The 72089-nt window shown below is 34.9% G+C and overlaps 1 protein-coding gene and 1 long non-coding RNA gene across 3 annotated transcripts; both read right to left on the minus strand.

Annotated features, from left to right (window-relative positions):
* Positions 1–6254: 6254 nt before the first annotated feature.
* Positions 6255–39629, minus strand: lhx3 (LIM homeobox 3). 2 transcript variants are annotated; one of them, XM_049465912.1, is made up of 6 exons: positions 39102–39629; positions 23358–23529; positions 19625–19824; positions 15031–15182; positions 9692–9863; positions 6255–8674 (listed from the first exon to the last, which is right to left on the minus strand). In XM_049465912.1, the coding sequence occupies exons 1-6, from the start codon at positions 39169–39171 to the stop codon at positions 8244–8246; spliced, it is 1197 nt and encodes a 398-aa protein (XP_049321869.1). In that variant the 5' UTR covers positions 39172–39629; the 3' UTR covers positions 6255–8243. The 2 variants fall into 2 exon arrangements, with proteins under 2 accessions (XP_049321869.1, XP_022522124.1); XM_022666403.2 differs by having other exon boundaries at positions 19625–19827.
* LOC125782380 (uncharacterized) lies at positions 17090–17672 on the minus strand. The gene is made up of 3 exons (XR_007425028.1): positions 17616–17672; positions 17433–17496; positions 17090–17152 (listed from the first exon to the last, which is right to left on the minus strand). It is a non-coding gene; the product is annotated as an uncharacterized LOC125782380 (long non-coding RNA).
* Positions 39630–72089: the final 32460 nt, after the last annotated feature.

Below are 72089 nucleotides of genomic sequence, written 5' to 3' on the forward strand. Positions count from 1 at the left end.
TATAGAATAAAACAGCAATGTTCATTTTACTCAAACATAAACCTATAAATATATATATATATATATATATATATATATATATATATATATATATATATATATATATATATATATATATATATATAAATATATCTTGGTCAGCTATAAATCACATATAGCATCATCTCCAGTTATCACATTAACACCACTGTCACAACATTAGCATATTTATTTACACTCAGCACTAATTGAAAATTTACATCTCAGCCCTAAACACCACTAGCCATCCTCCACACACACACACACACACTCGGCCACAGGAACACCGGAGGATGTTATTCATTAACGGCTTGTGTTAATTGATTGTTTATTCATCATAGCCTTTGGGTAATCTCCCGTGTCCCCCTCTAAACACTCCTCCCACAAACACACACACACACACACACACACACACACACACACACAGCTGTCCCAGTGGTTAAATGCCCCCCAGCAGGCCCGTCCTCTTCAGCCTCCCCCCCTCAGGCTGCTCCATTAGGGCTGAATGGTGGCGGTGACGTGTGGGACCCAGGGGAAGTGTTACTGTCAGGCTTGATTTACTCAGGCCATCTGACACCACACACACACACACACACACTTACACAGGCAACCGGTGGAAAGAGCCTCACACACCAACCCTTTATACCAAACACCATCCCTATATACACACCACACTAACATGTATGTGAAAATTACAAATATTTTATTGTCTTAAGCACAGGGGTTGAACAATGAAAGTGAAACACCTGGTTTTAGAGCACAGTAATTGATTGTGGTGACGGACAGTTCTGGTGGAAACAGGAGAGTTGAGGTGCACATTGAATTCTGCGTGATTTGATCAGCCGTGCTTTTATGTTTTTTGGATACAATCCGGGTTAGCACCCGAACATCCCTTTCAGACAGCTTCCTCTTACAGCGTCCACAGTTAATCCTGTTGGATGTGGTTGGTGCTTCTTGGTGATATGCTGACATTACCCTGGATACTGTGGCTCTTGATGCATCATAAAGACTTGCTGTCTTGGTCACAGATGCTCCAGCAAGACGTGCACCAACTATTTGTCCTCTTTTGAACTCTGGTATGTCTCCCATAATGTTGTGTGCATTGCAATATTTAGAGCAGAACTGTGCTCTTACCCTGCTAATTGAACCTTCACACTCTTACAGCTCTTACTGGTGCAATGTACAACTAATGAAGATTGAACACCAGGCTGCTCCAATTTAGCCATGAAACCTCCCACACAAAAATGACAGGTGTTTTAGTTTTATTGTCCAAACCCTGTAGTGTAAATGTGGGTTCTCTATACTTTACTGGAGTAATTATTTTACATTTTCACACAATTATCTTTTTTACTTTCTACTCCTTACATTTTAAAAATAGCCTCGTTACTCCTATTTTTTCATTTCAGCTGGTTTTCATTCCGGCTTCATATCGTTCAATAAAACCCCTATCCAGATAAATCTCTCCATCCAGATAGAGTGAATCTGATTGTGACTGGATATAGAGGAGTATTAACATATACCATTCCGACTCCCTATTGGTTTATACTGTGATCCATCACACAGAGCTTTGTTCTTAATGGCTTTATTTTTTACTTTTACTTTTATACTTTAAGTAGTTTTGAATCCAGTACTTTTTTAAAACACTTTTACTTAAAGAGTAAAAAGCTTGAGTTGATACCTTTTTAACCTCTAATGAAGTATTTTTTAAACCCTAGTTTCAACACTATTATAAGGTAATGAATGGAGATAATTTCACACATTTGCTCATCAGATTCAGATTAGGTCAAAAAATTTAAAATGACAAAAATTTAGATTTTAGTGATTTAAACATATACAATGTGCTTGTGTTAGTCTCCAAAACAGTAAACTCTGCAAGAGAGGAAAAATGTAAAAATATGTAATTCCAAGTTCTTTTAAAGCATTTCTATTGGTTAAATGATCATGAAATTCTGATACGAAAAAAAAAAATCGAATGCCACATTCATATTAAGTCAAACAATGGAAAACTGCAAAAATTTGGATTTTATATTTTAGTGTTTAGATCTTAGTGTTTTTTTGTGGAATTAGAAATATTCAATTCCAAGTTCTTTTGGAGCATTTCTATTGGTCGAATTATTATGAATTCTTGATACAATATAAAGAACAACGGCCACATTCACTTTTAGTAAAAAAATGCAAAAAGGCAAAAATTTAGGTTTTTGATTTTAGTGGTTTATATGTAAAAAATGTACTTGTGTTAGTCTCCAAAAAAATAACATTTTGACTTTTAATGGAAGTAAAGCTAAAATATTTAATATATAATATTTTATAATATATAATATAATATTTAATAATAAAATATTTGGAGCATTTCTATAGGTTGAATTATCATGAAATTTTAAGACAAAATAAGAAGAATTATGGGCAGATTCACATTAAGTCAAAAACGACAAAAACTGTGATTTTAGTGATTTATGTGTAGACGATGGACTCACACTTGTAGGTCAGGCTGTGTGTGTGTGTGTGTGTGTGTGTGTGAGGTGTTGGAGGTGTTTGAGTGTAATTTGGAGGAGTGGGCCGGATAATCTTTCCTGTTTACTGTAGGGGGCGGGTCACTCAGCGGGCACCGGGCCGGCGCCGGGAACCGGAGCACACCTGGATCTACCTGGATTAGAGCTGCAGTACCTGTTCCAGCACTGCTGCTGACTTTCCCATGACCTAGAGTTCCCCGCCGGGGTCCGGCCTGTTGTTGGGGTCTTTAGTGGTGTTAGAGATGTGTACTCAGGTTCAGCACCTGCACAGGTAACTCCATTCACACTCAGAGACTGCTCACCTGGAATAACTCACCTGGAATAGCTCACACCTGAGAAAACCACCCAGCTGAGTTAATTAATTAAAAATGGATTACTTTCTAATTTTATTCAGCTGTCTTGTTTTTGTTCTTATATAGAAACAAGTTCATATTCATAAAGTTTTAAGAGTTCAGAAATCAATATTTAGTGGAATAACCCTGGTGTTTTTTAATCACAGTTTTTTTCATGCATCTTGGCATCATGTTCTCCTCCACCAGTCTTACACACTGCTTTTGCCTTTGGAACTTTATGCTGCTTTACTTCTGGTGCAAAAATTCAAGCAGTTCAGTTTGGTGGTTTGATGGTTTGTGATCATCCATCTTCCTCTTGATTATATTCCAGAGGTTTTCAATTTGGTAAAATCAAAGAGACTCATCAGTTTTAAGTTGTCTCTTATTTTTTTCTTCATATTTAAATACACAACTACTACATATGCAATAAATATAACATATTTAAAATACAATAAATCTCCAATAAACATGATTTATACAGCATAAAGATTGTGGCTCTTTATTTATTTTATCTATAAAAGTAAAAAATAAAACAAAATACAGTTTATGTTTAAAGATGAAATATTATATACTTATTTGTATTATGGTTGATGTATTGTTTTTTTTTTAACCAATATTTTCAAACAATAAATGATCCTAATATTACATTTATTATTTTTTTCATTCAATATTTTGCATGTGGCCTAAAAGCATTTTATTTTATTAAGCTTATTCTACTACAATTTTTATTTTGTTTCATTTTGTTCAATTTCCATTGCTGCCAGACAAAAACCTTGTATCTCCAAAATGTCAACTTTATAAGAGAAGGAAAAATAACTGCCCATTTTTGGGGCATTTCTGAGACAATACAGAACATCCAAAAAAATCTCAATTATTGTAAAATAATTGTAAAGTATTGAGAAATGGTACAAATTGAGATATATATAAACTAAATTTGTAAAAAAAAAAAAAAAAACTTATTTTAAATGAGTGCAAAGAGGCAATTCTATATATACAATTCTATATTCTACAAACTTTGGAAAACTATAAATATATAGTTGATGTTAGAAGTAGAATTAGAGTCAAATTTGTTTTGCCAAAATTAAATATAAATTTTATAGAAGAAGGGAAAATGTTCTTTAAAAAAGAACATCTGAAAGATTGAAATTATTGTAAAATATGTAAATATTGAGAAAAGGCAAAAACTAAAACAGTTGTTTCTCTATTAAGTATGTAAATATACTACTGCACTATATATATATATATATATGTATATATACACTTACATATAATGTAAACTCTGATATATAAAACACTAAAATTGATATATATATATATATATATATATATATATATATATATATATATACACAGTATATGTATATATTTTGTTGCAGTTTGTCTGGACAAATTAAATGAAAACTTCATAGAAAAAATAAAAATAAAAAACTTCAATGTGTTCTGAGTAATTTTGGGTCATTTCTCACCATATTTCACACCTGAAACATTAAAGTTATTGCAATATATGTTAGTATTGAGAAACGGCAAAATGAACAGTTGTTCCCCTGTTATGTATTTAAATATTCTCTACAATGTAAAATGTATGAAAACAGACTCAAATTGTTTAAAATGATTTTTTTTCCAAATTTTTTTTCAATATAAACTGTGAAAAAAAATCTCGCACACATTAAAGCCTGAAATTATTGTAAATATTTAATCACACACTTCCTTCTATACGCGAACACACACACTCACACACTCCGCTCGACCGCCCCCCCCCCCCCCCCCCCACCATAACTATTTAATCTCTTTAATTGAACCCGACTTTGAATAAGTAAACTAATGAGGAGATTGGCGCGGGGATCTGATCCCGGCGGGGTAATGGATTGCAGATTTCTATCCCGCCGGTGTATCTGAGTAAACACAGCGGGCTTATCTCCAAACTGACATGTCGCCGTGGCGTCGGCATCAAATTTCACCACTAAAGATGCGTTGAACTCTTGATACGGCCTTGGTGACTCGCCAGCCCGGCGATTCGCCGACTCAGCCGGATTGCTTTAATTGCTCCAGTTTCATTATCTGCGCCCCTGATACAAGATCAATGTGATTAATCTCGGAAAATACGGAATAAACACCCCGCGCCCGCCAGCTCTACCCACGATGCATTGCGCCCAACCTGCGGATTTAAATACGAACATCATTTCCACATGAATAAAATATATTACACCCACTCAATAGCTGTCCTTCAGCTTAGTTACTCTTGGCATTGGTGTTGTTGATGTATTACACTTTATTCCTGTGGAAATAAAAGCCGAATTCTGCCTGAGGCAGCGTATAACAATGCTTCCGGTACAAACCAGATCACAGAAAAGATGGGACAGTATGGAAATTCATGTTTTTCATGTGCAAATCATTCCCAAAAGAATATTTAAGGCCTTTTTTTTACACCTGCACTTGGTTTCTCTGGTTTCTCTGGTCCTAATCAGTTGATGATTTTATTTATTTAGAGTTTTAATGAGTGTTTTTCCCCATGGTTTGGTTTGCTTTCACACAGGCACAATTTCTTATTCCACCAAAACGTGTGCAAACAGCGTTTATTCATAGCTAAAGTAAGTATGTGGGTAATAAATCAGATTTAACTGCACCTGAACAGCCGCTTAGCTCAAACATGAGGAATGTATTTGCTAGTTAGTTTGGATCAAGATTGGATCACATTCTCACCACAAACAGAAATAGGTTTTAAAGTTAGTTTGGGATCGGTAGGATTCTTTTTGTCTAAACTTGAGTGCGATTACTGTTTTTATACCTACTTATATGAACCACACCAAGGGTACACCCTAATTTAGCGATATATAGTGCACCGGTTAATTGTGTATATATTGTGCAGCTTGATTTAAGGCAAATTGATGTGTTTTTGATATTGTGAGGGTGCAAAAAATATGCCTGGTGTGTTTACTTTTGAGCGTAACATGAAATAAACCATTAAGTGTGCCAGAAGTCATTCCCTTTAAGAGCCGGGTGAGCTCTGACTTTGGCGCGTTCATATCTTAACAGTGCAGTGCTTTTGTGCGTCTCAGCAGATATAGGATACTGAGCTGCTTGTTCACACTGTGAAGGTACACCAGCAGCTCATTTAAGGGAACAGTAATGTTATTTTATTATTCTTTATTCTGTTTATTGTTTAGTTAAAAGCTAGATTTGCTCCTGCATTGCTAAAATAGGATTGGGCAGCTGACTGATCTTAGAACTTTTTTTGTGCACGAATTTGCTTAATCCAAGACAGACTCTGGACTGCCCTTATGGTTCACACTGTCTACAATCAAATAAATTGGGATTTTGGGATTGTTTAAAACCCAGTTTCAAGCACACTGTACATTTCACAAGCCAAAAAACACTAAACACAAAGCCACGTTGCTGGATTTCACTGACAAATTTATTAAAGACCTGTATCACTTAATCATAATCATAATTATCATCATCATCAGAGAGAATAAATAAGACATAAAACATCTTTCACATAAACAAACACTTAGATTAGAGTAAGGTTCCGCTTGCCTAGGCTGTTTCAATAGACTGAAACGAACGAGATACATCTGAAAACACACAAATGCATAGAAGTAGTCCTATTGAGTAACGAGAGACAACAACTACAACTTGTCTATCCCTGTTTTTTTAGTGTTAAATGTACAAAGACCTAAATATTTTTTTTGTTTTAATATCTGTATTCATGATGTCCAAGGAGGGCTGTATAAAAATAAAGACTCCACAATGCTGAGTTGCTATATACTGTACTGTATATATATATATGTATATATATATAGACATTTGGCAACGACCAGACAATTCGACCAAAACTGGTGATGTTACACTTAGATATCAAGAAGAGACAGAAACGATAAAGTTTAGGCTTACAAACGTCCGATCTGTGGTTCAGAAGACATCAATACCAGTGGTGATTGGGGAGGGTCTTGACTATGGTCTTAGTTTTGTCTTTAATTAATCGACAATTCGACAAAGTGCTGATTCAACTGCTGATTCAACCGTCCAATGAGGAACAGCGTTTTGTTGACTGGGGTACGGATATTATTTGTCTTAGGCATCTTGGTAACTTTGATGGTTTGAGGTGTAGTCCTCTCCAGAATCTGTAGACAGTACCTGAAGCCCAGTCCAAGTCCTGAGGAGGTCAGAAATCGGACTTCGCCTTATTGATGGCGCTTTTGAGTTCTCATAGAACAAAACCATTGCCTGGTCTTGTTATCACTTGGTTGGACGTCCAAATCCAGTTCCAGTTGCCTTGGGACTGAGGACTAAGTTGTCCAATTGGGAAATAGTTCACTAACTGGGTTGGTTTTGTCTCAGGTATTTTGATAATTTGATGGTTTGAGGTTTAGTCATCTCCAGAATCTGTAGATGGTACTTAAAGCCCAGTCCCAGTCCTAAGAAGGTCAAAAATTGGACCTCAACACATTGATGATGCTATTGACTTCTTGTAGAACCTCACTAATGGATCAAAACCAAAAAAGCCTGGTTTCAATTGGATTCAGTTGCTTCAAAACTTCTTGGACATTCTTCTCATTTCTAACTAGGGTATTTTTTGTCTCAGGCATCTTGGTAATTTGACGTTTTGAAGTGTAACCTTCCCCAGAATCTGTAGACGTTACCTTAAGCCCAGTCTCAGGCTTAAGGATGTCTAATAAGACCTTATTGATGCCTCTACTAAGTTCTTGTTGAACCAGTCGCCAATCGATAAAAACTAAAAAAGCCAAAATCTTGGTAATTTGATGGTTTGAAGTGTAACCTTCCCCAAAATCTGTAGACGTTACCTAAAGCCCAGTCCCATTTCTAAAGAGGTCAAAAATCGGACCTTGCCTCATTGATGGCGCTATTGAGTTCTTGTAGAACATCGCCAATCGATCAAAACCCTAGACCCAAATCACCTGGTTTCGTTATCACCTGATTGGACGTCCAAGTCTGTTCACATGGATTCCATTGCTTTAAAACATCTTGCACATTCTTCTATATGCTAACTATGGTATTTGTGTCTCAGGAATCTTGGTAATTTGATGGTTTGAAGTGTAGCCTTCCTCAGAATCTGTAGATGGTACTTGGTTCTTATTGTTAGTTCTTGTAAACCTTGCCAATCGATCCAAACCCAAGACCCAAATCACCTGGTTTCGTTGTCACCTGGTTGGACGTCCAAGTCTGTTCACATGGATTCCGACAACCGTCCCAATTGTCCAAAACCACTTGCACATCCTTGTACCATGCAGACGACAATAAAGACAATGACTTTCAAATGACATCAAACAGTCATCCTCTCAAGCTCTTTCTCACAAGTCCACTCGAGAGTCCACCATCTCATCTCGTACAGCCATTTCCTGCCCAGTTCCTTTAAGCACAGTCATCAAAACTGGCTGTGATCCACCTCGTCGAGCCAAGACGCCGGACTCGCCGGGAAGTCCGGGTACCCTCCGCTGCTGCCGGTTGAAATATCTGAACTTGGACCGTTTCCTCCACCGACCATTCGCACGGCAGGAGGCATCCCAGGTCCTCCACCGCCCGGACCCACCATGGACAGGCCGGAGTCTGGGTAGACCAGGCTGGAGATGAGGGGCTGTTGCCTGGGGAGGGCCTGCAGGGAGCCTGGGGACTGGGGTAGACCGTAGGGGCTGCTGGCTCGCAGGTCATGAAACTGGTCCTGAGACTGCAGAACGGCTCCATGATCCAGAGGAAATGGAGGGTGAGGACCACCCTGCCGACCCAAAGCTGGAGAACCGTCGCTCAGGCTGCTGTAGATGCCGTTGGAGTGGCCGAGGTCTGACATGGGGGGCTCGTCTAGATAACAGATAAAAGAAAAGAGGACTGGTTAGGAAGGGAGACCATATTCGACCTTGGAAACACAGAGTGTAAAACTGGCAGTTTTCATGATAAATGGACCAATAGAAATGCTCCAAAATTTTATTGGAATAAATTAATTTTACATTGACTTCCAAGTGAAGCAATTAAACCCAAACTTCTAATGTAATGTAACAACAATTGTATGTTGTTTGTTTTAATAATTATGATTCATGCAAAGTTAGAAATTATGTTTTTTCTTTCCCTGTAAAATGTAGTATTTATAAAAAAGCAGTGTGTAAGACTGGTGGAGAGGAACATGAAGATACATGAAAGTTATTAATAAAAATCAGGCTAATTTTACCAAATATTGATTTCTGAACTCTTAAAACTTTAGTATTGTTGTTTTTTTATGAATATAAATTGTTTTTTTTGCCTCTTTTTCCTTATTTTGAGCATTTCTCATTTTCTTTAAATACATGTTGAATGACAATATTTTTATTTGGAATTTGGGAAAAAATATCCGTAGTTTATAGAATAAAACAACAACATAAATTTACTGAAACATATACCTATAAATAGTAAAATCTGAGAAACTGAAATTCTTGATTATATATATATATATATATATATATATATATATATATATATATATATATATATATATATATATATATATACATTGTTTTTTAATGGCATCCAAAAAAGACATCAATAGTTCTATAGTATTTTTATTGTTGTCAGTAGTTTTGCATGACATGATGTTATGAAGTTTGTATATAATAAAACAGCTTTTTCTCTATATATTGTATATGTCATAATAATATAAGAAATATTCCTAATTCAAATATTAATTTGTTACTTTTTTGTATTTTGTATGTTTTAATTAATACTATCGCTTTTTACAGTGTAAATTATCTTACAGTATTTCTGTACAGTATCTTACAGCTGCAGTATCTTGTAATAATATAAAATGTAGATTATATATTTATAAATATATTTATACTGTATAAATACCTGTAAATGAAACCTCGGCGTCGCTGTCCATCCCCTCCTCCTGAATACTGTCTTTATCAGATTTAGAGCTTCCTCTCGATCTCTTCATGTTCCTGAAGTACTGTCCCCACCGCTGCCGTCCCGCGTCCTTCTTCAGCCTCTTCTCCTTCGCCCGTCTGTTCTGGAACCACACCTGAGGAGAACAGCAGCAGAATATATAGTACATATAATTTAAACATACAGTATATTAGTGTTAAATTCATTTACACAGAACAATGGAATAAACTGCAGAATTATTTAACAGTTAGTGTGCAACTTTAGCCATTTCTCTTAAAAATTCATAATAAATTACACATAATTTTGTATTTGGTGAAAAATCTATAAATGAAAATGAATGAATGAATGAGTGTTCTTACATATATTTTATATAATTTTCCCCTCTTTTATATAAACTCAAAAATGATAATCAACAAATCAAACATATATTTAATATGAAAAGAGATAAAAAATAAATAAATGATAGGATTTTGTAATTTTGTAATGTTTTTTTATATAGGAGATTGTATGTTTTTTTATATTTTCTTTATGTTTATATGCTAAAGCACTAGGCACTAAGGTGGAATTTATTTAACTAATCTTTATAAAAATGTAAAAAAGATCAATAGATTGTCCTTGCATATGGATTCTGATTTGTAAATGTCCATAAAATGGTCTGATTTGCTCATATTTGCAATATATTTTGAATTTCAAGTATTGTTTAAATTATACATAGATAATTGTATTTTATTAAATATAATCAAGAGGAAGATGGATGATCACAAGCCATCAAACCACCAAACTGAACTGCTTGAATTTTTGCACCAGGAGTAAAGCAGCATAAAGTTATCCAAAAGCAGTGTGTAAGACTGGTGGAGGAGAACATGATGCCAAGATGCATGAAAAAAACTGTGATTAAAAACCAACCAGGATTATTCCACCAAATATAGATTTCTGAACTCTTAAAACTTTATGAATATAAACTTGTTTTCTTTGCATTATTTCTTTGGTTTTCTTTGGATTATTTGCTCTAAATGAGAAAATTTTTATTTGGAATTTGGGAGAAATGTTGTTTGTAGTTTATAGAATAAAACAACAATGTTCATTTTACTCAAACATAAACCTATAAATAGCAAAATCAGAGAAACTGATTCAGAAACTGAAGTGCTCTCTTAATTTTTTTTCCAAGAATGTGTTATATATGTGTGATATATGTGGTTATAGTGGTGTAGAAGATGCTGGATGAAGCGTGAGGGTCTGAAACAGACAGTATTAATGTCAGGATCAGATTAATTCTCGGGGTCTGAGGAGGTCCTGGTGTTCAGGGCGAGTGGGAGATTGAAGCAGTGGAAGAACATAACGGCGAGACTGCGGGAGATTTATCGAGGACGTAATTAACTCTCCGACAGCTCCACGACGTCCTCAACCCCCGAGCAGACCAGCTACACTCAGTTATTACAGATATATTCAACCTTTCATACTGTTACTAATACCATTCAGAGACCAGGAATGGACTTACACCGTCCACACTGTCCTAAACCCAGTGCAGATTAACTACACTCAGTTATTACAGACATGTTCAACCTTTCTTACTGTTACTGATACCATTCAGAGACCAGGAACGGACTTACACCGTCCACGCCGTCCTCAACCCCCGAGCAGACCAGCTACACTCAGTTTTTACAGACATGTTCAACCTTTCCTACTGTTACTGATACCATTCAGAGACCAGGAACGGACTTACACCGTCCACGCCGTCCTCAACCCCCGAGCAGACCAGCTACACTCAGTTTTTACAGACATGTTCAACCTTTCCTACTGTTACTAATACCATTCAGAGACCAGGAACAGACTTACACCGTCCACACTGTCCTAAACCCAGTGCAGATTAACTACACTCAGTTTTTACAGACATGTTCGACCTTTCCTACTGTTACTAATACCATTCAGAGACCAGGAATGGACTTACGCCGTCCACACTGTCCTAAACCCAGTGCAGATTAACTACACTCAGTTTTTACAGACATGTTCAACCTTTCCTACTGTTACTGATACCATTCAGAGACCAGGAATGGACTTACACCGTCCACACTGTCCTAAACCCAGTGCAGATTAACTACACTCAGTTTTTACAGACATGTTCGACCTTTCCTACTGTTACTAATACCATTCAGAGACCAGGAATGGACTTACGCCGTCCACACTGTCCTAAACCCAGTGCAGATTAACTACACTCAGTTTTTACAGACATGTTCAACCTTTCCTACTGTTACTGATACCATTCAGAGACCAGGAACAGACTTACACCGTCCACACTGTCCTCAACCCCAGAGCAGATTAACTACACTGAGTTTTTACAGACATGTTCAACCTTTCCTACTGTTACTAATACCATTCAGAGACCAGGAACGGACTTACGCCGTCCTAAACCCCCGAGCAGAACAACTACACTGAGTTATTACAGATATGTTCAACCTTTCCTACTGTTACTGATACCATTCAGAGACCAGGAACAGACTTACAGATTTTTAACCCCTATACCTTCACAGATAATCACATATAAAGCCTTATTTTAGGGTGTAAATATAGGGATAACTACTAAAATGATTTAACTGATGTTAATTTTTGAGACATTTCTAGTAAAAATAAAGGATTTTTACATTTTAATCATAATGTAGAGCTTATAGACTGGCAAACACTCAAAATTATATTTTAAAACTATATTTTAATTATTTTAGTCAAATTATAGAGCTTTTAAACTTGGTAAACACTCAAAACTTTATTTATTTTAAAGCTGTCCTTTAACCATTGTAATAGTATAGAGTTTTTAAACTGGAAAACACCCAAAACTATATTTTAAAAATATATTTTACCATTTTATTCATATTACAGAGCCTCTTGTTTTGGTGAATGGGTAATAAAAAGTTTTTATTAAAAAAATATTTAAGAGAAAAATGAAAGGATTATTACACATTTTAACCATATAGAGCATTTAAACTAGTAAACACTCAAAACTATATTTATTTTATAACTGTACTCTAACCACTTTAATCATATTATAGTACTTTTTAACTGTTAAACACGTTAAACTATAATTTAGAACTATACTATAACAATTTTAATCATAATACATAGCATTTAAACACTCAGTTTAAAGTGGTTTAAAACCATTTTTCCATTAAATGATTGTCTCCTTTAGCTGTTTTTAGAAATAAAACAACAATTTTAACCATCTTTCGAAGCTTCCTGTTACATAACTACATGGAAAACAACTTAAAATGATTTATCAATGAGTTGTCATTGATTTATAAATATAACCTACTATAAGTTTAAAGTGGTTTAAAAGCCTTTTTCTTTAAATTATAGTCTTCTTTTACATTCTTTCACAACAAAACAGTAAGTTTTAACAATTTTAACCATCTTTTAAAGCTTTGTATTCAATATCTGCATAGAAAACAGCTTAAGATTATTGACCGTAAAGACTGAATTTTCTGGAGTTATGTGAATGACTGATTTTTAAGTGGTTAAAACTAATTTATGCACCAAAAATTCCAATTTAAAACCTCTATTGGATGACAACTTCTAACCTACATGTAATTTAATGCTATTAAACTGCACTTCTCAGTGTTCCAGGCCGACCAATGCCCTTTTTTACTCCCACAAAAGAGGTGTTTTATAATATCATGCAGGATCAGAGAGCAGTTCCTCACCTTCCCTCTCTCTTCAGTGAGTAATGGACACTAGACGCTCGTCCACTTTAGGCCTAATGTCCTTGCAAATGCATAAAATAATATATATGAGCTCTGCAGACAATATGCGGGCCTGGCATTTAGTATTGTTAACGATCTCCATCCATTCTCCACTTTCTGCACTTCACTGAGCTCCATTTACTCATAAATTACTACTATTCTACTGCTCTGAGGAACGCTCTCCTATTTATCCAGCTCTTTTAGCTTGAATACAATCATTCATGCAATTATTTAATCATAAAATGAAGAGAGCACTTCAGTTTCTGAATCAGTTTCTCTGATTTTGCTATTTATAGGTTTATGTTTGAATAAAATGAACATTGTTGTTTTATTCTATAAACTACAGACAACATTTCTCCCAAATTACAAATAAAAATATTCTCATTTAGAGCATTTATTTACAGAAAATGAAAAATGTCTGAAATAACAAAAAAAAAAAAGATGCAGAGCTTTCAGACCTCAAATAATGCAAAGAAAACAAGTTCATATTCATAAAGTTTTAAGAGTTCAGAAATCAATCTTTGGTGGAATAACCCTGGTTGGTTTTTAATCACAGCTTTTTAATCATGCATCTTAGCATCATGTTCTCCTCCACCAGTCTTACACACTGCTTTTGGATAACTTTATGCTGCTTTACTCCTGGTGCAAAAATTCAAGCAGTTCAGTTTGGTGGTTTGATGGTTTGTGATCATCCATCTTCCTGTTGATTATATTCCAGAGATTTTTTAAATTGGTAAAATCAAGGAAACGCATCATTTTTAAGGGACTCTCTGACAGTCCTGATGAGTGCCAGTTCCATCATAACATTTTTTATTGACTTTTATTCCTTGAAGTCATTTTTTTCTTAACTTACTTGGATTACAGCATTAATAGTATTTTAGTGATTAAAATCATACCTGTAATTAAAATAAATGCAATAAAATAACATTAATTTAATTGAATTAAATTGTAAATGTAATGACGTAAAAAATGGATTTTTATATAAATTGTTTTTTGGAAAAAAGTGTGTAAAAAAAGTGTCTCTATTTTTGTTGTTTTTTTAGTTTTCTACAGAATTTAACGTAACAATTGAAATACTTCAAAATGACCTGAAATAAAATATTTTACATATATTTTGACTTCCATTGAAAGTTAAGGAGTAAAGGTTTTTTCTCTCTCCTGTAAAGTTGCTGTTTTAGAGATTTGAGTCACACTTTACAATAAGGGTACATTAATTAACAGACATTAATAAGACAAATAAAACAAAATAATTGAACTAATGCCTCAATTTATTATTATTTTTTAACTTTATGAAACATTAAAATATTTAGTAATGTTTAATAATATCCTAACTAATACCAATTTATAATTATTTCAGGCATTACTTAACTATTTAACAATGTTTATTACTGTGGACAGCGATGATATACCTGTTATATGTTTAATAATTCATAGTTATTGCTCTATATTGGAATTGTACATTATTTTATACTAAGTATACAGTATTTATGTGTATAATAATCACACTGCAGCTGTGAATAGGCTCTGTATGTGATCAGTAACAGCAGTAAACAGCAGTAAAGCAGTGTACAGTACCTGTACTACTCTCATGTCCAGGCCGGTCTCTGAGGAGAGCTGCTCGCGGACGTGTCGGGCTGGTTTAGGTGAGTTATTATAGGCGTTTTTCAGGGTTTCCAGCTGTTTGGCCGTGATGGTCGTCCGCGGCCTCTTAGCTGTAGAATCTGCTTCTGTAGAAAAAAATAATAATAATAACAGAAATAATCCTTATTAATAAAATACTTTAATTATTCATTTCACTGCAAGAAAATGATGTGATTCTAAAACATTATAATCTTAATAAAATACACATTTAATTAATTACCAACATGCAGGTTTGTTGCAGAAATGTCACTGACTTGTTGTGAGTTATAGTATCCACTATGAATTATTTAGGGTTTCCTATGGCTTCAAATAGCTACCTCAAATAGTTTGGTATTCAGAATTTATTTTAGATATCCTCTATGAATTATTCAGTATCCACTATTTATTATTTAGCACCCACTATGAATTATTTAGGGTTTGCTGTGGCTTATTCAGCAACTACCTCACTTAGTTTGGTATCCACAATGAATTTTAGATATCCTCTATGAATTATTCAGTATCCACTACTCATTATTTAGAACCCACTATGAATTATTCAGTATTAACTATGTAAGATTCAGTATCTACTATAAATGATAAAACACCCACTATGAATTATTCAGCATCTACTGTGAATGGTTAAATGGTATCTACTATGAATTATGCAGTATCTGTTACCAATTGTTCAGTATGTATTGTGAATTATTCAGTATCTATAACTAATTATTTAGTATTCATTAAGAATTATTCAGTATATACTCAGAATTATTCAGTATCCATTATGAATTATTTAGTATTTATTGAATGATTCAGTATCTATTATGAATTATGCAATATCTATTAAAAATGATTCAGTATCCATTATGAATTATTTAGTATTCATTATAAATTATTCAGTATTTTCGTGAATGATTCAGTACCCATTATGAATTATTCAATATCTATTAAGAATTACTTAGTGTTTACTAGGATTTGTTCAGTATCTATTATGAATTATTCAGTATTTATTACGAATGAATTAGGATGTGTTCTGAATTATTTAATATTTACTGTGAATAGATTAAAGATTTGTGATTATAGATTATAGATGACTGTGATTTTAGGTTATAGATGATTATGATTGTGGATTATAGATAATTGTGGTTGTAACTGATTGTGATTTTATCTTATAGTTGATTGTGATTGCATATGTTGTGATTATAGGTTATAGATGATGAATTATAGATGACTGTAGGATATAGATGATTGTGATTATAAATTAGAGATGATAGATTATAGATGCTTATATAGTTTATATATGAATGTGGTTATAGATGATTGTCATTATAAATTAGAGATGATAGATCATAGATGATTATATAGATTATAGATGATTGTGGTTATAGATGATTGTGGTGGTAAATTATAGATTATAGATGATTATAGGTCATAGATGATTGTGATTATAGATTATATATGAGAGATTTTAGATGATTGTAGGTTATAGATGATTGTGATTATAGATTAAAGTTTATAGATTAAAGGCGTGTGTTTACTGGGCTGTGTGTTGGTACAGTGTTGTGCAGAATCACAGTACAGTGCAGTGGCTGATGCATCACCCCGTCCCATCAGTTACGGCTCTATATATCACCCTGTCCCCTCTACAGCATCACCCCCCCACCCCCCCATCTTCCATCTATCTACTACACAACCTGCCCCCCCCCCACACCCACACACACACACACAACCTGCAGCATCGCACCACCGCATCGATCCACAGCCCGGCACCACCGCAATTATCTATACCGGGTCAAACGCTTACACACGACCTGCTGACCTCACACATCAACCAATCAGATTAAACTACACACACACACACACACACTGAACACACTACACACACACTAGCTCATTTACATCAGCCAATCAGATTAAACTACACACACACACACACTGAACACACTACACACACACACACTGAACACACTACACACACACACTGAACACACTACACACACACACACTGAACACACTACACACACACACTGAACACACTACACACACACTACACACACACTGAACACACTACACACACACACTGAACACACTAAACACACACTACACACACACTGAACACACTACACACACACTGAACACACTACACACACACTACATACACACTGAACACACTACACACACACTACACACACTACACACACACTACACACACACTGAACACACTACACACACACTAGCTCATTTACATCAGCCAATCAGATTAAACCACACACACACTACATACACTACACACACACTGAACACACTACACACACACTGAACACACTACACACACACTACACACACACTGAACACACTACACACACACACTGAACACACTACACACACACTACACACACACTGAACACACTACACACACACTAGCTCATTTACATCAGCCAATCAGATTAAACTACACACACACACACACTGAACACACTACACACACACACACACACTGAACACACTACACACACACACTGAACACACTACACACACACTACACACACACTGAACACACTACACACACACTACACACACACTGAACACACTAAACACACACTACACACACACTGAACACACTACACACACACTGAACACACTACACACACACTGAACACACTACACACACACTGAACACACTACACACACACTGAACACACTAAACACACACTGAACACACTACACACACACTGAACACACTACACACACACTAGCTCATTTACATCAGCCAATCAGATTAAACCACACACACACTACATACACTACACGCACACTGAACACACTACACACACACTGAACACACTACACACACACTACACACACACTGAACACACTACACACACACTACACACACACTGAACACACTACACACACACTAGCTCATTTACATCAGCCAATCAGATTAAACTACACAACACACACACTACACACACTGAACACACTACACACACACACTGAACACACTATACACACACTAAACACACACTGAACACACTACACACACACACACACACACTAAAACCAGCCCGTCTTATCACAACAATCACACCCCCAGTACAACTCTACTACACACTGAACTACACACACACTACACAACCATCACACACCCACTACAGCTCTACTACACACTGAACTACACACACACTACACAACCATCACACACCCACTACAGCTCTACTACACACTGAACTACACACACACTGCACACACTACACAACCATCCCACCCCCAGTTTAACTCTTCTACACACTGAACTACACACACAACACACTACACAACCATCACACACCCACTACAGCTCTACTACACACTGAACTACACACACACTGCACACACTACACAACCATCCCACCCCCAGTTTAACTCTTCTACACACTGAACTACACACACAACACACTACACAACCATCACACACCCACTACAGCTCTACTACACACTGAACTACACACACACTGCACACACTACACAACCATCCCACCCCCAGTTTAACTCTTCTACACACTGAACTACACACACAACACACTACACAACCATCACACACCCACTACAGCTCTACTACACACTGAACTACACACACAACACACTACACAACCATCACACACCCACTACAGCTCTACTACACAATGAACTACACACACACTACACACACTACACAACCATCACACACCCACTACAGCTCTACTACACAATGAACTACACACACACTGCACACACTACACAACCATCCCACCCCCAGTTTAACTCTTCTACACACTGAACTACACACCATCAGCCAATCAGATTAAACACACTAAACAATAATCACACACCCCCAGTACAGCTCTACTACACACTGAACTACACACACAACACACTACACACTTAATATGTATTGAATATTATTATTTAATAATTATTAATTAAATAGTCTGATGTAAATATAGTGTTTGAGATCTGTAATAAATAAATAATTTAATAATTTAGAATAACATCTAACAAACAATATTGGTAAATATCAATATAAAGAGTAAATGTTAGGATGAAAACAAATCTACATTTTATTTTACACTTTTTAAATAATTGTTGTCAGAAAAGTATTTGTGATTCTGTAATTAAAAAAATAATTTATTTATTTTTTAATAATTTAAAAATGTCAGAAATATTAAATGGAAATTAATAGACTGATGTATTGCATGATCTGGCATTTGTTGCTTTGTCATTTTTGTGTGCTTTATATTTGGCATCAGTCCAAAAAGGTAATAGTTTTAAATTTCAATCAAAAATTGCAAATGGTTTTTAAAATATGTCTATTTAATAAAAATATCTGACACTCAAAATTACATTAATCATTTAAAAAATAAAGTAGTAAACTAAGTTTAGTTTTGTTGTTTCATTTTGAAAAGGTAACGTTTAAGGTTAAAACAGCTTTAGTTATCTGTTAAAAATTAGTACAGCTAAGTGGTAATTTTTAAATTAAAATGTTTTTTTTTTTTAGTAAATCTCTGTTTAATTTCAGTGTTTTTAGACGCACCTCTCTGCTTGGCCGTCTCGTAATCCGCTTTACAGACGAGCCGGCTGTCCTCCATCAGGTAGTACTCGTCTCCGGTGGCCAGCTGCCTCTTGCAGACGATGCAGGCGAAGCAGTGCAGGTGGTAGACGAAGTCCTGCGCCCTGCGGACCACCTGAGTGGGGGGGATACCCTGCTGACACGCCGCACACTTCGTCCCAAACCTCCTTTACCAACAGATAACAGAGGGACAGAGACCGGCTCATCACTACACCGTCATCACATCATACACCCCTGACTTCATACTAAAAATTACATTTATAGAGACAAAAAATAGCCATAACATTACTGAATAAATAAATTTTATCCATTATATTTCCATTTATTGACTATATATTCTATATATACCATTCTGTGTAACACTGTGTCGGTGGTTTAATTTAACACATAAAATTATGTGTTTTTATAGATAAAATTTGATTTTATGTACTGTAGACACTAACTAATTTGTGCTAACTAATTTGTTTGTGTTTTTAAACCCACCTCTTTTTTTCTCTTTTTGCAACATTTTAGTACAACATTCTATAAATTTACATTTTTATAAGCAACACCAATTAATAAAATGAGTAAAATTCACTACTTTACCACATCACACAAGTAAAAGGCACATAACTAGTAAGGTCAAACAAATGGTTTTAATTCATATATTGGTTATATTTTTTATATTCATATATTTATTTTTTATTTAAGCTGAAATGAAGATAAATGTACCTTATTTTACATAAACACACATGTATATCATCAATATAATTTGTAATAAAATTAAACCTTTTACGATACGATATATATATTATATATATATATATATATATATATATATTTAGCAACAAACAACACATAAAACTACATTTTCAAAAATAAATTTTTGATTTTACAGTTGGGAAGCACATAAAAACAAATGTTTTTCACAGATTATAGTTATACTGTAAATTATCTAAACAATTTTTGATTTAAAATTTTTGTTAAAGCTATCTAGTTTTAATTTTAAATTGTTGCTTTTATCTCTGTCTTTTATCTACATTTGTTTAACTCTTTGTATGAACTTTCAAGTGGATCTTCTCAAATTTCACCCCAGATCAAATTTACAGTCTATAAAAACATACATGACGTATACAAAGGTACTGCCACCCCCGGTCAAATGATACGTACAGTTAATGTTGTGTAAATAGTGTAAATAAATAATATCCTCTACAGATAAACACTGACATACATTTAAAATCATTATAACTGTACAGTATTAACATACAGCAATATATCTGTATAAATATGAATTATTTAACTTTCACTATATATCTAATTCAATAAATTAACAAAAAATATTGTGTAGAGTGAGTTTGGGGTGATATATATATATGTATGAAGGTGAGCTGTTAAAGTGAGATATAGAGGGAGTGTGCGGGAATATAGAGAGAGTGAATTAGAGTGTGTGTGGGAGATTAAGGGATGGGTGATATAGAGTGTGTAATATAGATATATATAAAGTGAGATAGTGTGTAAGAGTGTGAAAAAATTATCTACATAATGTGTGAGAGAGTGATATAGAGATAGTGAGAGAAACTGAGAGTATGAGAGACTGAGAGAGTGATATAGAGAGAGTGAGAGAGAGTGAGCCTCACTCAAAGAAGTCCTTCTTGAGGGAGTGTGAGTGTAGAGTGATATGTTGTATATAGAGAGTGTGAGAGAGAGATAAAGAGAGTGTGAGAAAGTGATTTAGAGAGTGAGTCTCACCTACAGAATTCCTTTTTGCAGTAAACTCTCTCACTGTTAGTGTGATTTAGAGAGAGTGTGAGTGTGGGGTGATATGTTGTATATATAAAGTGTGAGAGTGATATAGAGAGAGTGAGAGAGAGAGAGAGTAATCTCACTGGAAAAAATCCTCCTTGCAGTAAACACTTTCTCTCTATTAGTGTGATTTAGAGAGAGTGTGAGTGTGGGGTGATATGTTGTATATATAGTGTGAGTGTGAGAGAGTGAGTTGAGTGATATAAAGATAGTGTGAGAGAATGATTCTCAGTTAAAGAACTCTTCCTTGCTGTAAACGCTGTCTTACTATTTGTGTGACACAGAGAGATTATCAGTGTGGGGTGATATATTGCATATAGAGTGCTAGAGAGTGATATAGAGAGAGTGAGTCTCATTTGAAGAGGTTCTTCTTGCAGTAAATGCTGTCTTACTGATAGTGTGATACAGAGAGAGATTGTGAATGTGGGGTGATATATTGTATATATAGAGTGTAAGAGTGCTAGAGAGTGATAAAGAGAGAGTGACAGAGAGTGAGTCTCATTTGAAGAGGTCCTTCTTGCAGAAAATGCTGTCTTGCTGATAGTGTGATACAGAGAGAGATTGTGAATGTGGGGTGATATATAGAGAAAGTGGTAGAGAGGAATATACAGAGAGAGAAAAAGAGTGATATACAGAGAGAGTGATATAAAGAGAATAAGAGTGAGTCTCACTTGAATAAGTCCTCCTTGCAGTAAATGCTGACTCACTGTTAGTGTGATATAGAGAGCTTGTGAGTGTGGGGTGATAAACAGTATATAAAGAGAGTGTGAGAAAGTGATATTCAGAGAGTGTGAGAGAGTGATGTTCAGAGAGTGTGGGAGAGTGATATAGAGAGAGTGAGTGTGAGAGAGTGAGTGTGAGAGAGTGAGTGTGAGAGAGTGAGAGAGAGTGAGTATCACTTGAATAGTGTTATATAGACAAAGTGTGTGAGGGGTGATATATTGAGTGAGTGGGAGAGAGTGATGTATAGAGAGTGATATAGAGCGAGTCTCACATGAAAAAGTTCTCTTTGCAGTAAAGCTGTCTCAGTGTTAGAGACAGTGTGAGTGAGGGGTGATATATTGTATATAGAGAGTGAGAGAGTGTGAGAGAGTGCTATAGAGAGAGTGAGAGAGTGCTATAGAGAGAGTGATATAGAGTGAGTCTGACTTTAAGAAGTCTCCTTTGCAGTAAACGCTGCCTCACTGTTAGAGACAGTGTGAGTGAGGGGTGATATATTGTATATAGAGAGTGTGAGAGTATAAGAGAGTGAGAGAGTGTGATATAGAGAGAGTGATATAGAGTGAGTCTCACTTGAAGAAGTCCTCCTTGCAGTAAATGCTGTCTCACCGTTAGAGACAGTGTGAGTGAGGGGTGATACATTGTATATAGAGAGTGTGAGAGTGTAAGAGAGTGAGAGAGTGATATAGTGGGAGTGATATAGAGTGAGTCTCACTTGAAGAAGTCCTCTTTGCAGTAGACACTGTCTCACTGTTAGAGACAGTGGGAGTGAGGGGAGATATATTGTATATAGAGAATGTGAGAGTGTAAGAGTGTGAGAAAGAGTGCTATAGAGAGAGTGAGAGAGTGCTATAGAGAGAGTGATATAGAGTGAGTCTTACTTGAAGAAGTCCTCCTTGCAGTAAATGCTGTCTCACTGTTAGAGACAGTGTGAGTGAGGGTGATACATTGTATATAGAGAGTGTGAGAGTGTAAGAGTGTGAGAAAGAGTGCTATAGAGAGAGTGATATAGAGTGAGTCTCACTTGAAGAAGTCCTCCTTGCAGTAAATGCTGTCTCACTGTTAGAGACAGTGTGAGTGAGGGTGATACATTGTATATAGAGAGTGTGAGAGTGTAAGAGTGTGAGAAAGAGTGATATAGAGAGAGTGATATAGAGAGAGTGATATAGAGAGAGTGATATAGAGTGAGTCTCACTTGAAGAAGTCCTCTTTGCAGTAGACGCTGTCTCCGCGGGTGAAGCACTTCTCGGAGAGCTGGCTCTGGCAGTCGCTGCACTTCAGGCACTTGCTGTGCCAGTGTCGATCCAGAACCTTCAGAATGAACCGGTCCACTATAGGCTGACTGCATCCGGCACACACCGGGATATCTGACCAACAGACACACAGAGAGAGTTTACATATATAAATATTTTTTATTCTATTTATAGGTTTATGTTTGAGTAAAATGAACATTGTTGTTTTATTCTATAAACTACAGACAACATTTCTCCCGAATTACAAATAAATATATTATTATTTAGAGCATTTATTTGCAGAAAATGAAAAATGGCTAAAATCACAAAAAATATGCAGAGCTTTCAGACCTCAAATAATGCAAAGAAAACAAGTTTATATTCATAAAGTTTTAAGAGTTCAGAAATCAATATTTGGTGGAATAACCCTGGTGGTTTTTAATCACAGTTTTTTTTCATGCATCTTGGCATCTTGTTCTCCTCCACCAGTCTTACACACTGCTTTTGGATAACTTTATGCTGCTTTACTCCTGGTGCAAAAATTCAAGCAGTTCAGTTTGGTGGTTTGATGGCTTGTGATCATCCATCTTCCTCTTGATTATATTCCAGAGGTAGAACTGAATAGAGTTTGATAAAACTACACAAATAAAACTTCTTTTAGACTTTTAGATGTAGATGTAAGACCTAAAATCTAATGGTAACACTTTCTATGAATGTTGTGTCTATAAGACTGTATAAACATACTCATTATGATACATTTATAAGGCATTATGAACATGGCTATCAATATTTATACGAATGTACAACACATTATAGTCATGTTTTATTATGCTTTACGGATTGTGATTATAACGCATCCTAACGCAAGTTGTCCTTGTTAAATACAGCTCTGGAAAAAAATAAGAGAGCACTTAAAAATGATGACTTTCTTTGATTTTACTAAATTGAAAACCTCTGGAATATAATCAAGAGGAAGATGGATGATCACAAACCATCAAACCACCAAACTGAACTGCTTGAATCCAATTTATCAGTAACGCTTGATAATCACTGGAAGCAAAAGTAGGTAGAGACATGCCCAGTATGCAAATTAAAAGGCACACGCAGCCAATAGAAACAACACATGTGGACCAATCAAACACTCATTCATTCAGTTTCTGGAAGCGTTAATTCACTTTAATAATTGATTTAATTCTAAGAGTTTTATTTGAAGTGTAATTAATAAATAAAGTGTAACAAACAACATTTAGCGGCATAAAAATCGTTTACTCCATATACAGGTAATATTTTATATTCATATATTTAATCCATTTTTTATTTAAGCTGAAATGAAGATAGATGTACCTTATTTTACATAAACACACATGTATATCATCAATATGATGTATAATATAATTAAACCTTTTACGATTTACTTTTGCAATTGTTGATTATTTACTAAATTGTACATACTAAAAACTATTTAATTAGATTTTTTTAATTATAAAACAAACATACAAATAATAATAATAATACAAAAAAAATAATAATAATAATCTTAATTATTTATACATTCAACATTTCAATTTGATTTACTGTCTTAAAAAACGTACTATTTATAAGTGCACTCAACATTTAAACCATATTTAAATCAGACTGATTAATTATTTAAGGTGTTCTTAGGTAAAATATATGAATTAAATCTAAATGCTTGATTAAGATTTATTGATGAGACAGAACACAATTTATTGATGTACTTAATGAAATTGATTATTTATTAAGATTGAAGCCGAATATTCATTTTAAAACTTATTTGAACATCTTAACCCGCATTGGCATAAATAAATAAAAAGTTATTGCATTAAAGAAAATAAAAAACATACAATTTATTTGCATGGTCAACGTTTGAACCTGATGAAAAATATCTATTGAATGAAATTAAATCGGACTGTTGGATTAAGAAATCAAACAAACTGCAGCATTTTTTTAAACATGCAAAAATGTATAATTTACTATTTTACTAAATTTTCAAAGAGTCATTTCTTTGTTCAAACAAAACCTATAATTTATTATTAGTCTCAACCTTAAACCGGATCGTTTGATTAATATGAAACACACCGTTTATTAATGATCCATTCTTTCTTAGACACTCCATCACCGCGTGGCGGGAGCAGCTCTTTGATGGAGCTCTACGTCATTAATAATCCTGATGTATTTTATAACGTGTTTAGGGACGGTTTGAAAAAAAAAAAGTCGGGTTGTAGTTCAGTGTGCACGCACTCGCGCGCGCATTTCTCCTTAAAATTTCATTTCAAGATTTGTATTCCCTTTTGCAATAAAATAATAATAATAATAAAGGTCAGTGAAGCTCGTGCGGAAAAAAAAATACCAGCACCTGTATGCAATCACGTGCTTTCACTTTACCTGCGTCACGTATGTTAATATGGTAAAAAGAGCGCGAGCCTCACGTATGTGCTTACTTTTTTTCTGTAGGGCGTTTTCATGCAAAATAAATGAGCGCGCGCTCACTTACTCACACACAAACACACACTCCCTACAGAGCATGCGAGCTGAACAGGTGCACGTGGAGCATGCATTATATATTTTAGCCAAAAATGATTTTGTGTTTGTTTTGCAAAAATATTAAAATAAATAGTAAAGCAGCGCGTGGTTGTTTATTAATCACGCCATAGGTTCAAACGATGAGGTCAGGTTAACATGCGTGTTCAGTAGCACGCGCTTATTGTATTATAGCATATTATAGCATATTATTGTATCTATCTATCTATCTATCTATCTATCTATCTATCTATCTATCTATCTATCTATACAACTGTATATGCTAATTTACTGTACTGTTGCACTTTTATCTTTACCGTATATATACAGGTGCAAAAAGGTTAGGTGGGAATATAAATAACAAACACAAACGTCTACCTACACTGTAATAAAATACACATAAATATATAAATATATTCACACTCTACCTCGGCCGTTTCGTCACGTTTGATCAAGTGCATATGCACACACGCGATTAAATCTTAAAAATCACCTAAAATAAAAACATTTTCTGCACCTTTTCATTTTAGATTATCCATTCATATGTTTTGAATTCATTTTGTGTACACGACCTTTAATGTCTATAATGTTAAATCTAGTAAATAAACAGTATTTGTGTATTAAAATGTTTTAAATCTAAGTGGTTCAGAAAATGCGATACATGAAGTACTGGAGGTACATAAAGCACAACATTATAGTTATAATGTGTTATACATTTTTATAGATATTTATAAATATGTTTATAACGCTTTATAAATGCATTATATTGTGTTATGAGCATGTTTACAGTGTCTAATAGACAAGACATTCATAAAAATGGTGACCAATGTAAGAAACAAAAATGTACATATGTTGTAAAGAGTAAATTAAATATGTACAAAAATACATATATTTTCATTGGAATGATTCATTGAAACATGACATTTTTCTAAAGAAACGTTTTTGTCCTGGACTAGTTACTGTGTACTATATTTTACGTTACTATACTATACTTTAAAGGGAATGTAAATAATATTTCAGAAATAAAGCTGAATAAAAACATATCTGTCTAATAACTGAAAAAATTATCAACTGGGCCATTATTATGTACACAAAAAAACGAATTACATGTAACTGGATTATTCAAGATATATTAGGGCAAATACATCAGTTAAAACGAATCGCATGATTGGGACAAAACATACAATTTATTAATATAACGTTATATAACACGTGTAGTACTAAATTATGAAAATCATAAATATATTGATCTGCGAAAAGCTGTGATTTACGAACTGCGGTACATCAAGCAAACCATTTTTGTATGTATCAAAACAAAAGATTATACAACATAATGCATGTGGGTAGCCTACCAGGGAATGTCCAAATCACTGGGTCTTAAGAACGTGTCTGGTTTCATTGGAAACCAAACAACACATTTCTAAAATGAACATAATTTGAAAATGAAAAGTCATTTTGCGGCATTTCTTTTGGAATTAAGAGTACACATTTTAATAGCATTAATTTATTCAGGACAAAATCACATTGGGTACTTTGAGTACCGGTATTTACTTTTTGAGTTTGGCTGTGATGATGGTGCATCATCTAAAATATTTGAGAACCACGGCTGTAAAGGACTAAGTGACCATTCGATATGAGGAAACGACACGCTGCAATATCCGATATGCGGCAATGTGACCCGGTTTAAACGGCTGGATAGATTGATGACTTTTGCGTCAATCGAATTCCACATTTGTCATGAACGCACCCTGAGGACGTTTGCACATGCGCGTCGAATTGGGAGGGGGAATTGTTCAGACAAATAAAAAATACCAAATTAAAGTGTGAGTATAAAAATATGGAGATGCACTTAAATCCTTTATAATGTTTAACTGATAAATGGTAAGTTAAGCATTTTAGACGTTTTTAAATCTAGTTTTAGTTCCAAGTTGTTGCTTCTACACAGTGAAATAATTCTATCAAAATAGTACAATTTTTTAGACGTAATGCAAAACCCTATGGAGTCATATATTAACTCTATATAACTCAAAGTTCAGTTGAATTTGAGTCTAAACTTTACCCAAAACTATATACCAGAGTATCTATTAAACATTATAAAATATGAGCTATACCACATAATAAATAACTTGTTTTATCCTATGTAAGCTTTGGTTATAACAAGCTAGAGAGCCCATCAAAAACGGACAAAAAACAGTGGTACTCCCACAATAACACAATAACTCTTGGGTGGAGAGCCTTATCCACCATCCAACCCAACACCAAGAAATCTCTTAAAATCTCTTAAACTCTGAATAAAAGGCCAACTCTGTGGATTGTTTATCACTGAGAATTGTTAGCAAAATTCCCATAGAGTTAAAACATGTTTACACTGTGATTTTAACTCTGTGGATTTTACTGGCTATATGTTTGGCTTCATTTAATAGACGTTTCATGTCAACTAATGGTGCTAAAACTGAGTAGAGTGTAATATAACGTTTTTTGTTTGTTATTGCACTGTATTTTGCAAAGATTGTGGCACAGATTTTTGCAAACATTTTTTAAGCACAAATTCAAATTCAAATTCAAAGCTAAATATATAATATGCACAGTCTATTTGTCTAAACGTTTTTGTGGATTTCTATTTTTTCCAGTTTTAACTTTTAGACATTTTTAAATCTAGTTTTAGTTCCAAGTTGTTGCTTCTATATGTTTGGCTTCATTCAATAGACTATTCATGTCAACCAATGCCGCTAAAACTGAGTAGAGTATAATGTAATGTTTTTTTTTATATTGCATTGTGTTTTCTAAAGATTGTAGATGCAAAAATGCTATTTAAATACATACAATACATAAAAAAACATAATAGTAGATTAGAAATGGCTCAAACCCACATCTATCATGTTCCAGAGGAACAAAGAGAATAATATTAACATTAATGCAAACCTTTTAAAAGCACAAAATGTAAACATTCAAAGCTAAATAACTTATTTTTTCAGTCTTACTATTTGTAAATTTCTATTAAAAAAGAACCTTGAAAGAAGAACCAGTTCACTTTCTTGGAGCCAAGAACCATGCTGGTACCATGCTTTTAAAAACTTATAAGAACTTTAAATTAAGTGAAGATTACAGTATAGTGGATAAGTGCCATATAGCATTGCTAAAGGGACCATTAGTAACACTTTTAGTATCAGTGAAGGAGAGGAACCTGTTTTCTTCCTTGGGTTTAATTTGATGATGTTGTGTTTTAGTTCAGTTCCTGGACTGTTTAACTGTATATCACTCCTCTCACATAACTGAAGTGGTTGATTTTACACCTGAATATCCAAACAGAGAATAACTAAGTCTATTATGGTCCAACTACATTGAATGTTTAGATTTTTACTTTCACTTGAGAACAATTTTTAACATTTTATCATTTTAGGACAACATTACTGTTAGTTTACTGAATTTGAATACTTAGAAAATAAATCATATAACAGTTATAGCTAATTGTATAGGTTATTTTAAGTTTTAAGTTTTTTTTGCCTTTACATAATTTATGATGTTATTTACACTTAAAAATAAATGCGTGGGTAGCCAGATTTTTGCATAATAAAATAAAAGTATTGATTATGCTCTGTTTTAACTGAAAGTAAATTTTGCAAATATGCTGACTAAAAAAATCTAAGTTAATTTTATTCAATGTGTAAAAATGTGCATAATACTGTATTTATGTGTGTTCTGATTAATTAACTGATTTAACTGTTGCCCAGTTTTGTCACATTATGCAGTTTTCAACATTTTTGAAGCTGTAGAATTAAAATATGAAAAAATAAATCATATAATTTAGAACATGAAGGACACATGAATTACTATTGGTTATTGCTTACATTTGCATACTATTTAAAATACATAAAATCACTTTTTGTGCTGTCTAGTTTTGAAAAATATTCAAAATTTTAAAGCTCAAAAGTTTGACTAGCATTGTGTAATTTAACAAACACTCAGGTGCAAAAATGCATGATTTGTTTTTATTCCATTTTTATTTACGTTGATCTTTATTTGAAGCTCAAATAAAGGTTTAAATGAAACGTTTGACCTTAGTTATAATATGATCAACATTCTCTCATTTTACTAAAGTAGTAATATAGTAAATAAAAACTAGCCAATGACTAGTGTTTTGTTCAATATGAATATAGACTGTTCTATGCTTGTGAAATTTTAAAGCTCAAAACAAAATAACCCATTTAAACAGGGGTAACAAAACCTTTGTGAACATTTTATTTTTTAATTACATAAAATTAAGACATTAAATTAAGAAAATACGTGTATTTTTCCTTATATGTTTTAAAATTGAGTTCAACGCAGCTTTGCATCTTCATTATGAGCACTAGCATCAGCAGCCCAGAATCTCCAGAGGCGCACTGTTCTACTGTGCAGTCGGAGAGAAAATAAATAAATATATATAGAGGGGTGAAAACAGTTGTTTTGCACTTGACTTGTACTTGAAAACAAAGACATATGTCAGCGCGCGGATTCTCTATCCTTATAATCCCGCGGGCAAGCACGCTGAAGGCTGTAATCCACAGCATTATTGAGCAGCTGGGGGAAAGCCAGCCAGCACGCGCTCGGATGGATGAATGAATGAAGGATGGAAGATGGAGGAAGGCAGGAGGAGGAGTGCAATGAGGACATGATAAAAATGTGTTTTATTTTAAAGAAAAGCCCGTAAGAAATTTTGCGGTGTGTATTTTTTTTCGTCAACAGACACATTTTTGTTAATTATTATATTTACTATTTTTTTGTTATTGTTCGATTAATATTACAATTTCGAAATAAAAAACGGCAAAAATCTATTTGATTTGTTAGCATGATACTATATTATTAATTTTTGATCTGTTTTTATCTGCCGCCTATTTGCATTAATATGTAGATTTTCTTTTTGGACAGCCAGCAAGACCACGGATGGATGGATAAACGTATGGGTGGATAAATCTGGGAAAGAGGAGGAGGAGGAGAGTCAGAAAGACGTTAAAAAAGACGTTAAATTGTTATTTTAAGAAAAACCTGCCTTAGCATAACCTGATACCAGAAAGCGTCAAGGAAAACGTTAAAAAGTTTTTTTTTTGTAAAGTTACGTTCTTCGTCAACCGATTTTTAAAATGCAATTCCTGTTAAAAAATAGATATTGTGTCTTTAATAGTAAACATAAACGTTGTTTAATAGTAATAATAATAATAATAATAATAAACTTTATTTATAAAGCACCTTTCATACAATAAAAGGCAGCTCGAAGAAAGAAACAACATTTATTAATAAATATAATACATTATAAGTCAACAAGCACACTCCAGAATAAATTAATAGATGGGTGGATGGTGGATGTCAATAGATGATTGTTTTATTATTTTAAAAAATGTCAAATTTTTAAACAAACGGTTAATAGAAGTATTATTTTTGTTCTGTGTTTATCTGCTAGTGCGTTATTTAAAAATGCCGCATTTTTGGAAAGTTATGCAAGCACGCCTCTGGATGAATGAATAGATTCCGTTTTTTATTATTTTAGAAAATATACGGCTAATATGCGTATTATTTTTGTTCTGTTTTAATCTGTCATAAATTTATATAAAAAATGCTGCATTTTTGAAAAGTCAGCAAGCACGCCCTTGGATAAATGAATGGATGGGTGGAAGATGGATGGAAGGAGGGGGAGGAGTTATTAGTGTAAAGCAACTTTTTGTTGTTAGATAATAGCAAAAATGTTATTTTGTTCTTTTAGGAAAATTTAAAACAAAGGGTTAATATATGCGTTCATTTTCCTTTTTGTTCCTAACAAATGCCGCATTTTTTGGAAGGTCAGCAATCACGCGCCCAGCTTGTTGTATGGATGTATGATGGACAGAAGGAGAAGGAGGAGGAATGCATGAAGATAAGTAAAAAAAAAGTTATTTGAAAGTACATATATAAACATATAAAACATATATAATTCAACTGTGACGTCATGCCAGCGTCATCGTATGTCACTGATTTTACACTGTTACTCACGCAAAACGAGTACAAGCGCAGAATAAACGAGTAAACGATTGAGTGTGTTGTCGAGTGTGTTTAAAAGTGTGATGGTAGTAAACAGGTGTGTGTCAGGTGTGTAACGATAGTAGCGTGTACCTGTGCGTAAGTCCTGCGCGTGCGTCAACAGCGCCAACAGCAGCTCTTTGCGCCTTCCCTCCTCCTCCATATCCACCTCCTTCCTTCCTTTCCTTTCGTACGCGCGCTGCTCTTCTGTCTCTGCTTTACCTCTCTCTCTCTCTCTCTCTCTCTCTTTCTCGCTCTCTCTCTCTCTCTCTCTCTCTCTCTCTCTCTCTCTCTTTTCTCTGTATTACATTACACCCCCGTTACCCTGCTGCTGCTGGACTTGCTGGTTTATTAATATTTGTTTATAGAAAAATATATATATATATCGTATAGAAATGCTGTAAAAACTACAGAATATCAAATATTTTAAATGTTTTTTCTAAAAAAAATGGAAACCCTTAAACATATAGTTGTATAATACGATATGTAATAATATGTAGATTACACTTAAAATTAATAATTAATGATATTTATTATATTAGAAAGAAACAAAAACATTTAAAAATTCATAAAAGAGACAATTTATGTAATTGATGAAAGAGGTTGACTTTTTATTTATTATTTTTTTTAATATTAAGCATTTTTAAACACTGCGATTTCTTTTTTGCTCTTCTTTTTTGTTGATATTTTATTTGGATTTTAAACTTAATTACTGCTATTATTACATGTTAATAACATAAAATATGTTTATGTGTGTTAAAGTGCATATTAAATCGTAAAAACAAACACGTTTGGGTTTCACACACGAACCGAATTAAAATATTTTTTTTCACACTTCGATTTATGGACTAAAATGAATAATAAATGACACAATCTCTACTCATTCATTCATTCATTCATTCATTTAAAGTAACTTACCTTTTACTTTATTACTTTTTTACCCTATTACATTTCTACTACTTTATAACAGATATTTTTTAATGTTATTAGTCTTTTGTCATTTGTGTTGGGCGGATTCTGACTCTAATCAATCCTGTTATATATATATATGTGGATATGTTTAGAGTATATACAGCATTAGTAAGTGTGAGCACGCTCCGTCTCGCTCTTCTGTGTGGTACATCAAAGAGTAGAATGTCTTAAAATCTTAACACCGATCACTTCTTTTACACTAATATTTTATCCTGAAAACTTGTTTAAATATATTACGTTATTATATATCTGTAATTCTATAATGAACTGATTCAGAAATATAAATATATATAGTGTGTCTGTATAACTACACTTATATGGGCATATACATACAGAAAGAAAAGAAAAGAAAAGAAAAGAAAAAAAACGTAACCAAATAATAATATATTACATATATAAGAGTTATAATACTATAACTACTACTAGTAAAAATGATAATAATATGCATAGTAGTACTGCTCCTCTTATTTTTATTATTGCTAGTACAATTATTATTTTTGTTGTAAATGTAGTGATTATATTTCAGATTTAATACTTCTCCTTCTTGTTATCATTATTACAATAATAATAGTAAAATAAAATAATTATAAAAGGAATAATAATAATATTATTATTTGCAACACAATATTACAAACGTAGAAAATATTATTATTTAACTTAATTATAAGAATATTTGTAATACTGTTACGTGTATAAATGCATACAACATAAATATATATGTTAAATGTTAAAATATAAACATTTTATTTTATAAATATTAAATACATTATTTAGATAGTTAGTAAACTGTTTTAATGAATGAGGTATTAATTATATTATAAAAAATATGAGTTAATCAATAACACACACACACACACACACACACCCCTTAGCGCGCACGTGTGTATTAGCCCAGGGGAAATCAGCTGTAGTGCTGCTGCTGTTTTGATAAATCCAAAATCAATCCTATCACCCCCCCGCACTGCCCCGCAATGCCCCACACTGCCCCGCACTGCCCCGCTGAGCCGCTACGCCGGACACGATACTTTCACCTGTACTGATATTTAAACGCGCTAAACACACTAACAGCGCATCTTCAAGGAGCCGCGCGACTCTGGAACTCTAAAGTTGTACACTCTGGTATTATACTGTATATACAGTGTGTAGAGAGGTATATATATATTTCTAATGTTTTAATGTTTTAATTTTGTTTCTTTTTATTCTCTATCCAGTTTGTAAGGATTTAAACTGTAATTATTCATGATTAATAACGAATATTATAATGTTTTATTATTTTTTTTAATGGTACTTACCCTAAATCCCGATCCTGTTCTACACGTGTGAAACATCGTTTATGAGCTTTTGAAAATGTGCTTTTATTTTCTTTACTCGTTGATTTAAAATTGCTAAATAATAAAAATAAAAAACAAAAAGTTTTCCAGACACGGATTAAGCACAGTCTTGGACTATGCAGCATTTTAAATAGAGATGTTGGGATGTTGAGATTGTAAATGTTGTAAATGCAGTTTCATGTCATGTTTTTAATTGTCCGTTTTTGTTTGTTTATAAACGGTTGATTATTTTTAACCAAATTATGTTTCTAATATTTTGTTGGTATTCTCTTTGTAATGCATTATTTTTTGCTTTATGAATGTCAGTTTTGACATTTTAATGTTTTGGGGTTTTTATATTGTCGGTTCCAAGCGTTTGAGAGCTTGAGGGGTATTTTAAATGTTTTTTCCATTTTTCTTCTCGGATACCACGTTAATGCGGGGGTTTCATGTATTTCACATTTTGTAAAGTTTTTAGTACACCTTCAAATGTTTATCTTTTTTTTTTTTTTTTAACAATTACGCAAACCCTTTTAAATAGTCTACACGCAAAGGTCTACACGCCGTTTTAGGCCCTAACTAACTAAAATTAATTTGTACAGGAAGAACAGGAAAGGAACCTTCAGGGAAAGAAACGTTATGCAATGTTTATTGCGAAAATATAAATTCCAGCAAACGCGTATTTTGTGCACAACTTTACGGCCTTTTTTGTGCAAAAAAAAAAAAACTAAACAACAAAAAAAAAAAACAAAGCGCGTGGCGTGCTCTTTAATATTTATCACCAATGCTCCGTTCTCCCGCAGGAGCAGCAGGTGCACCGCGCGCGCTCAGAAACTTGACACTTCAACTCTCCTCCTCGCGCGGTGCATGGAAAACATGGAAACGAATCTCATCGCACAGAGCTCTTACAAGCATACTCTTTTATCTGGAGATAAAAGGGGAAGACTACACTGTAAAAAATGATGTGCTGGTTTTACTTAAAAATATAGTGCAACGTTTTTGCAAGCTTGTTTTTAAGTGTTACCCACAAATCTTTTTTGATAACTTTTAATTAAAATATTAAACTGATATTACTTAATAATTTGCTTGCAAAAATGTTGCACTATGTTTTTACGTAAACCCATAGAAACATTTTTCGTCATTTTTACAAAAAAAATTACAGTGAAATTACTTAAAAATAAGGTTGCAAAAATGTTGCACCATATTTTTACGTAGAACCAACAAATATTTTTTAGTCATTTTTAACTAAAATCTTAAACTGACATTACTTAATAATAAGGTTGCAAAAATGTTGCACCATATTTTTACGTAGAACCAACAAATATTTTTTTACTAATTTTTAACAAAAATCTTAAACTGGCAATACTTAATAATACGTTTGCAAAAATGTTGCACCATATTCTTAAATAAAACTAAGAAAAGTTTTTTTGTCCTTTTTTCAAAAAGTCTTAATACTGACAGTACAAAAAAAATCACTTTACGCCTTCACATAAAAAAATGTCTTTGTCCAGTGAATAAACTTAATATTAACTTAACTTAATATTGTAAGATGAACATGAGCAAGACAGCAGGTTGAGCAGCTGAACATTAAATATTTAAAAGCAGTTAAAAAAAAGTCTTAGACCATTTCAAATGAACTCCATTTTTTTTTAACAAACAGTCTGTAATTATAGAAATACATGTGTTTTATGCTCATCTGCAAAAACTCTGTAAAACAGTGTAGAAACAAAAATAATATTTTATCCCTTTGTCTCCCTAACCTGCAGGCCAATTACTGAAAAAAAAGCATTTTTACAGTCAGTTGAAATAAGTAGATCAGAAAGGTGTTTGTACATAACTTTTTATATTTATTGCACATCAGAATAGAGCAGAATAAAATCCTTTAAAAAAAACATTTTTTTATATAAAAAAAAGCAAAAGCAAAAAGTAAACAGTTACAGAGAGTGTCACAGGTGTGCTTCGGCACACGTGTAAAAACACTGGCTCTGATTGGCTACCACCTCTGTCCCGCATAACTCGCCACCTGATTGGCTGACCCCAGACCTCTTTTTTTTCTCAGGCTGAAGCCCATGGAAACGCGCATGCGCAGTTTATCGCTGTAGAACAAAGAGAAACTCCTAAAATAAACCGTTAAAGTTGATAATATTTTTTTCTAAAAGCAGTGCTCGGATATGAGGATTACTGGAGACTGGACTGATGGATGTTGAGATGTTTGGAGGGGTTCTGAAGCCCGGACTCTGAGGTACGCGCTGATATTCTCTGTTTGCGTGTGAGGGGTGTCCTGTAGTAACCCCAGGCGGATCAAAGAGCGTGTTCACAGACCGAACCGTCTAACGCACTCTTATTCAGGAACCGTACATCCGACAGTAAAACGGTTTGCAGCTCCGTAATCCTGAGAGTCAGCAGGCTGTCATTGATATATTGAGCCTGTAATTATTCATAAACACAGCCAGATATTAATTATTATATTTATCTGGCCCGCCGTCGGGCCAGGGCGTGTTAAGAGCGTGTCAAGTTCAACAGGTGTTACACCGAGAACTGTCACCTGTTTAGACCTGGAGTCACAGATCTCTATAGGTCACAGTTCATGGTGAAACACCTGTTACTACTCACTAGCCTGGGCAGGGGTCCGCTCGAATTACTGTTATTATATCATTATATAGTAACGCACTGCTTTTAATCACCAGTAACGTCAACGGCGTTGTAACGACAGGAAAAGTAATTAATTATTTTATCCCGTTACTGACAAAATTACGTCGTTACCTAACGCCGTTACTTATAACGCTGTTATTCCCAACACTGATAATTATAGAACTAAGTGCACCAAGCTGCTCAGTGAAAAGGAGAATGTAAAAAAGGGGTTGAAGTGACCAATCATTGTAGCTAACATGCGTTAGCCTTATAGCACGCGAACAATACTTTGATTAGCCAGCTAGACCGACTCTGATCTGGCGTTACTCACCGGGGTCTCTAATGCGGTGCACGCTAACGCGGTGTAAGCATTATAGCACGCTAACGCTGTGTTAGCATTACAGCACGCTAACGCTGTGTTAGCATTACAGCACGCTAACGCGGTGTTAGCATTACGGCACGCTAAAAATAAGTTGATTAAGCCAGCTAGACCGACTCTGGTCTACTCACCGGGGTCGCTAATGCGGTGTTAGCATGACGGCCCAGCCCGGTTTGTACGCGCCCAGTGCCGGATTAGCCACCCGGGTAGTTAGCCTACGTGCTAGCTAGCTACATTTGCCCTTTCTTTCGGTTTGATGCTTGCCTATAGCTGCAGGCCAACATAGTTCACTGAAGCACCGTGTTTCTAAAACGAACTTAAACTACACAGATAACTCACAACTGTAAATATCTCAAAAATAATCAGTCACTGTGCTCTTACCCATGCAGTCCATGCTCGCTGCCTTCCAAAAGTTCTTCATCAGTGGAGATAAGTACTTGTATCAGTGCCTCGTGGTCTCCCAAGCAGCCTTAAAATATTTAGTTAGGCGTAACAAAATCTTAACATAATACACACTAAAACTATTGGGTTGTACTTATTTTTGTAATTAAGCAAAGTTCGAAAAGTATAATTTTAGGTAAAATCTTCTCATTATAATGAGCAAACATCACTGGGCTCAAATCATGTTGATTTTACTCAAATATTCATGCAATATTTCTCCAAATTTCTAAACAAAATAAACACACAAAATATTGGGTTGTACATACTGTTTTAATTAAGCATAGTTCAAAAAGTATAATTTTAGGTAAAATCTTCTCATATTAATGAGCAAAGTTTACTGGGCTCAAGAATCGTTTTTTGCAGTGTACTGATGAAGATCCATCAAGTCGTACTGCGCGCCGATTCGAAGATCAGACACGTCAAAGCGCCATAAGTGCTTCGAAAGTGAGCGAAAAGCTCGGATAAAGGACTGTATCGGTTTAGTAGAAAGCCTGCGGGTAACAGGTGCGTAACGCGCGATCGCACAGCGGGACACCTGCACCCGCGCTTTAACGGTTCGGTGCGAAGCGTTTTCGGCTTCATTAAAGCGTCTGTTTTATCCGTTAAACATTTATGCCACCGAATAATCGACTATAATTAAACAATAACCAAACAAAGAATACTTAGACATTCTAATAAATGTAAAAAGTTAACTCTATCCAGTTTGTAACACTACGGTTATTTGTAAGAGGAATCAAGATGATTTAAACTGCGATTAATCGTGATTCATTGAGAATATTTTCAGCAAATATATTAAATGACAGAATATTAAGTTTTGCAATAGATTGACACCACTATAAAACACAATATGCACCACACTTTATAGTGCACCCCGCGTCCACTCCGCTCTCTCTCTCACACACACACACACACACACACACACACATACACACTCCTCACACGCTCTTATAGCGTCAATTCTATAAAATCTTCCATGCGCATAATTTTGCACGAAAAAAAATGACCGATATTTCTAACAAAACCTAAAATATTCGTAAAAGTTTACTTCCTCAGTTTGTAACACTACACATTTTTTGTTTTTCGTTTTGTTTTGTTCTTTCAATCAAAAAATATAAGCAAGTATGCGCATTTTAAGCGCAATTAATCGTGATTAATCATGAGCTATCGCTGCCGAATATCAAATCACTAATATATATTAAATCAATATTAACACAAACTTTTTAATCGACTGGCACGAATTAACATAATATACTACGCACTCCTCTCACACACACTCCACACACACACACACTCTCTCTGTCTGCCGTTAGTTCTATAGGCACTTCAATGCGCAACAAATTGGCGCGTGCAACCTTGTTTTTTCCGCATAGAAAAGATAAAAAAAAAAAAAAAACATGTGCGCTTACCTTGGCTCGCGCTGTACCTGGAGTAATTTCCCGCGTTCTGGCAACTCGATCCGGGATGCTCGAGCAACATTTTGGTGGCAAATATGTCACAAAGAAATAAATAAAACAAATAAGTAAATAAATAAATAAATAAAGTAGCAAAAAAAATCGGTCACTCTGAATCCAAAGCGCTCGCGACGTGCACAAGATAACGAGATGACACCCCTTATGACACACCGAACACTCCTCGAGCTCTGTGTAAAAACGTAAGTGTAAGTGCGAGAGTGTGTGTGCGCGCTGGAAGTTTTGCAAATGGCACGAGCTCCGGCTGCGCGCTCGTGTTTGTGCAAGGAAAAAAAAAAAAGCAGCAGGAGGAGGAGGATCGTGCGTGCGCGCGCGCGTCTGCTGATGATGCTTCTGCGGCTGCAAGAGGTTACACCGTGTATGTGTGTGTGTTTGTGTGTGCGCGCGTGAGTGTGTGTGCGCGTTGTGTCTCGCGCGCGACAGGCGTGTGTCCCTGTCCACGGTGCTGAAGGGGAGTTTTGTGGAGGCGCGTGCTGCAGACGTTAACAACCCCCCCATAGCCCATCACCCCCCACCCCATACATATATGCACCCACCCCACTGCTGTTGCACGTGCCCATCATTCATCCCAGTATAATGTCCCGACTGGGCGTGGCGTCATTGCGTCACAATCTGCCACTGGTTTGTTTTGTTTTTGCTGTTAAAAAAAATGAGAGAATGTGTATAACCTTAAAACTATATAACATTACAATTAACCAAACATCTGAATACATATAAGGTCAGTGGTTCAGTGTGAATGTCTACCTGTAATGAGCTCAACATAAGCTTAAAATAATGTCTACATGTAATTAACTCTACATAACATTAAAATAGTATCTACGAGGAATTAAATATATATAAAATTAAAATAGCTTATACCTGTAATTAACTATATATTACTCTATATAACATTAGAACATTGTCTACATCTAAACAACATTAGAATGAACCCAAATTACATCTGTAATTAACTCTATATAACGTATATAAATCAAAATGAACATGAGGTTAGTGTTCAGTGAGAATGTCTATCTGTAATTAAGTCTATATAACATCAGAATAGTGTATACACTTAATTACTACACGAGAGTGAACCCAAATTCTAGCTGTAATTAACTCTATATAACATTAGAATAAACGCAAATAAATGGGGTCAGTGTTCAGTGAGAATGTCTATCTGTAATTAAGTCCATAAAACATTAGAATAAACTGAGATAAGCATGAGGTCAGTGTTCTGGGAGAATGTCTACCTGTAATTAGTCTATATAACATTAGAATAGTGTCTACATGTAATTAACTCTATATAATATTAAAATGGTGTCTATTAACTCAACATAACATTAAAATAGTATCTACCAACAATTAACTCTATATAACATTAGTATAGTGTGTACCTGTCATTAAATATATATAGCATTAGTATAGAACAACATAAGAATGAACCCAAATTCTATCTGTAATTAACTCTATATAACATTAGAATAAACCGAAATAAACATGAGGTCAGTGTTCAGGGAGAATGTCTAATTGTAATTAAGTCTATATAACATTAGGAGAGTACCAACCTGTAACTAACACTATATGACATTAAAATAGTGTATACCTGTAATTAACTCTATACAACATTAAAATAGTGTCTACATTTAAATACCCTGTATAACATTAGAAAAGTGTATACCTGTAATGAACTCTATATAACATTTAAACAGTGTCTACATTTAAACACCCTGTATAACATTAGAGTAGTGTATACCTATAATGAACTCTATATAACTTTAGAATAGTGTGCCTGCAATTTCCTTTATAGAACCAAAAAAAAAATGTCTACCTGTAATTAACTCTATATAACATAAAAACACATAATAAAGGTGATATATTTTTGTTGGACCGCTACAATGTATTAGCATATAAAATACAAATAAAGGACTAAAATATTACTGAAGCCACCAGTATATTATTCAGTTTAGAATATAGAATTGATTTTGTTTTTGCATTTTTTGTTATTTTATTTATCTTAATTTGTATTTTTTATTTTATTTTTAAATATTAATTCACATACAGTTCTATCTATCTATCTATCTATCTATCTATCTATCTATCTATCTATCTATCTATCTATCTATCTATCTATCTATCTATCTATCTATCTATCTATCTCATTATAACATTGTAATAATGACAATAACAATGAAAGAGATGCTCTCTCTCTCTCTGTCTCTCTCTCTCTGTGTCTGTCTCTCTCTCTCTCTCTCTCTCTCTGTTGTTTGCTGTGTAAATCCTGTCAGTAAGTCAGAGTCTGATCTCTTTATTCAGATTAGAATCCGACAGTCTTAAAGGAGCTTTAGAACAAACACAACAATACAGCCAGAGCCCATCTCCCATCTTCACTGTCTGTCTGTTTTGTTTGTTTGTTTGTTTATTTGATTGTTTGTTCGTTTTTTTTGTTTGTTTGTTTTTTTAGAGAGATTTTTGTATTTTATTTGTCAGGGTTGTTTGGCTCACAATAATACAGTATTCCTGTAACACAAGGTTATTATTATTATTATTATTATTATTATTATTATTATTATTATTATTATTATTATTATTATTATTATTATTATTATTGTATTTGTAGACGTATTCCCATCTCTTTCCTCTTTCCCTCTTTCACTTTCTCAACCTCTCACTCTGTCTTTCTCTTTCTTTCTTCCTATAACCCCTCTTTTCTCTCTCTCTCTTTTTACTTTCTCTGTGTTTCTCTCTGCCTTTTCCCTCTAACTGTATATTTCTTCTCTTTACTGTCGATTTCTCTTCCTGCCCCTGGGTCTTTATTTCTTTCTTTCTCTCACTCTACCTCTCTCTTTCCCTTTTCTCCTCCCTCCTTTCTTTTTCTTTCTTTCTCTTATTTTAGAATAGTGCATACCTGTATTTAACTCTAACATTAGAATAGTGTCTACCTGTAATTAACTCTATATAACATTAGAATAATGCATAACTGAAATGAACTCTATATAACATTAGAATAGTGCATACCTGTAATTAACTTTATATATTACATTAGTGCATACCTGTAAATAACTCTATATAACATTTGAATAGTGCATACCTGTAATTAAGTATATATAACATTAGAATAGTGCATAACTGTAATTAACCTTACATATAACATTAGAATAGTGCATACCTGTAATTAACTATATATAACATTAGAATAGTGCATACCTGTAATTAACTCTATATATAACATTAGAATAGTGCATACCTGTAATTAACTATATATAATATTAGAATAGTGCATACCTTTAATTAACTCTATATATAATGTTAAAATAGTGCATACCTGTAATTAACTATATATAACATTAGAATAGTGCATACCTGTAATTAACTATATATAACATTAGAATAGTGCATATCTGTAATTAACTATATATAACATTAGAATAGTGCATACCTGTAATTAACTATATATAACATTATAATAGTGCATACCTGTAATTAACTCTATATATTACATTAGAATAGTGCATACCTGTAATTAACTATATATAATATTATAATAGTGCATACCTGCAATTAACCTTACATATAACATTAGAATAGTGCATACCTGTAATTAACTATATATAACATTAGAATAGTGCATACCTGTAATTAACTCTATATATAACATTAGAATAGTGCATACCTGTAATTAACTATATATAATATTAGAATAGTGCATACCTTTAATTAACTCTATATATAATGTTAAAATAGTGCATACCTGTAATTAACTATATATAACATTAGAATAGTGCATACCTGTAATTAACTATATATAACATTAGAATAGTGCATATCTGTAATTAACTATATATAACATTAGAATAGTGCATACCTGTAATTAACTATATATAACATTATAATAGTGCATACCTGTAATTAACTCTATATATTACATTAGAATAGTGCATACCTGTAATTAACTATATATAACATTAGAATAGTGCATACCTGTAATTAAGTATATATAACATTATAATAGTGCATATCTGTAATTAACTATATATAACATTAGAATAGTGCATATCTGTAATTAACTATATATAACATTAGAATAGTGCATACCCGTAATTAACTATATATAACATTAGAATAGTGCATACCCGTAATTAACTATATATAACATTATAATAGTGTTAACACCATATAACATTAGAATAGTGTCTTACTCTCTCAACCTCTCACTTTCTCTTTCTCTCTCTTCTTACCCCCTCTTTCTCTCTCTCTCTCTCACACTCTCTCTTTCCTCTATCACGTCTTACTCTCTCTTTCTTTATCTCTGCTTTTTCTCTCAGACTATATTTATTTGCTTTACTGACAATTTCTCTACCTGCCCCTGGGTTTTTGTTTCTTTTTCTTTCTCTCACTCTACCTGTCTCTCTTTCTCCTTTCTTTGGCCCATGCTCTCTCTCTCTCTCTCTCTCTCTCTCTCTCTCTCTCTCTCTCTCTCTTATTTCACTCTTTCTATTGCTGTTTTCAGTTCAGTAGGCTTTATTGATATAACCATATTTAAAACAAACAGTATTACCAAAGCACCATCAAAACAATAACAACACAGGTTATATCACAGTTAGTTCCGACCCTGCATTGTGATTGGCGTTCTATAAGGGAAGTCTTTATAGATATTACAATATATCTATATAGTATATCAATAAAAATAGCAATGATATAACGTAGCATGGAAGATTATACCTTTATGTCTATGTTACCTTCTGGCCATCTCCTTTGAGTTAGAGTGTAGAAAAAATACATTCTATGTTTTAGGAGAATAAAAATAGCAATAGCTACTATAAAGTAGAATGAAAGATTATGTCTATATACATTTATATAATATAAGAAATAAATAGAAACTTGTGCTTTTCACTATATCTACTCTATCTCTCAGTGTACTCTCTCTCTTTTTCTCTCTCTGTCTCTGATCCTCTCTTCATTTGTGTAGATTGGTGAAGTGTTAGCACACCTGAGACCCCCACTCCACTGTTCCATCTCAATCAGGCCTTAAATGCCTTCAACAAAGGCCAGGCTGTACACGACACACACACACACACACACACACACACACACACCGAAACAACGGAGCATCCTCTCGCGGCCGAGAGACCCTCCACACTTCCGGCTTTTGTGCTGAGGGTCCGGCAGATCAAACCGCTGCATTATCCTGGAGGAGCGTTCCCACTTTTTTAAATGACTCTGAGTTTAAGTGCTATGAATATTAATGTTTGAGTGGGCTGAGTGTGTGTGTGTGTGTGTGTGTGTGTGTGTGTGTGTGTGTGTGTGGGAGGATGACTCTGGTGGGGGTTGGTGGTGGTCTGGTTTTTATTCTCAGTGGAATCTGTAGTATTCCTAAGGCAGATACTGTTTATGTCTACATGAATAATAAACAATTAAATAATTGTTTAGTCTCTGATAGTTCATTATCCAGCTAATTAACCATAACTATCCAATCAGAGGCTAACAAGCCACATGTTTATGGATTACAGGGACCAATCAGAAGTAATAATCAAGTAATAACAATCAAAGGCTAACCAATCATGTACTAATCAATCGGTGGCTAATAGAGACTATCAACAGACTATCATACAGAGGCAATCAAGTCACAGGATAACCAATCAGAGACTACCCAACCAGAGGTTAACTAGTCAAAGGTGAACCAACCATAATCCATAAATGCTTAATCTCTGATTGGTTGGTTAGTTTCAGACTGGTTAATCTATGGTTGGTCAGTCTCAGGTTATATTATGGTTCATTAATCTCTGATTCAATTTGGTTAATCTATGATTGGTAAGCCTTTGGTTGGTTAGTGTATGGTTGGTTTGTCTCTGCTTAGTCTCCGATTGGTTAGCCTTTAATTGGTTAGTGTATGGTTGGATAATCTCTGCTTAGTCTCTGATTGGTTAGTCTTTAATTGGTTAGTGTATGGTTGGTTTGTCTCTGCTTAGTCTCTGATTGGTTAGCCTTTGGTTTGTATATCTCTTATTGGTTAATCTTTGATTGGTTAGCCCTAAATTGGTTATATTATGGTTGGTTAGCCTCTGATTGTTTAGTCTTTGGTTGGTAAAAGTCTGGGTAGTCTGGGATCAAATAGTTGGTTTCTTAGCCTTAAACTGGTTGTTATGATTGGTTAGTATCTGGTTAGATGCTGATTGGTTATTATTCTGGTATAGTTATCCTTTAATTGGAAAGTTTATGGTTGGTTAGTCTCTGGTTAGCCTCTGGTTGGTTAGCCTTTAATTTGTTAGTTTATGGTTGATTTGTCTCTGGTAAGTCTCAGATTGGTTACTCTTTGGTTGGTTAATCTCTGGTTAGTGTCTGATTGGTTAGCCTTTGGTTTGTTATTCTTTAATTGGATAGTTTTTTCTGTAGTTGGTTAGCCATAAATTGGTTATGTTATGGTTAGTCTCTGATTGGTTAGTTTTTGATTGGTTAATATCTGGGTAGTCTGTGATTGGTTAGTCTTTGGTTTCTTAGCCTTAAATTGGTCAGTTTATTTTTAGTTTGTCTCTGGTTATTCTCTGATTGGATAGCCTTTAATTGGTTAGTGTATGGTTAGATAATCTCTGCTTAGTCTCTGACTGTTTAGTATATGTTTAGTTGGTCTCGGGGTAGTCTGTGATTGGGTAATCTTTGGTTGGTTAGCCTTAAATAGGTTATGTTATGGTTGGTTAGTCTCTGATTGGTTAGTTTTTGATTGGTTAATCTCTAGGTAGTCTGTGATTGGTTAGTCTTTGGGTTCTTAGCCTTAAATTAGTTAGTTAGTTAGTTTATTTTTAGTTTGTCTCTGGTTATTTTCTGATTGGATAATATTTGGTTGGTTAGCCTTTAAATAGTTAGTGTATGGTTGGATAATCTCTGCTAAGTCTCTGGTTGGTTAGTCTTTGGTTAGTTAGTCTCTGGTCAGCCTTTGGTTGATTAGCCTTTAATTGTATAGTTTATGGTTGGATAATCTTTGATTAGTCTCTGATTGGTTAGTCTTTGGTTGGTTAGCCTTAAATTGGTTATGTTATGGTTGGTTAGTGACTGATTGGTTAGACTTTCGTTGGTTATTCTCTGGGTAGTCTGTGATTGGTTATTTTGATTGGTTAGCCTTAAATTGGTTAGTTTATGGTTGGATAGTCTCTACTCAGTCTCTGTTTGGTTGTTTAGCCTTTAATTGGTTGGCTTATGATTGGTTAGTGTCTGTCTGATTAGTCTTAGGCTGATTGGTTTTAGGATAGTCTATTGTTGATTAGTCTCTGATTGATTAGTATTTGAATGTTTAATGTCTAGCTTTTCTGTGATTGAGTTTCATCTGATTGGTCTTGTTGGTCTCTAATTGGTCAATCTATGATTGTTTAGCGTATGTTTATGTATCTGTTTGTTTATCTTCTGAATGGTAAGTCTGTGATTAGTTAATTCATTTAATTGTGACTGGTTAACATGCAATTGGTAAGCTTACGATTGGTTAACTAATCAACATTGGTTATACATCAATATGTCAATATGTTAGCATTTGTTTAGTTAGCCCTGTGATTGTTTTGACCATGACTGATTAGCATCTGATTCCTTAGTCCTAAACTGGATTAGCAATATGATTGGTTAGCCCATTAGTGATTAGCTTCTAAGTAGCTAGTTTGGTAGATGTTACACAATGATTGCTTATCCCAAGATTGGTTAGCCCATCGTTGGTTTCTTAGCATTCATGCATCACTAAGTTCTTATAGTGAATTATTCTGATTATTGTAGATGCTGCTTGGTTTGTAATGGTTCAGATTATGGTTTTGGGTTGAGGGTGATGTAGATCCATCCTGATAATGAACTCAGCTCCATTAATGCTATGATGACTGTAAGAGAATCAATAGACTGCAGTGAAAACTGCACAGTATTACAGATTACTTCTTTTTCTACCTCGATTGGAGCGTGGCTCATGAAGCTCTCCACACTTCATCATACGGGTTGTCCATTCTGCTCTACTGACCCTGGTGGGTGTTACTGCCTGATCAGCAGTTCTGCCATTACTTTAAGATCATTGCTTATAGCAGTGTGTTTATAAAGCGCTAAATCTATTTCCTGCAGCTTCATTAGCTTTACCAACAGCCATGATCTGCTAACACTGAGGAGCTCACTCATATGACGGCATTATCTCCAGAAATGCTGCTAATTGGTGCGTTAAAGAAACGCCATTGTATCGTGAAAAAGAGTGTGAAAGCAATAAAACTGAGAGTGAATTATGCGATATATTTATAGTCTTCACATTGCCTTCTGTAGAGTGTCCAAACCAATGGTTATTGATGTGATCTCAAAAAATTAGAATATCATTGAAAAGTTAATTTATTTCAGTAATTCAGTTCAAAATGTGAAACTCATATATTATATAGATGTATTAAACACAGAGTGATCTATTTTAAGTGTTTATTTCTTTTATTGTTGATGATTATGAAGCTTACAGCCAATGAAAACCCCAAAATCAGTGTCTCAGAAAATTAGAATATTATATAAGACCAATGGGTACTTTTGGCAGTGTTGGCAGTGTGCCAAGTCCTGCTGGAAAATGAAATCCGCATTGGTCCACTGTGTTTTATTATCAGTGCAGTTTTGTTTTCCCGCAAAATCTTACAGCACTTCATGCTGCCCTCTGCTACTGACAACTTTTATGAAGATGTGGTTATGGATTTCATTTTCCAGCAGGACTTGGTACACTGCCCACACTGCCAAAAAGTACCAATTGGTATATATATATATATATATATATATATATATATATATATATATATATATATATATATATATATATAATATTCAAATTTTCTGAGACGCTATTTTTAGTATTTTTATTGGATGTAAGCTTCATAAACATCAACAATAATATAAATAAATGCTTAAAATAGATAGCTCTGTGTGTTTAATACATCTATAAAATATATGAGTTTCACATTTTTAACTAAATTACTGAAATAAAGTAGCTTTTCAATTATATTGTAACAATAAAGGTATTTTTTGAGATACACTTGTAGGCCTGATTCTGCCTTAAACAGAAGGCAATAAATTAATTACAGTGGTATATTTCACATATTATGCTCCAATTATTGTATTTTACCTCAAATTCAAAATGCCTCATGTCATATGCAGTCATATAATTTGCATCACCTTGCCATGAGCATGTTGACCAATATTCAGCCTCACTTTATGAGGTAGAGTCAACTGGAATTCAGGCTTTCAGTTAACAGCTGTGCTGAACTCATCAAGAGTTAATTACTTGAATTTCTTGTCTCTTAATAAAGTGTTTGAGAGCATCAGTTAAAGTAAAGTAGTGAAGAGGTAGAGTTACAGGTATACAGTGAATAGTGAATATTTGAATAATGTTCTAATCCAGATTATGAGAAGCAAAAACTACTCAACTAAATAAAGAAAAAATAAAATAAAATTATCCTCGAGTGCAGTCACCATAAAAAAACATTATACTGATGAAACTGGCACTCATCAGGACCGTCCAAAGAAAGGAAGAGTAAGAGTTTCCTCTGTTGTACAGGATAAATTCATCAGAGTTTCCAGCCTCAGAAACCTTAGAAGTTAACATCTCCCCAGATAATTGCTCCTAAATGCTTCTACACAGAGTTTTGCACAAACTAAATAATTAGCATTAGCCTTAGCACTCAAGTTAGCAGTATCTGACACAAAGGTGTGAAAGGGGCCTTTCTTAATGGTGGGGAAATTTGTAGGGTCCCTCAACAGTGTTATTCACTCCCCCACCACCCCCACCACCACTACCACCACCAACACATACACACCAGCTCCGCATTGTTTGGCTGTCACAATCAATCACGGGGCTGAATGGGCGGCGTTGTGTCGGGAAGGAGGGCACCAATCACACGCCTCATTAAGCAGGCTTGGTTACTCCATGCTGGAACTCCCTGGACACTTCGCCTGTTGCTGCTGGAAACAGCGCTGGGGTTTTTATTTTCTGAAGCACGAATTCTTAGTTAGCTGAGAAACTTGGGCTAAAAGTGAGAACTGGCCAATCAGAATGCACCTCAGCTTATTTCCTGTTCAACATGCTAACATTATCTGGCTAATTCAGACTTCCTGCTGATACTAGTTGACTTTAATCAGTTGAAAATTGAATTTATATCTTATTTTAATCCAGTAGAATTGCATAGAATGTGCATTTCTTCACAAAAACAGACAGTCTTCAATAATTAGCATATGCTAACATTAGCAAAACACCACCAAATGTAACTGACCATTCACATTAGCATTAATTGAAGTGAATAAACATACATTCTAATATTGAAATTTTGTGATAAAAGTGAGTACTGGCCAATCAGAAAGCACCTTAGCTTATTTCCTGTTCAACATGCTAACGTTATCTGGCTAATTCAGACTTTCTCCTGATATTAGTTAAATATATTCAGATGTTTGGTTGAACATTTAATTTATATCTCATTATAGTTCAGTAAAAAGTGAAGAATTACAATTTCTAAAATTTAAATCCTGGTTTAAAAGTGAGAATTGGAAAATCAGAAGGCATCGTAGCTTATTTCCTGTTGAACATGCTAATGTTATCTGGCTAATTCAGACTTCTTGCTGATATTAGTTAGAATTAATCAGATGTTTGGTTGGAAAATTACATTTCTCTCTTGATTATAGTCCAGTAAAAGGTGAAGAATCACAATTTCTAAAATTGAAAGTTTTTTGGGGGGGATAAAAGTGAGAACTAGCCAATTAGAATGCACGTTAGCTTAATTTAATCAGATGGTTGAAAAATTAATTTATATCTTATTATAGTCCAGTAGAATTACACAGAACATGCATTACTTAACAAAAAACAGCTAGTCTTTAGTGATTAGCATATGCTAACATTAGCACAACACCACCAAGAGCAAACGATCATTGAGATTTGTGTTAGTATTAGTCTATCCGCTACAGGAATTCTTGGTTAGTTGAAAAGATTGGGCTAAAAGTGAGAATTGGTCAATCAGAATGCACCTCAGCATATTTTCTGTTGTATATGCTAGAGCTATATCTTAGCTATAATTTACAGTTTTGAATTTGTCTGATTATACGTAATGCAGAGGAATTACACATGACATGCGTTTCTTAAAAAAAATGCATTTCTTAGCAATTAGCATTTGCTAACTGGCACAACACCACTGCTACCTATGGGCAAACCTCCGCTCTATATCTTAACAAACCCCATCTTACCCCTCCCCTCCCCCCTACATTGTTGTGGTCAAGACTAAACAATCATTAGCTTGTTCTTTCTGGCCAGCCTAGCCTTAGCGTTAGCCTAGCTGCCACAGGAATTTGCATGTAGGTGATCAAAAATTAAGATAAAACTTAGAATTGGCCAATCTGAATTCACTCTTTCTGCTGATCTTGGGTCATGTTAATCAGATGTTTGGTTAAAAAAGTGAATTCATACCTGATTATACTCCAGTAGAATTTCATAAAAACAGCAAGTCTTCAGCAATTAGCGGAAGACCCCCCAAGCTCACAGCCCACAAAACTTAAATAAGATAATCTAACTAGTCATTAGCTAACCATTCATTAGCTTGTGTTTCCTGGCCTGCCCAGCATTAGCATTAGTGTTAGCCTAGCCAGCACAGAAATTCACAGTTAGCTGGAAGAAGCAGGAGTTCCTAGTTAATTAGATGTTAGATGCGGTTTAAAACCGCCAGTCTTCAGCAATTAGCATATGCTAACACACCAAAAATCAAACCTCTACTCTATATCTAAACAACCCCCCCAAGCTCACAGCGCACAAAAAAAAACATTGTTGTGGTCAAAACTAAACGATCATTAGCTTGTGCTTTCTGGCCAGCCAAACCTTAGCATTAGCATTAGCCTAGCCACCAGAGGATTTAACAGTTAGCTGGGAAACTTGAGTTAAAAGTGAGAATTGGATAATTGGAATACACCTTAGCTCATTTCCTCTTGTAAATGCTATTGTTATTTAGCTAATTTGCACTTTCTGCTAATCTTGGTTCAATTTAATCAGATGTTTCGTTGGAAAATTTAATTCCTGTTTGATACTAATCTGGTATTATTACATATAATGTGCAGGAATTCTTATTAAATTAGATGTTTGGTTGAAAATTAAATGAATATCTGATTATAGTCAAGTAGAATTACATTAAAACAGCAAGTTTTCAGCAATTAGCATATGCTAACATTAGCACAACAAAACAAACACCAACGATCAAACCTCTACTCTATATTTAAACAAAGCCCCCTCCAAGCTCACAGCCCACAAAAAAACATTGTTGTGGTCAAGACTAAACGATCATTAGCTTGTGCTTTCTGGCCGGCCAAGCCTTAGCGTTAGCGTTAGCCTAGCCGCCGCAGCCACAGCGTTCATTGTTCTTGTGTTGCGGCTCCATCTGGCAGGTTTTACTGGCCGGAGATGGCTTCCTCAGCAGCTGGCGAAACTGCCCAACCGACCTGTCGCCCGGCTCAGCCCTCAGCCCCTCTAACCGCCGCCCACCGGCCGGCCGCTCAGGGGTCAGCGGGCCGCGGCCGCTCAGGACGGGTGACACCATTAATCTATTGTTTGGCTGTGTGGAGGGGGTCCGGCGGCCGGTGGGCTACTGTAACTGCCTGAATACTCGATTAGACGCGGTGAGCCAGGCCAGAAAGGAAAGGCTAATTATAGCATGATACGGATAATAATAGCTGTAAAGCCGCCCAATTTGCAGGGCATGGAGTGTTTAACCCGTTAAATGACTTAAATCTGCCACGTTACTTATTGAGTGTCCAATTAGTTTTACATTTGACACTATCAGGACTCCCCTGGAGAAAATAGACAAAACTATCAGCTTCATTTTTAATAAAACTGTTAAATCAGATCTACTTATATATATATATACATTTGCTATTTATAGGTATATGTTTTATAAGTTTCATTAAATGGCCCACATCCTGAATTCTCCTATATTCAACACGATTCCTCATCTCATAAAGGATATAGAGTAAAAAATTAAGTAACCACTTCAGTTTCTGAATCAGTTTCTCTGATTTTGCTATTTATAGGTTTATATTTGAGTAAAATGAACATTGTTGTTTTATTCTATAAACTACAAACAACATTTCTCCCAAATTCCAAATAAAAATATTGTAATTTAGAGCATTTATTAACAGAAAATGAGAAATGTCTGAAATAACAAAAAAAAGATGCCCAGATTTCACACCTCAAATAATACAAAGAAAAAACAAGTTCATATTAATAAAGTTTTAAGAGTTCAGAAATCAATATTTGGTGGAATAACCCTGGTTGATTTTTAATCACAGTTTTCTTCATGCATCTTTGCATCATGTTCTCCTCCACCAGTCTTACACACTGCTTTTGGATAACTTTATGCTGCTTTACTCCTGGTGTAAAAAATCAAGCAGTTCAGTTTGGTTTGAAGGCTTGTGATCATCCATCTTCCTGTTGATTATATTCCAGAGGTTTTCAATTTTTTTTTTTTCAAATCAGAGAAACTCATCATTTTTAAGTGGTCTGACCTTGAGGATACTTTAGTTAAAATAGTTCCATTCTATCAGTCATCTTATTAAACATCTTTAAATAATTTGTATTGTAATGGAATAATTTACCACCAACATTTAAAATACTTAATGACAATAAATGTATTCCTTTTTTAAATTCATAATCTTTGCGATGATGAGTCTGTCTGGTTTTGGTTGGGTTTGATTTTATTTGTTTTGGAATGGATTTGGTTGGACTGGGTTTGAGTTTGAGTGACTGGGTGAATTTCTTTGATTTGGGTTTGGTTTGGTTTGGTTTAGATTTGAGTTTGGGTTGGATTTGATATGATCTGATTTGATTTGGGATGAATTGAGTTGGGTTCCGCTGGGTTTGAATTCAGTTGAGTTGATATGGATTTAAGTTGAGTTGGGTAGATTTGATTTGGACTGGCTTGAATTAGGTTTGATAAAGTTTAAGTTAAGTTAAGATTATATAAGATTTTGGTTACTTTGGTTTGGTTTTGTTTAAGTTTGAATTGAGTTGAGTGGATTTTATTTGATTTGGATTAGGATGGATTGGGTTGGGCTGGGATTGAGTTGATTTTGATAGGTTCAGCTGGGTTTGAGTTGAGGGGTGATTTAGGTTGTATAGGGGTGGGCTGGGTTTCAGTGTAAATTTGATTTTGTTTGGTCTGGTCTGGTTTGGGTTGTATTGAGTTGGTTTGGTTTGGTCTGAATTGTTTTTGGGTTGGTTTGGTTTATGTTGGGTTGTATTAGGTTGGTTTCTATTGGGGTTGTTTGGTTTGGGTTGGTTTTATATGGTTTAGGTCGGTTTGGTCTGGTTTGGGTTGTTTTTTGTTGGATTGATATGGTTTGGGATGGTTTGTTTTGGGTTGCATTAGGTAGGTTTCCATTGGGTTTGTTTGGTTTGGATTTATATGGTTTGGGTTGGTTTGTTTTGTATGGTTTGGTCTGGTCTGGTTTGGATTGGATTTTGATTGGATTGGTCTGGGTTGGGTTTGGATTGGTTTAGTTTGGATTGGTTTGGGCTGGGTTGATTTGGTTTGGTCTGGGTTTTCTGTTTGTTTTGTATGGTTTGGTCTGGTTTGGGTTGTCTTGGTTTGGCTTCGGTTGGTTTCTAATGGGTTTGGTTTGGTCTGGTTTGGTTTGGGTTCAGTTGAGTTGGTTTCTGTTGGGTTTGGTTTGGGTTCAGTTGAGTTGGTTTCTGTTGGATTTGGTTTGGGTTGGATTGGGTTGGTTTCTAATGGGTTTGTATGGTTTGGTCGGCAGTGGCAACGTTCCTTAGCTTCACACTGGAACTGAACTGTTGAACTGAAGTGAGGTTGGAGATTCATGGTGGTGGTAATTCAGACTCCATCTCCATCTTAACAAAGCCCTGCTAATGTAGTATCTCTTAAACAGGCTCTTCTTCAGCATTTGGGTCAACAGCAGGTCCCCACGGGGCCGGTAGCCGGGCGCCGTGCCCTGTGCTGGAGTGTGTGTGTGTGTGTGTGTGTGCGCGCTTTGGTTCAAAGGGCGACGCCACATCCAGCCCGCATCAACCTCGGAATATTGACATGCTAATGATGTGCAACTCCTGCAACAAAGGGCCAAACGCTTCAACTGGACAGGGCCACAATGGCCCTTATCCCGGCCCTGACACTTTTACAACCCAACATGTGTCGCTTATTTCAGCTCAGAACAATGCCCCAACAACTGCTCCTCCCCCGAGAAAACCCCTCGCTCTGCGCTCGGACCCCCATATTTCACCCGGTCCTGAGGGCCCCCGGGGGCCCCCGCCGCTGTGGCTCTTTAGCTGGAGTGTTTTGTTATGCCTGGTTTGGAACGTGAAGTGCTGAACTTAAACACAAGCACAGCTCGGACACAGAGAGAGAGAGAGAGAGAGAGAAAGGTCAAAGGTGAAACCACTTAGGACAAGATAACAGTCGTAACCCCAGGGATGAGCCTGCTGTAGAGGAGGATGACCTGTCCAGGACCTGTCTGGCTCCTAGGTGGTCTCCTCTGTCCCCCCGCAGACAAAGAGGAAGTGCTTAAACCCTGAGCATGCTGGGTCTGAGCTCAGCGGTAATGCTAAAATATGCTAAATATGCTGAATATTCGAGGCTTGTAGCTAAAAACCAATGCAAATAGAAATAAATATATATATATTGACTGAATAAGACAATAAAATCAATTAGATCTTTTTTTTTTATTTAACTCGTTTTAAAGTTGGAAAAAATAAAACAAACAAAAAAAATAGCAATGTTATGCTTTAATGTTATGTAAAACTTTTGTGTTTTATATGTTGGTCTTTCAAAAGTAATAAATAATAAAAAAAGTTTGAACATGTATTTTTTTATGAAAAACATACAGAAAAATACCGAATGATTATAATTAGATACTAAATAAATCATATTAAATACAGAATTATTCATACCGAATACTGAATGATTCGTATAGCAGATACTAAAATTCATAGTGAATACCGAATGATTCATAGTAGACACTAAATTATTCATACTGGATACTGAATGATTCATATAGTAGATACAAAATAATTCATAGTGCATACCGAATTATTCATATAGTAGATACAAAATAATTCATAGTAAATACTAAATAATTCAAAGTGAATACCGACTGATTTATAGTAGACCGTGAATAATTCATAGTGAATACCAAATAATTCATAGTGAATACAGAATGATTCATAGTAGATACTAAATATTTCATAGTGAATATCAAATGATTCATATAGTATATGCTGAATAATTCATAGTGAATACCAAATGATTCATATAGTAGATACTTAATAATTCACAGTGAATACCAAACACTTTATATTAAATATTAAATAATTAATAATAAATACAGAATGATTTATGTAGTATATACTAAATAATTCATAGTGAATACCAAATGATTCAAAGAAGATACTTAAAAATTCAAAGTGAATACAGAATGGTTCATAGTTGATACTACAAAATTTATAGTGAATACTGAATAATTCATATAGTATATGCTAAAAATTCATAGTGAATACTGAATAATTCATATAGTATATGCTAAAAATTCATAGTGAATACCAAATAATTCATAGTAGATACTGAATAACTCATAGTGCATTTATAGCGGTAACTGAATAGATACTGAACAATTCAGCATATTCATAGCAGTAGTTTATAATCTACACTCTCCTACCTTTGGAAAATGATTTGTATGTAAATATATTAATTTTAATACCTGACTTGTAGGCCAGCACTTTAGGTAATTTAAACAGTATATTTATAAACAATGGTTTTATTGTAAATGTATATTTACAATAGTATTTATTTTACAGATTCTAATCAAATGGTATACATGATGAGATTACAATAATATCAGCAGATATCTCTGTATAGATTAAAGTTACTGTATATAAAGTGTTGCATTAGAATCAGCGCATGTTAAATGCATGCTGTGTACTGCAGACGCTGTGATGATCAGAGGAATCATTTGCAGGTTTTAGAGAGTCTGTAACCTTTGTCTTCTGGTTCCTCTGCTCTCCACACCATTATATGAGCCCCGCCAGCTCCTCTAATGATGGATGTAATGACTCGGCCGCAAAATTAATGTATTTATTATTTGTAATTTATCCACATATTAATCACGGCCGGTGTCAGAGCACCTCGGACAAATGGGCTGTCAGGAAGAGCAGAGGGGTCAGGTGTTTAAAAGCCTGCATTTATCATGGTGTCATTATTACACGTCATTATTGCTGAGCTGGGCTTGATTAGAAAACAATTCATTGAGCTCTCTGCAAATCATACAGGTGTAAAAGCATGACATTCGTCATCTCACCTCCCTCACGCCATTCCTCCAAATCGCTTTCATCAGGGAGTTACTGCCATTACCCTTCAGAGCCTTTGGAGGACCTTCAAGAGTCAGTCAAAGACTGTAGAAGAAGAGCCATGAAAAATTACTGGGTTGTGTTAAGATTGAGTTGAGTTGAGTTTAGTTGAGCTGAGTTAAATTTGTTTGTTGTTTTTTTCTGTCGGGTTTAAGTTAAACAAACAACCACAACATCCAAGCCATCATCAAGGGCATACCATAGCTATCCCTGAACAATATTTTAGCATCAACTAAACCAAACCATCTCAACTCAAACCAGACCAGACAAGATCAGAGCCAAACCAACTAAACTCAACTTAACTCAAACCAGAGCAGACCTGACCCAAAAAGTTAAGTTAAGTTGAGTTTATTTGAGTTGGGTCTGATCTGGTCTTGTTTGGTTTGAATTAAGTTGAGCTGGTTTGGTTTGATTTCGATTAGGTAAGATTGGGTTGAGCAGGGTTTGGTTTGAGTTGGGAAAGTTTGGGTGTGTTCTCTTATGGTTTGAGATGATTTGAGTTGGTTTAAGTTGGGAAGGGTTGGGTCGGCTTTTGTTTGGTTTGGTTTGATTCGGTTAGGTTGGATTGGGTTGGGAAGGGTGTGGTCTAGTCTGTTTTGAGTTGAGTTGAGTTTAGTTGGTTTGGGTCTGGTCTGGTTTGGGTTTAGTTGAGTTGAGTTGAGTTATGTTTGGGTTTGGTTGGGTTACGAAACAACCTCCAAGCAACCATTGGACATACCATAGCTACACTGAACAATATTTTTGAATCAGCTTGGAACATTGTAGCACCCACTTGCTGTGGAGTGACACACTGCCCTAAGTGCTGGTGTTGGTTGGGTTCGGTTTTAGTGGAGTAAAGTTGAGTTCTGTCGAGCTTGGATTGGTGTGAGTTAAGTTGAGTTGTGTTGTGTTGTCAGGTTTGGTTTGAGTTGCATTGTGTTGTGTTGTGTCATGGTTGAGTTGTGTTGCATTGTGTTGTGTTGTTTTGTGTCATGTTTAGTTTGAGTTGAGTTGTGTCAGGTTTGGTTTATTTAGGTTTGATTTGTGTTGTGTCTGGCTTGGTTTAGTTGGGTTTGAGTCAGGTTAAGTGATGTTGATTTGCATTGTGTTGTGTCAGACTTTGTTTAGTTTGGGTTGGATTGAGTTGTGCTGTGTCTGGCTTTGGTTAGTTTGGTTTGAGTTGAGTTTGTGTTGAGTTGTGTCGGGTTTGATTTCCATTGCATTGTGTTGTGTCAGGTTCGGTTTGAGTTGTGCTGTGTTGTGTCGAGTTTGGTTTAATTTAGTTTGAGTTGAGTTGTGTTGTGTCAGGCATGGTTCCAGTTGATTTAAATTAAGTTGTGTTGCGTCTGGCTTGGTTTAGTTTGGTTTGATTTAAGCTGTGTTGTATTGTATTGGGCTTGGTTTAGTTTGGTTGAAGTTGAGTTGTGTTGGGTCAGGTTCGGTTTGAATTGAGTTGAGTTGATTTGTTGGGTTTGGATTGATTTCCTTTCATATGTACAATTTAAATAGTTTCCCCAATAATTATAAAATCACCATCTGACTCTAATATTGTAATGTAATGATTATTAATCTAAATAATTATAATCTTGATTAATATTAGTTTTATATTGGTGAATTCATTATTTAGAGTGGGTGCAGAATAAAGAGTCTTAAGGATAAAAGCTGAATGAATAAAGTTAAGAAGGTTGAGGAGGTTATTTAACAGAGTGTGTTGTGTTGGGTATTGGGGGGGTTGTTCTGGGTCGGGTGGGGGTATACGTGGTGTGTTGTGTTTTTTCTTTCTCTCCGTCTTTCTTTATTTGCAGGGGAAGCTGCAGGATTTAGAACTGGTGGATAAGGGACGAGTCGCAGGACGTAATCCCGCAGTCTCAGACTCATGACCCACTTTCCTGGAGGAGCTGGAGGATCATCAGCCTCTTGTGGAGCTGCAGCGGCGCTGGCCGAGCCTCCAGAAGGCGGCTGGTGGGCCGAGGGTGGGGGTGGGGGGTGGTGCTGGTGGTGGAGGGGGGTGTAGAGGGTGGAGGGGTCGGAGACAAAAGGGCCGGACAGGCTCCTATTCACCAGGGGCCTCTTCCAGCCAGGACAGGCACATGTCATCTCTCTGCTCATCCCTGCTCATCACTCAGACTGAAGACCTGCTGTCACAGTGATGACCAGTCACCCAGTCATCCGTCATCAGGTTCATCCAGCGCTGCTGCTCTCAAACAGGAAGTAGTTTTCGACTCAATCTATAAGTTTTATATCACTAACAAGTGTTGGAAATTTATTCTCACCAGTTTATAATATCTACCTTTATCATCAATGACTTTATTACTTTATTGATCTCAAAGGGAAATTGGCTTATACAATAAATATCGAACTATAAACACTTGAGTTGATTTGGTTTGGTTAGGTTGGTTTGGCCTATACAAGTAAAATCAAATTATGAACACTGGAGTTGACTGGGTTTGGTTGGCTTAGTTTTGGTCGGTTTGGATTGAGTCAAAACATGAGGGTTTGATTTGGTTTAGTTGAGTTGAGTTAAGCTGAGTTGAGTTGGGATGGTTGGTTTGGTTTGGTTTGGTTTGGTTTTGTTGGGTTGGGTCGAGACAGGAGGGTTTGATTTGGTTGGGTTGGATTGAGATGAGTTTGGTGTGGTGTAGTCGAGTCGATTTGGTTTGGGTGGGTTGGGTTGGGTTGAGTTGAGACATGAGGGCTTGATTTGGTTGGGTTGGGTTGGGTTGAGTTTGGTGTGGTGTGGTGTAGTCAAGTCAGTTTGATTTGGTTTGTTTGGGTTGAGTTGAGTTGAGTTGTGTTGGGATGGTATGGGATGGGATGGGAAGGGTTGGGATGGAATGAGATGGGATGGGATGGGTTGCAATGGGATGGGACGAAATAAAAATGGGTTGGGTGGAAATGGGATGGAAAGAGATGGGTTGGGTTGGGTTGGGTTGAGATGGGTTGGGTTGTAATGGGATGGGATGGAATGAGATGGGTTGGGTTGGGACATGATGTGATGTGATGTAATGTAATGTTATGGTTTGGTTTGGGTTGGGTTGAGGTGGGATGGGATTGGTTGGTTTGGGACAGGTTTGGTTGGGTTGGAATGAGATGGGTTGGTATGAGATGGGTTTGGACGTGATGTGATGTGATGTGATGTTTTGGTTTGGGTTGGAATGGGATGGATATGGTATGGTTTGGTTTGGGTTATACAAGAAATATTATAAACACATAAATTTAGCAGTGGACAGTTAAAAAGTATAATAAAGTAAACATTTAAAAACAGAAATACACAGATAAAATATACTACAGTAAAATTTGAAAGAAAAAACAGAGAGTACGCTGATATACTAGTGTAGCTCTAATAAAGGGACACTGAATAAATACAAAAGAGCAATTTGAAAACTCAAATAAGGTAGAAAATAACCCAAAATAGAGTGCAGTAAACAAACACACACAGAAAAGGTACCCAGTGAGGATAAGCAGAGTAAAGCTAAATACAATACAATAAAATAAACACATCTAAAACAAAATAAAAATATATACAGTATATTTATTATTAAATAAATCCACAGATAAAGTATAATAATAAGTGATATTTTGAGTGGCTTATTTAATCTGACTCTACTATAAACTCAATCTGAATGTTTGTAAACAGCCCAGCTGGTGGTGCATCAGTGTGGATCACTCTCAGCTGAGCAGATTATTGTAAGTAGTGTTAAATATGAATGAAACCAAACACATAATAGAGTCACTATATGGACAAAAGTATTGGGACACATGTTCATTCATTGTTTATAATGAAAGAAAAGGGGTATTAAAAGAGTTTATCCTGATTTTGTTGGAGTAACTGTCTCTACTGTGCAGAGAAGACTTTATACTAGAATTTTTGGACTCACATTACTATTACTGTAAGGGTTTGATTGACATTCAATGCTTCACTTCATCTCGTTAACTCCAAGGTTTTATTGAAGTTTTTTGGATACAGCTTCCTCTTACAGCGTCCACAGTTAATCCTGTTGGATGTGGTTGGTCCTTCTTGGTGGTATGCTGACATTACCCTGGATACTGTGGCTCTTGATGCATCACAAAGACTTGCTGTCTTGGTCACAGATGCTCCAGCAAGACATGCACCAACAATTTGTCCTCTTTTGAACTCTGGTATGTCAACCATAATGTTGTGTGTATTACAATATTTAGAGCAGAACTGTGCTCTTACCCTGCTAATTGAACCTTCACACTCTGCTCTTACTGGTGCAATGTGCAATTAATGAAGATTGACCACCAGGCTGCTCCAATTTAGCCATGAAACCTCCCACACTAAAATGATGACAGGTGTTTCAGTTTCATTGTCCAACACCTGTATATCACTTGATGTCCAATCCTGCGGTTGCTGACTGACATTCAAATAATAAAATCATGTAAGATGTAAGTTGGTTACGAGACATCAAACTAAGCTGCTTGAATTTTTGCACCAGGAGTAAAGCAGCATAAAGTTATCCAAAAGCAGTGTGTAAGACTGGTGGAGGAGGAGAACATGATGCCAAGATGCATGAAAAAAACTGTGATTAAAAACCACCAGGGTTATTCCACCAAATATTGATTTCTGAACTCTTAAAACTTTATGAATATGAACTTGTTTTCTTTGCATTATTTGAGGTCTGAAAGCTCTGCATCTTTTTTGTTATTTCAGTCATTTCTCATTTTCTGTAAATAAATGCTCTAAATGACCATATTTTTATTTTATTTGGAATTTGGGAGAAATGTCTGTAGTTTATTGAATAAAACAACAATGTTCATTTTAGTCAAACATATAATTTTTAGATATTTTGGAAGATAATTTGGAAGTAGTTTTTATTTTTTCAGAGCTGTATATTTATATACATTTATAAACATACAGTACCTACCTAAATAATTACCTACCTGCCTAACTTCTTACCTACTTACCTGCCTACTTACCTGGTACTCATGTATAAACATTTATATATTTAAATATATTTCTAAAGATTTATATACATTTATAAACATTTACATTCATTTATTAACATTTATATACATTATTAAACATTTATATACATTTATACGTGTTTTTATACATTTCTATACATTTATAAACATTAATAACCATTTATAAGCATTTATATACTTTTATAACAATTTATATGAATTTATATACATTTCTACGGATTTATCAATTATCAAATATTATATAAATTTTTTAACATTTATAAACATTTGTAGACATTTTTAAGCATTTATATGCCTTTATATACATTTATAAACATGTATAAACACTTACATGTATTTCTAAAAATTTATATTTATTTATAAGCATTTTATAAACTTTTATATACATTTACATGCATTTATATACATTTACTTTTATAAACATTGATTACCATTTATAAGCATTTACATACTTTTACAAACATTTATATGCATTTATATACACTTTTAAGCATTAATCATTTATCAATATTTAAATATTTTTTTAACATTTATAAACATTTCTGACATTTCTAAGCATTTATATGCCTTTTTATACATTTATAAACATATATAAGTTAATATATGTTCATAAGCATTTATATACATTTATAAACATTCATAAACATTTACATGTATTTATAAACATTTATATGTATTTATAAACATTTATATGCATTTATATACATTTCTAAGCATTAATTATTTATCAACATTTATATAAATTGTTTACATTTATAAACATTTCTGACATTTTAAAGCATTTATATGCCTTTATATACATTTATAAACATATATGTAAGACATGTATAAACATTTTAAAAAGTTCATATATGTTCATAAGCATTTATATACATTTATAAGCATGTATAAACACTTATATGTATTTATAAACATTTGTATGTATTTATAAACATTTATATGCATTTATATACATTTCTAAGCTTTAATTATTTATCAACATTTATATACATTTTTTAACATTTATAAACATTTCTGACATTTCTAAGCATTTATATGCCTTCATATACATGTATAAACATATATAAAACATTTATAAACATTAAAAAAGTTCATATATGTTCATAAAGCATTTATATACATTTATAAACATTTATAAACATTTACATGTATTTATAAATATTTATGTATATTTATAAACATTTTATAAACTTTTATATACATTTACATGCATTTATATACATATACTTTTATAAACATTGATGCCCATTTATAAGCATTTATACACATTTATAAAAATGTTTATGCATTTATATAAGACATTTATAAACATTTTAAAAAGTTCATATAAACTTACATGTATTTATAAACATTTTATAAACATATATTTACATTTATATGCATTTTTATACATTTATATACATTTTTAGCATTTAAAAACATACAAATTAGTCTTAGATCACTTCAAATCAACTTCCATGACCCGCCACCCAGATAATAATAATAATAATAATAATAATAATAATAATAATAATAATAATAATAATAATAATAATAATACTAATACTAATGAATCTGCTGTGTGAGGTACAGTATGGCGGTTGTATGGTTGTGTGTTCAGACTCTCAGAGCTGAAGCTGATGCAGAATAAAAGCTTAGCGTGACTTTACGGTGAGACGCTCTGTTTCCTGACCCAGAGAGCAGAGATTTCAGAGCTCTGACGGCCATTTCTTTATTAAAGCCCTGAATTAAGCACAGATCATCCACTGCTACAAAGAGATAAAAGGCTGTACGCTGCTCCCCATTATCTCAGGCCTGCTCTCCAGCATTAGCTCATATTACAGTGATTTGTTCTGCTTGTTTTCTTGCTCTGCTCCGAGTTCTTTTGTTCTGGAGGACACCTCCCCGAGCCCGGCGCGTGGTCTTCCTCGCCTCTTTATCTTAATCCCGGGCAGACTTTAAGTGTCTGGCGTTGGGGGGGTGAAAATCCCGAACTGGAGAGAAGCGAGTGGGCTGTGTTTAATCCCTTTACCCCCTGCACGACTCCGCACTGTCCCCTTTTCACCTCCACCTAAAGTAGGCCAAGAACCAGGAGAACAAGCTCAGCCACGCTTCCTCCAGAGATAGAATAGACCAGGGGTGTCCAAACTTTTTTTGTTGGGGGCCAGAAGGAGAAATATATATGAAGTAAGGGGCACAGACTCTGTAATAAAACAAATAATGAAATATACCACTTTAAATAATACATTTTCCTGATTATTTCATTTACACACCCTTTTACTTGACTTACTATCTTTATCTTTCTCTGACAGTGTTGTGTAAAATAAGATTTTTCAAATTGATGTTTAATTTCATGATGTCTCTTAATATTAAACTCCTTAATTGCGGCAACTTTTAGACTCGCTAGAAATGCACACCCTCTCCGCTTTTAGACTCTTTGGCCCGATTTTCTGCGTTAGAAATGCGCACTCTCTCCGCTTTTAGACTCTTTGCCTCGTTTTTCTGCGCTAGAAATGCGCACCCTCTCCGCTTTTAGACTCCTCGCCTCGTTTTTCTACACTAGAAATGCGCACCCTCTCCGCTTTTAGACTCTTCGCCTCGTTTTTCTGCACTAGAAATGCGCACTCTCTCCGCTTTTAGACTCTTTGGCCCGTTCCTGACACCTAGCGTTCAAACTTTGAATCTCACATTATAAAAACCTGCTTAACAGCGGGCCAACTTTCATTCTATTTCTAAAATACCTCGCGGGCCGCTCCAAAACAGGAAATGGGCCGCAAATGGCCCGCGGGCCGTAGTTTGGACACCCCTGGAATAGAATATACCTAAAGAATATACCTAAAATACATATTATACATATTCTGTTGAAGTCGTTCGGTTGTTGATTTACTTCTATGTTTTGGGTCGTTGTCCTGTTGCATCATCCATCCTCTGTTGAGCTTCAGTTGGAGGACAGATGGTCTTAAGTTTTCCTGCAAAATGTAAACTTGGGAATTCAATTTTCCATTGATGATGGCAATCCGTCCAGACCCTGAGGCAGTAAAGCAACGCAGCCCCAAACCATGATGCTCCCTCCACCATGTTTCACAGTTGGGATGAGGTTTTGATGATGGTGTGCTGTGCCTTTTTTGTCTTCCTTCCAAACAACTCAATTTTGGTTTTATCTGTCCTCAGAATATTTAGTCAGTACTGCTATAGTGGAACATCCAGGTGCTCTTTATTTTTGCAAACTTAAAACGTGCAGCAATGTTTTTTTTGGACAGCAGTCTCTTCCTCCATGGTGTCCTCCCTTGAACTCCATTTTTGTTTAATGTTTTCTTTTTGTAGATTTTTCAACAAAAATGTTAGCATGTGCCAGAGATTTCTGTATTCAGTCTTTAGCTGACACTCTACTCTAGGATTCTTCCTCACCTCATTGATCATTCTGCATGTGCTGTGCTCTTGCAGTCACCTTTACAGGACTTTACCACATCTAGGGAGAGTAGCAGCAACAGTGCTGAACTTTCTCCATTTGTAGACCGTCTCTCCCTTACCGTGGACACATGAACATCCAGGCTTTTAGAGATACTTTTTTTCGTAACCCTTACCAGCTTTATGCTTTAAGTCAACATTTCTTGAATGTAGGTCTTCTGAGAGCTTGATCTTTTGTGCGAGGCCTGATTCACATCAAGCAATGCTGCTTTTTAAGAAGGAAGTGTGTGTTTTTAATAGGGCAGGGCAGCTTTAACCAACACATCCTTTAATCTCATCACATCCTGTCTCCAATTAGCTCTTAGAAAGGTCATTAGCCTCAGGGTTCACATACTTTTTCCACCCCTCACTGTGAATGATAACATGCTGTGATTAACAAAAGCAGGGGTGTCCAAACTTTTTTTGTTGGGGGCCAGAAGGAGAAATATATTTGAAGTCAAGGGCCACACTCTAAATAATGAAATATACCACTTTAAATAATACATTTTCCTGATTATTTAATTTACACACCATTTTACTTGACTTTATCTTTATCTTTGACAGTGTTGTATAAACTAAGATTTTTCAAATTGATGTTTCATTTCATGATGTCTCTTAATATTAAACTCCTTAATTACGGCAACTTTAGACTCTTTGGCCCGTTTTTCTGCACTAGAAATGCACACTCTCTCCGCTTTAGACTCTTTGGCCCGTTTTTCTGCGCTAGAAATGCGCACCCTCTCCGCTTTTAGACTCTTTGCCCCGTTTTTCTGCGCTAGAAATGTGCACTCTCTCCGCTTTTAGACTCTTTGGCCCGTTTTTCTGCACTAGAAATGCGCACTCTCTCCGCTTTTAGACTCTTTGGCCCGTTTTTCTACGCTAGAAATGCGCACCCTCTCCGCTTTTAGACTCTTTGCCCCGTTTTTCTGCGCTAGAAATGCGCACCCTCTCCGCTTTTAGACTCTTTGGCCCGTTTTTCTGCACTAGAAATGTGCACTCTCTCCGCTTTTAGACTCTTTGGCCCGTTTTTCTGCGCTAGAAATGCGCACCCTCTCCGCTTTTAGATTCTTTGCCCCGTTTTTCTGCGCTAGAAATGCGCACTCTCTCCGCTTTTAGACTCTTTGGCCCGTTTTTCTGCACTAGAAATGCGCACCCTCTCCGCTTTTAGACTCTTTGCCCCGTTTGTCTGCGCTAGAAATGCGCACCCTCTCCGCTTTTAGACTCTTTGCCCTGTTTTTATGCGCTAGAAATGTGCACCCTCTCTGCTTTTAGACTCTTTTGCCCCATTTTTCTGCGCTAGAAATGCGCACCCTCTCCGCTTTTAGACTCTTTGCCCCGTTTTTATGCGCTAGAAATGCGCACTCTCTCCACTTTTAGACTCTTTGACCCGTTTCTGACACCTAGCGTTCAAACTTTGAATTTCACATTATAAAAACCTGTTTAACAGCGGGCCAACTTTCATTCTATTTCTAAAATACTCCTGAATAAAAGCATGCAAACATATGTATTTTTTGTGTGGTATAAGTTTAAGCAGACTGTGTTTGTCTATTGTTCTAGCCATTCCAACCATTCTAATGGTTGACTAGACTTGGAAATGGCTTGGTGGTTGGCATGTTGGCCTCTCACACTGGGGTCTTGGGTTCAAGTCCCTATCTGGGTGAAGTTTCCTTTGGTGACTCCAGTTTTCCTTACAGTATAAAAATATTGAGATTAGGTAAAGTGCTTTTTCAAAGTTCTGTGGATTACTTTATACTTAGAAATTAGAAATTTCTCCCCTTTCATTTTCATCTGATAGTACCGGGAGGACGTCAGGTGGTTAAAGCTACAGTACAGGTCTGATAACCCCAGGTAAAGAGTCAGGTATGGCCGGTGTCGATGCGGCTCCATCTGGTGAAATCCGAGCGAGTGGGGAGGATACTGGGGTGACTGAGGACAGATACCCTGGCAACAGTGGAAACCCAATCCAGGTGAGATCCCTCTGGCATCTGCTCTGTGGGCCGAGCACCGAGCTGAAGGTAAGTAATGCTAGACTAGATACTAAACCTACAGCTCAACACATGCTGCTGCAACGGCAAAGTCATCTTTATAAGACTCTATAAACCTACTAATAACACATTATAATGCATTCATAAGGCATTATAAACATGGCTATACATATTTATAAAAATGTATAATTCATTATAGCCCTGTTTATTGTGCATCATGAACTGTGATTATAATGCATTCATAGCTGTAGTGTTTATAACATGTTATACATCAATACCAAGAAACTCAGTCCCAGCTTACACACTGTATCATGACTAAAAAAGCTTCCAACTTATAAACACACCCTCAGTAATCCTATAAATATATTTTTAACCCCTCATAAATTATTCTTGTCTTGAATATAATATTAATTATAGTCAATTATAATGTATTATAACAGGGCTTTGTGCGCTCTAAGTAAAGTGCCAGACTTTCATTGTAGGACTAGATTATTAATGATAGAGATATACTAGTTTAACATATATATTATAAGCACAGCTTATAATGTATTATGATCACAGGTCATAATGCTTAATAAACATGGCTATAATGGGTTATGCATTTTTATAAATATTTATAGCCACGTTTATAATGCCTTATGAATGCATTATAATTTGTTATGAATTTGATTATAGCGTCTAATAAAGATGACATTCATAGAAAGAGTTACCACTACCTACTGAAAATTATTATTCAGATATTTAGGAAACACTGCTATTTAATGCACAAAAATCCAATATAATATACAGTAAATCAACAGCCATTATTAAATTTGTTTTAACAATTTGTTTTAAGCATATTCCACCTGATGGGTGCTATTTAATTCCCCAGGAAATTACATGTATAAACGTGAACATAAAACTACATTAAAACACATTTTATTATTAATCATAGTGTCTTGTACATTGACCTAATTGCAAAAGCAAGATATGAAATTAAAACATTAATAAAAACTATTAAAGTTACTCCACTCTCTAACTATAAACTTTACCATGAAATATAATTATTAAAAAAGTCCAATCTATGCTTTAAAAAATATATAATTTTCATAATAAATCCATAATATTTAAGTTAAAATACACAAGTTGTGTCCCTGTTGTGTTTCACTCAGTCCTGTTACTGTAACACATTACCCTGATCATCTGAAACATCTGGAACATTCTACTCTACAACAGGAAGTCACATCTACAACAGGAAGTGACATCATCAGCTGGTTCTTCTGAAGATCATGGAAAAAAACAAAATTCCCAAAGATTCCTTATTAGTTTTTCTGTATATTTGATCTTATTGTAACTCTGACTGAGGAGCTCAATCTCAACACTCAGTCCTGTTACCTAAATTCATTCTTACATCTTATTGGTTTATGTTTAAAATACACATTTTGGGAAAATCACTAGAATGTGCTCAGTGTCCTCATGCTGTTAGCATAGCCGCCATTTAGCTATTTTTCATATTTTTTCTAATTCTATGCTAAAAACGAATTCCTGTTACTTTCAGTACTGTTACTCAAAATATGAAAAGTAACAGGAGTGAGTTCCAGTAACAGTATTGTTTTTTTTTTTTGTCACAAAGTATTTGAACATGCAGTTGACCATTAAAATAAAGACTTTTTTGAGAGAAAATCCAAGTTAATTAGTGGACTTGCTTTTAAACATACTTTTAAAATGTCACGTAAGTTTTAGTAACATCTTCGTAATAGAAACTTTGTTAAAAATGAAGTAAATACATGTTTTGAATAGTTAAATATATGTGTTATTATTGCTGGTGATTTTAACATTCAGGTTAATCCCAAGATAATTATTCCAGAGAACTACTATGATGTATGGAAATGTTAGAAGTTTTAATATTTTATATATCAGTTTCTCTGATTTTGCTATTTATAGGTTTATGTTTGAGTAAAATGAACATTGTTGTTTTATTCTATAAACTACAGACAACATTTCTCCCAAATTCCAAATAAAAATATTATCATTTAGAGCATTTATTTACAGAAAATGAGAAATGGCTGAAATAACAAAAAAAGATGCAGAGCTTTCAGACCTCAAATAATGCAAAGAAAACAAGTTCATATTCATAAAGCTTTAAGAGTTCAGAAATAATCAATATTTGGTGGAATAACCCTGCTTTGTTTTTAATCACAGTTTTTTTCATGCATCTTGACATCATGTTCTCCTCCACCAGTCTTACACACTGCTTTTGGATAACTTTATGCTGCTTTACTCCTGGTGCAAAGATTGTATTTTTTCTCAAGCAGTTCAATTCATCTTCATCTTGATTATATTCCAGAGGTTTTCAATTAGGTCAAATCAAGGAATAACATCATTAAGTGGTCTCTTATTTTTTTCCAGAGCTGTATGTATATATAAATGCACCTATGCAGTGCTAAAGAATGCTGCCATCCTCTGGTAGCAAAGCTACACTTTACTTCATTGAAGCTAAATTCCTCACTTTAACACATCATTATGACTCATCATTAAAACTAAACCCAACTGAGATAGTCTGGGATGAGTTGAACCACAACTGAAAAAAGCCAAGATCGTCTAAAGTTGTCTCTTGCTTACTATCTTACTTTATAAAGTATAAAACATATAAAAAACACTTAGTTTGTTTTCTACAGTATCATATGTGTTCCTTCATAGTGTTAATGTCTTTAGTATTCGAGTACATTGTAGGAAATAGTTAAAAAGAAAACCATTCAATTATCTTTTAAATATATAAGGCTCTACTTTAGTGATCTGTAGGCAAGACATCAACCATGCATCATGCAGCCGGATTTAGGGTGTGCGTCAGCGTATCTTTGCTATTGTAACGATGGGAAAAGTACACCTTTGCTCAGCTCGAAACTTGCAAAAGGCATAAGGTTAATTTTGGGCGTAACATAAAATAAATCAATCAGAGTGTCTCTTGCTCTTCATTCTCTTTAAAAGTCAGGTGAGCTCTGACTTTGGTGGATTGCTATTTTAACGGTGCAGCTACCTGGACATGTCCAACAAATGCTTCTCTTAAAGCAGAGGAAACTGAGCTGCTGTGAACTGCTTGTTCACTCTGTGAAGATCATTTAAAACAAAAAAATAAGTAAAAAAGTCATTTGTGCAAATCACTGCCAAGATAGCAATGAACGTCTGATGGTTGCATCTGTCTAGGTTGTATTCAGTCAGGGGAACTCCTGTGTTTTCTGTAGCCAAGATAGAGATAGCAAAACCTCATTTCCAGACCACCACACCCCCAATCAGTGTAGAGACATATATATTCAGAAGCACTGTGGCTATTTAAATGAGGCTGGAGAAGACGTCATTTGCTCATCATTCTCTTTAAGAGTCAGGTGAGCTCTGACTTTGGTGGATTGCTATTTTAACGGTGCAGCTACCTGGACGTGTCCAACAAACGTTTCTCAGCAGAGGAAACTGAGCTGCTGGTTGACGCTGTGAAGGTAAAATAAAATTTAAAATTTGTGCAATTCAATGCCAAGATAGCAATGAACGTCTGACTGCTGGTGTCTGTCAAGGTTGTATTCAGTCAGTGGAGCTCCTGTGTTTTTTCTGTTACCAACATGGCAATATACGCCAGAAATTTACCTAAAAACACCTCATTTTCAGACCACCACACCCCCAGTCAGTGTAGAGACATATATATATATATATATATATATATATATATATATATATATATATATATATATATATATATATATATTCAGAAGCACTGTTTCTATTTAAACGAGACGCAGAAGGAAGGCTTAAAAACAGAAAATAGACTGTTGGCAAAGTGTAAAATTTCAATAAGCATGAGGCCTTTTTTTTTGCTATTTATAGGTTTATGTTTGAGTAAAATGAACATTGTTGTTTTATTCTATAAACTACAGACAACTTTTCTCCCAAATTCCAAATAAAAATATTTTTATTTCAGAAATAACAAAAAAAACTTTCAGAAAAACACTTATCTCCATTTTTGTCGATTTTTAGTTTACTACATAATTTAAACAGAAAAAATGTCTCATACACTGTGTCAAAATTTCTTGATGAATGGACCAATAGAAACTCTTCAAAATGACCTGAAATAAACTCTTTTTTCATCGACTTCCATTAAAAGTTTACAAGGTTTTTTCTCTCTCCTGTAAAGTTGCTGTTTTGGAGATAAGTGGTTTTCATTGGACAGCGACGATTTTCAGAAGCACTGTTGCTATTTAAACAAGGCTGGAGGAAGGCGTGAAAACAGAAAATAGAAAGAAATGTTTTCTAGGTCAAATAAAGGATAACTAAGATACTTTATTTGTTTGTTTGTTTGTTTCTTTTCAGGTAAGTTCTTTTACGCCCAAAACTCTTAACCCAGTAAGTCATCTAAACATAATTTCCAGCTCAAATTCCCATGTAGAATAGAGGTCATGTGATCCCCTGGACTCTTCACTGGTCAGAAAAAAACAGGAGAAAGAAAAAAACAAAACAACAAGGATGAAAAACAATAAAGATAATAGGCCGCAACAAAGTGAAAACAATATGGATTTGGAGGGAATTATTTTAAGATGAGCAAATCACGCTCGACTGTTTGAAATTTATCCCCATCATATTTTATCCTCTATTCATCCACAGCCCGCGGTGAAGTCCAGCGTCCACCCAATCCACACGCTAAGCTCGGGTACGCTCTAGTCAGCTTACTGAGGAATCGGGAGGAAAAAACACAACAGGCTTTATATCGCCACAAAAAACACAAAGCATGCAGGACGCGAAGGCAAAAATGGCCATTAAGCTGAGGAGATTGCAGCCGGTCGGGAGCATTGTCTTGGGATTTTGAGCTTGAGCAGCAGTTTTAAGAGGTTTTAGAGGAAGACTAAAAGACTTCCCTCGTGGACGTGGCTCTCTGCACAGAAACTCCGGGCAGGAAACACAACAATCGTGGTGGATTTGAAGGCTCATCGCCCTTTGCTCCCCCGCCCCGTATCAGCTGTCACCCATCCGCTGGGCTTTGAGAAGATTTACAAGTTTCTCATTAGGCAAATTGATTTGGTTCCATGGTTTCTGCCCCATTTTAGAGGTGTTTAGTGAGCTGATTGGATCATTGTTGGAGAGTATAGTAGAGTTTGCACAAGTGGACGTCATCCCAAAGAGGTTCCAAAGAGTTTTGGTGAAGCTTCGTCACTCCAACGTTCTCCAAAGATGAAAAAGAAAGCCCCTTATGCACCAACAAATCTTAAAGTGGTTTAAAAACTTTATCAGTCC

Source organism: Astyanax mexicanus, chromosome 1 (assembly GCF_023375975.1).
Source record: "Astyanax mexicanus isolate ESR-SI-001 chromosome 1, AstMex3_surface, whole genome shotgun sequence".
Classification (NCBI taxonomy): Eukaryota; Metazoa; Chordata; class Actinopteri; order Characiformes; family Acestrorhamphidae; genus Astyanax; species Astyanax mexicanus.

Bases quoted from the DNA above. Each gene is read 5' to 3' on its own strand.
- lhx3 (XM_022666403.2), bottom strand. From the start codon at position 39,171: ATGTTGCTCGAGCATCCCGGATCGAGTTGCCAGAACGCGGGAAATTAC. The intron at 19,828-23,357 runs GTGAGACTCACT...CTGTTGGTAAAG, and splicing joins TGCAAAGAGGACTTCTTCAA to GAGGTTTGGGACGAAGTGTG. The intron at 9,864-15,030 runs GTACTGTACACT...TGTTCTCCTCAG, and splicing joins TGGACATGAGAGTAGTACAG to GTGTGGTTCCAGAACAGACG.